A 62,580-nucleotide genomic window follows, 5' to 3' on the forward strand; every position below is an offset into this window, starting at 1 on the left:
AAATCCAGTAGGCAGTCATTATCCTCTTGGCTTGTCATCTGTAATGTCCACTTTAACTGTCATCTCTGTTTCATAATCCACATTTTTTAAAATTTTCCAGTATTTCAACAATTTCTTTATATTCTAATATTTCTGCATTGGATGAGGTTTGTTTCAGCTCTTTATCATGTAGATCTTCCAAGGTATTCTTTCACATCTGTCATTTCTTCTTTAACATCTTTTTGGACATAATCTATCCACAGAAGCAGACACCATTGCTGACATTATAGCTGCTAGTTTCTGTCCCCATTCATCAAATATCTCCTGGAGTATTTCTAATGTCATGCCATTTTCTGTCATTTTGTCCCAAAGACAAAAGGCAAGCCTGCCTCTCTTCTTTTTCCTTTTATGCCTGGAATCTTTAGTCCCCTCTAGTGTCCAATTTTTAAAATCATAGTCTCAAATTTTTGTAATGACTTAAGATAGACTAAACATACAGTAGTTCCCACAAATGTGCTGTTTATTTACTGTATATGATTATTTCCAAAATCTTACAGCAAAAGTCCTAATATTCCAAATTCGTTTGGCCCCTTAATTTGTAATTTTCTTATTTAGCCTTTTGCAGTTTATTTCAGTTTATTTAAATTCTTAAGCTTATAGTTAATTTTTCTTTTATTCTGGAATGAGGGTAAACTCACCAGGTGGCTTTGCAAACTTGTTGTTTTGAAGATCTCTAATAGCCTTAAGATAGTTTAATAGGTAATTTCCAAAAGTGATTAGAAAGTGAGATTAGCAAACCCAGTGTCCTTTAAAAGGCTCCACTGTGGGTAAGATCATGAGGGCTTCCCTTTGTCTCCCAGTGCTTAAACCCATGGGAAACCATTGTCCTGTGGTCTCCTCATGAGGAGCAGCCATCTGGAGCACAAGTGGGTAACCTCCATCCTCTCCTTAGCCAGAGAGTTTCTGTGGGACTGGTCTACTCACCGGTTCTTTGGTTGTGGCCACAATATCATCTCCGCTCATTCAGAGATATGCTAGCTCACCATTCCTCACCAGAAGTCGTAAACCAAGTATTCTCAGCATGGCCAACTAGGCCAAGGAAACTCAAATGGGTTGGATCCATCTGGAAGAGGTAGCCCTGCAAGTACTTGGGAGCCAGGCCATGCTATTACTTAAATGTCCACTGCTATGGGTGAAATGCGGGCTTCTGGAGGACACCTGTTCACCCTGGTGCTCTGATTTTAGAAGCAACTGGCCAATGACTTTTCAAACAGATGTGGAAGCTGACTAGTCTTGAGTCTCATTCAGCACTGGTCTTCTTTTGCTTATTATTCTGCTGTTTTTATCTGTGCTTTTTACATAGGACTTCAGAGTATGTGTTGACTTAAGTTGATGTTGGCGCTGCCCAGCTCCAAAGCAACTTTATATATAGTGGAACATGGTTCTTGCTCTCACCCAAAGTTTAGCTTTATAACCCCTGAGATTACAAGTAGCTGAACATGGTTCTGGGTCAATTTGTGGAGAACTTCCTCAGATGAAACCGTAAAGCATGAAGGAGGGCAGGTCCTGCTGAAGCAGCAACAGCAGCATGGTTTCTGCCAACAAACAGTCGATCATAGTAACTTTCATCATCCTTCGAGTGCCACTAAGCGTGTGGGCTGGGGAGGTTTGGTAGATAATGCTGTAGCCGGACTTCGAAAAGGCTTTTGGAAATTCCCTTCTCCAAAGTTTCATGAGAATAATTAGCATAGACTGCGTTCACAACATGCAGAAAAATGCACGTTTGTGGCTCAGCGCGTTGTTCTTACACACTATTCGTATCTCCTCCTCTTCCTGTCTTCTATACCACTCAAAGCAGTTTACGAGAGAGTAACAAGAACAGTCTTAAATAAAGCCAGCCCGATGACTCTAGCAATGCTTGAAAACAATAGAGCATGAAAATGTTAATTTGTGTTGTGTCGGTACAGCTAACCTAGCTAGCTTATGATTCAGTGTGTCATGCAAATCCAGGCAGGTGCTTTACTTCAGTAAGTAGCTTTACAGTAAGTAGCTGCAGCGAATGGACACGCGAGCCCCACGCTCACATTTGCTCTTGTGGTTTGGCTGCCAGCCAGGATCTCATGCCAGCTGGCAGAACTCAGGATTGTCTCAATATATATCCTCTCAGACTTCCTCAGTACTGTACGTATCTGGACATGAGACAGCCGCACACCCTGGGCCATGTACAGAGAGAGAATACCCAACCGCCTCCCTTTCCGCTAGAGAGAAAAAGAGCTTGTCGTTTTGAAACCCTTGGAGACACGGGGGGCTGAGGCTGAAACGGGAAACGGGCGCCTTCCATCTCCCCAGCAGAATCCTCAGAGATCTTGTGGGGAGTCCAGAAAGAACTGAGACAGAGGGAAATCTGTTTCAGGAGAAATGACTATCTTTGAAAGCATAAGTTGAAAAAACCCTTTAAGCAGAACAATTGCATAAGGGTCCTTATCTTCTCTGCATTCAATCTATTGCCATCGGTGATTATTCTTTCTGGCACTGGTTTTCTGTTCATGCTTGGTGAATTCTGTGTTTTTATGCCACTTGGAATTTCTTTTCAGCAGAGCTCCCCTAAGTTTGGGGAAAGCAGTCATCTGTCATGTTCACTGATTCAATGTAGTTTATACATCGTAACGTTTCCCATGCCATGGCGCTGACACGCGTTTCTGTTTGGGAGGGAGCTGCTGTGAGACCTTGTGCCAAGCTCTGTATGTGAAATCAGGAGAATGGGATGTGTTTGGGTTCTGTGCTCTGTTCAAGGCCTTTTCCCGCAGACCATCAGAAGCCATTAGGAGCACCTGGGATTGTGAACGTGGGAAGATTCTACGGGGGGAGGGATTTCATTTGCACCGAGGGTTTTTAGTTTGCATTTGGCGCACTTTCATCATTCTCAGCTTTCTCTGTGATCCTGCTTACTGTTCTTTAATAAATCAGATATCTTTGTGATCCTGCTCATGAGTCTGATGGTGTTTTAGAATAGGCAACCATTACATCATCGCGGATCCACCCAGAGCCTTGTATTGTACTTTATAGATTTTTAACTCATGATCTGTGATTTTGAACAGTTCTTTTTTTCTCCTTTGCTCTTGAATGTTTTATATGGGTCTACTTAGAGCTGGCAGGACATGTTTACATTTCCCCTTTCTCTCTTTTTTAAAAAGCTTGATTCTATTGATGCTTCACAAAATTAAGGACAAAGGAGGAGGGGCTGATTTATTTATTTATTTATTTAGAGAGCCAGTTTGGTGTAGTGGTTAAAGGCACCAGGCTAGAAACCAGGAGACTGTGAATTCTAGTCCTGCCTGAGGCACAAAGCCAGCTGGGTGACCCTGGGCCAGTCACTCTTTCTCGGCCCTAGGAAGGAGGCAACGGCAAACCACTTCTGAAATACCTTGCCGAGAGAACTGTAAGGACTTGTCCAGGATGACTGACTTGAAGGCATAAATATATAAAGGCCCATAAGGTCACCGCTTTCAGCACATGAAACACAGCTAGCAGCAATGTAACACAAGAGCAGTAACACAAATAAAATAATAACTAACGCAATACCAAGCTGCTGAGATCTGACTCAGAATCCCTAAAACATGCAAACATTCTTGCAAACCAGTCGTATACCCAACACCGTGATGCCAGGAGGTAGTACTATAGAATTTGTTTTTTTATTATCTTTTTTCTGTTTCTTGTCAGTAAGATGCCTAGCCTCGGGGGGCGGCGGGGGTCCTGCCTCTTTCACATGCCAGGATCAGTGGGTGGGATGCCGGGCAAAGGCATCCCTGGGTGTTAGGCGTTGTTTTTAATTCTGGTTGTTTTTACGGGTTTTACTCTATTTTACTTGTTAGCCTCCCAGAGTCATATACATGAGATGGGCAGCGGATAAATTTATTAAACACACATACATACATACATACATACATAAAGACTCTCAAGCCAGTACACCAAGGTAGAAAGCAGAACTAAGGGATATAGACCCAGAGGATTTGGGGGAGAAGAGGCTGTGCTCGCCGACATTTAACCCTTTGCTCTCAGCCCTGCCGCTTTTGTCCAGCACACAGATGGGAGGCCATGATGGCTTGACAAAACGCAGCGTTCTTCCTTTGTTAATCTTCCATGGCGATGTGGTGTGCACGTTTTGAGTGCAAAATGGGTCACAAGCCAACCATGCCTTAGTGCAATGTGAAAAGCCCAACCGTCAAAGGCAGTCAAATGTTGATTATGATGGAAATATTTAAATAAACAAACACCATGCTGGGTTTCAGTTGCTAACCCACGAGAGGCTGAAACACAGTTTCCCGAACAACCAACATGAGCTGGGTTTCTACAGTATAAACTACGAGTTACAAACCCCAACCACAACGGGAGGGTGTCACACAACTTAAGCCAAAACCAAACAAACCATATGATAACTGTGCAATGAGTGATCCCTGCTGATAAACGTTCTTAAAGTACATTAAATGCTAGAGCTGCCTTTGGGGAGTACCAGAGAAAATGAAACCCTTTTTTCATCTGCTCTTTCCCCACTCATGACATGTGAGCTTGGAAAACTTGCACTCTTAGATGATCTCTGGCGGGAGCGGGATGGGGCAGTGCGACCATCCTTGCTCTTCTTGACCTCTCAGTGGCCTTCGATACCATCGATCATGGTATCCTTCTGGACCGGCTTTGGGAGTTGGGGGTGGGTGGCACAGTATTGTGCTGGTTCTCCTCGGTTCTAGTCGGTGTTGATAGGGAGGGAAAGGTCCAGCCCACACCCCCTACTTTGTGGGGTGCCTCAGGGCTCGGTTTTCTCCCCTCTCCTATTTAACATCTACAGGAGGCCGTTGGGGGAGGTGATCTGACGGTTTGAGGTAAGATACCATCAATTTGCTGATGATACTCAGCTTTATATCTCCACCCCTGGCCGCCTAAGTGATGCCGTGGATGTCCTGACCCAGTGCCTGTAAGGGCCTGGATGGGGTGCAATGGGCTTCGACTCAACCCAAGCAAGACTGAGTGGCTTTGGGTTTGTGGGCCTCCCGGTGCTAAGGTTTTCCCTTCTTTGGTCTTGGATGGGGTTGCACTGCCCCAGACAGATCCGGTGCGCAATCTGGGGGTTCTCGTAGACTCACGGCTCCTGCTTGAAGAGCAGGTGGCAGCCGTGGCTAGGAGGGCCTTTGCACACCTTCGGGTTGTGCGCCAGTTGCGCCAATTCCTGGACCAGGAGGCTCTGCTCACTGTCACTCATGCCCTCCTGTCTGTCCGGGTGCAATTCAAGGTGCTGGTTGTCACCTTTAAAGCCCTTCATGGCTTGGGACCGGGTTACCTAAGGGACTGCCTTCTCCCAGTTGTCTCTACCCATCCAATTCGATCTGGTAGATTGGGCATGCTACGGATCCCGCCAGCCAAAGAATGTCGGTTGGCGGGGACTAGAAGGTGGGCCTTCTCTTCCATAGCAACCGCCCTCTGGAATATTCTCCCCTCAGAGATCAGGATGTCCCCATCCCTGTTGGCCTTCTGTAAGGCCGTGAAGACCTGGTTATGTGTCCAGGCCTGGGGCCCCGAGCACGGTAATGGTCCCGTTTCTTGGTTGTATTGACATCTTACATTTTTTACTTGGCAGCCATGTATATTTATTTCTTATTGTAATTGTTTTAATTGTAATTGTTTTATGGTTTTTATTGTTGTGAGCTGCCCAGAGTCACTTGTTGAGATGGGCAGCTATAGAAATTGAATGAATGAATGAATGAATGAATGAAAGAACAAATAAACAAACAAATAAATAAATGGGGAAGTTTTTTTTAAAAACAAACTTAAGGCAAACCTGTTTTCTACTTATTTACACAAGCAGGTGCCTCCTGTAATTTTCTACCGATGTCAGACAGGAAATGATCTGTCCCAGATAATGAAATCAAGTTTTACAACACCACAAAGAGAAAGGTGTTCTTCGTCATACGGTCACGCTAACAGAACATAATCTCCCGCTTCCTTTCCTGGCATGGCTGTCCCTGCCAGATCTGAGCTGGTTTAGTTTAGAATGTAGAGGGAGCTTCCTTCTGACGTGATCTCCAAGTAGGACCACACCTTTGGGGGAAATACAGTTCAAAAGCCACAACTGATCTCGGCCCTGCTAGGTCGACCTGGCCAGGAAATCAACTCCCCAGAAGACTAGAACTCTACTTGTTGAGACTGGCCACAGTCACGGAATCTTGCAAGTCTGAGTGGGCTTCTCCCTCCCTCCCTCTTATGCCCAGTGAGTGGGTGTTTGCCTGAGCTGCGTCTGAATATTACCTTCTTTCCCAGGACCAAAACGTTTCAGGCCTCTTTGCCTGGGTAATGGTTTTTGGTTATTTCTATCAGGTTACCCCCCCCCCCATTATTCTCTACACCAGATCAAACCTCTAAAGCTTTTGATATAATAACAGTATACTCTCATATGACAAAATATTTAAAAGTCTTTCAAATGCTTCATCATCCTCATCGCTATTATTACCTCTCCCTGTTATAGGGCTCATTAACACCTGCTCTTGGTACAACCTGTAAAACTTGATAAGATGCAAAAGGCTCTCCCTTGCCGAGGTATGCTGCGTAAAAATAATCTTCTTTCCCTTGGAGCACCATAAATCGACCACTCTTTAAAATATAAAAAACAGCTTGTGTCAGAGAGCCCCAGTTTTCTTGGTTTCAGATACTAATAGCTTGAAGTGCTCCAGATGAACTTCTTGGGGGACGTGATCTATCAAAGTTAATGAGACAAAATACATGCAGGATTGCTAATACAGTCAGGAATTGGATAGATGTTCGTAGCAGCCGTCCACACGGCAGAAAACACCTGGCACGTGGTTGAAATTAAAAACAAAAAGCTGTCTCGCCCTGCGGTGTATCTGTTTGAAACATTGCCTATATGACTGAAATCCAAACGGCTTCCTAAAGCAAGGCTGACCAGGCCATTAGGACAGGGCCAGACTAACCCCATGGGCTGGAAGGTCGTTCTTGGCACATCCAGGGATGTGCTGCAAAAGTGGGTGGGGCCAAGCGCTCTGTCAGTGGCTCCTCCCACTCTTTGGAACACTTTGCATCACCCCTCCTGCCCGGGCAAGGAGTGCCCTCAAACCTCTTTCCCTTTTAGAAGGGCCGAAGACGTTCGTGTTCCCCTGAGCGTTTGCAACCTGGGCGAATAACGTCTTGGGCTGCCCAGCTTCTCTTTCAGTACCCAAGGGCACTCTCTTGGCAGCTCAATTGTTCTCTAGCACAAAGGGAGCCGTCTGGTGTAGTGGTTAAGGCCTCAAGCTGGAAACTGGGAGACCCTGAGCTCTGGTCCTTGCCCGGGAAGGAGGCTCCCCTCTGCAAATGGATGGATTGATGGAGGAGGTCTTTTTAGAGGAGACTGGATGCCACGAGCCTCAGTTGCAGACTCGCATGGCCGAGACGTTCGCCCTCGTCTCCTTCCGGGGTGCTTTCTCGACTTTTCAGCCGCGGGATTTCCCGCTGGCCGCCCTCCAAACGCGCCCACGTGCCTCCGCCCGGGCAGAAAGCGGCCGGGGTGGGCGGAGCCCGCGTGAAACGTGGCCGGAGGCGGTGCCAGGCCGGGCGGGCGGGGCTCTCCATTGGCCGGGGCGCGGGAGGCGGGGCGCGGCGCGCGCGCCTGCGCGAGGGCGGCGGGCGGGGCCGTTTTCCCGGCGGGCCTTGTGGTTGGTGGGCGGCCTCCTGCCTGTCTGGGCCGGTTGAGGGGAGTCGCGCTGCGCGGCCGCCGCTGCTGCTGCCGCTCCTTCCCGCCGGCCAGCTCCGGTTTCGAGGCTGGGCGGTGACGTCGCGTCGCGGGCAGGCGGCCCGGCCCAGCTCTTCCTCCTCGGCCGCGGCTCTGGCCCGGGTCCGCGTCCTGACGCAGGCAGAGGGGCCTCCCCGCCCAGGACGTGTGGGAGGCGCCCGGCCCGCTCAGCGCCTGCCCCGTCAATGCTGCCGGTGGGTAAGCGCGGCGGGCGCGGGAGGCCTCGGCGCGGGCCGGCCGGGCGGGCGGCCCCTGCGAGCTGTGGTGGGCCGGCGCGGGGTGGCACTGAGGCGCGCGCGGGCCGGGGGCAGTTAGGGGTGGGCGGCGGGCTGCGCGCCCGGGACGGCGGGGGCATTCGGGGCGTCCCTCGCGCGCGGAGCTGCCCTGCCTCGGCGGGCCGGGGCGGCCGGTTGTCTGGGGTCCGGGCCTTTGCCCGCGGCGGGGAAGGGGCCGCGGCGCTGCTTGGGGAGCGACGAGATGGGGGTCCAGGCGGCGCTGCTGAAGTCGTGGCGGGCGAGCGCCTCGCGGGAGGGGAAAGCGGGTGAGGGGCCGCGGCGGGGACCGGCGGGCAGCCGCCGTTTCGGACGGCGGAGGAGCCGGGGCGTGCTTCGCGAGTGACCTTCCCCGCTTCCGGAGCGCTTCCCCTGCCCTTGTGTGGAAAGATGGCAGCCCGAGTCAGCCGGGGAGCCCAGCCGCGTGTGACCGGCAGACCGGGGAGGCGAGGGTGGCCCGGGCCGAGGGGCGCTTCCCCGGCCCCTCCGGCGGGAGGGAGGGGAGGGGTGGCCGGGGGCCGCCGAGGTCTTGATCAGACACCTGTAGCGCGGCCTCCGAGTTTGGGAAGGCAAACAAAATGGAGGTCTGGGCAGGAGGCAGCGGGCTGGGGAAGAGCCGTGCAGGGTGACTGGAAGCCCAGCTGTCACGGCTCCGGAGCGATGGAGTAAGAGGCGGCGGTTATGTAACCGAGCTCGGGTCTGGAGCTGAAGACACGGAGGAAGTGAGAGCTGGCCCCATTTGCCTGCGCTGCCAGCTAATTAAGGGGCCAAGGAGGAGAGTGCGGAAACAGGCCTCGAGGCTTGGGGGGCGGTAGTTGCACTGGATGCTCAGAAGCGGGGTTGCCAGGATGGGTGAGGGAGCTCAGCAGAGCCAGTCAGCTAATGGGGAATCAAGAAGGCAGTCTGTCTGTCTGTCTGTCTGTCTGTCTGTCTGTCTAGGAGGGCTACAGTGTTCCCGAGCATAGGGGTCTTTTCACAGCCTGGAAATAAATTGGCTGCCCAAGCCCTTCAATATTTAAAGTATTAAGCTGCTGTCCCCCATGCCTGTGTGTTTCAGGCACCTTTTTCTCTTGTGAGATGCCTGTCTGAGGTTGACTTTAGTCTCCCGAACAAGTTGCTACTTTCGGTTCACTCTGGTGCAAATTGAAAATGAAGAGAACACTTGCCCACTTCCCGTTGAATGAGCAGAAGCGGTTGTGACTCAGAACTGCAGTAGTAAGGAAAACCAGGCACCTCCTCCCGTGACTCAAAGTGCAGAAGTGGGCTTTGGTCAGCCCTTGAGCAGAAATGCTTGTTTCTGTGAGGTTGGAGCAGCAGATAGGATCTCTTTGGGGCACTGGGGCCTGTTGATTCATTTTGGAGGTCTGCTGAAAGTTTTTGAAGAATATTTGAACTTAACTCTGCTTACTCTTTTCTCATAATAGAGACTGAGTCCATTTTGACCAGATAAAGTGCTGGCCCAAAATTCCTTTGCTTATAATTTTAAAAATAGTGAAGTCTGCTTTTTTCCCCTCTTAACATTTACCCATTGAAAGGGTTATTTTCAATTGCTTGCTTAAAAGTTACGATTTTTTTAAAAATATGGTACTAATTTTGATACTCATGTTGCAGAGAAAATATTTCTTTAAAAGTAATCTTCATCCTATAATCACAGGAAATATGTGGATATGAGTTACCTGTATATTTTAATTTGTGAAACAGTTTGGTCTAGTGGTTAAGGTGCTGGGCTAGAATCCAGAGACTGTGAGTTCTAGTCCTGCCTTAGGCATGAAAGCTGGCTGGGTGACCAGTACCTCTCTCTCAGCCCAAGAGCCAATCAGGCGTGGTAGGAGAGTTCTAGTTCCACCTTGGGCATGAGAGCCAGCTGGGTGACCTTGGCCAGTCCCTCTCTCTCAGCCCAAGAGCCAATCAGGCGTGGTAGGAGAGTTCTAGTTCCACCTTGGGCATGAGAACCAGCTGGGTGACCTTGGCCAGTCCCTCTCTCTCAGCCCAAGAGCCAATCAGGCGTGGTAGGAGAGTTCTAGTTCCACCTTGGGCATGAGAACCAGCTGGGTGACCTTGGCCAGTCCCTCTCTCTCAGCCCAAGAGCCAATCAGGCATGGTAGGAGAGTTCTAGTTCCATCTTGGGCATGAGAGCCAGCTGGGTGACCTTGGCCAGTACCTCTCTCTCAGCCCAAGAGCCAATCAGGCGTGGCAGGAGAGTTCTAGTCCCACCTTGGGCATGAAAGCCGGCTGGATGACCTTGGGCCAGTCCCCCTCTCTCAGCCCAAGAGCCAATCAGGCGTGGCAGGAGAGTTCTAGTCCCGCCTTAGGCATGAAAGCCAGCTGGGTGACCTTGGGCCAGTCCCCCACTCTCAGCCCAAGAGCCAATCAGGCATGGTAGGAGAGTTCTAGTTCCACCTTGGGCATGAGAGCCAGCTGGGTGACCTTGGCCAGTCCCTCTCTCTCAGCCCAAGAGCCAATCAGGCATGGTAGGAGAGTTCTAGTCCCGCTTTAGGCATGAAAGCCAGCTGGGTGACCCTGGGCCAGCCCCCCTCAGCCCAGCCCACCTCACAGGGTTGTTGTTATGGGGAAAAGAGGAGGAAGGAGTATTAGGTATGTTCACCACCTTGAATTATTTATAAAAATAATAAGGGCGGGATAAAAATTAAATATAAGTAGTTTGTTAAAACTCTTTGAGTCTCATTGGGTTACTTAACCTTTTTGCTCACAAATCAAAGTGTATACCTAAATTAATAAATGGAGTGTAATTTATTAAGCGGGCTGCCAAAACTGAGAATTGATGATTTAAGCTGTAAGAATTGGGTATGACTCAACAGGAACACTTGTCACAAAAGAGTTGTTCCTATAAAACTAAAGTGCATGTAATCTACCTTCTCTCCCTGCCTCTGTACTTCGGCCTACTACGGGATGTTGTGCTGGTTAACTGTTGAGAGGCCAGGAAAGATTGAGAATATGGTTATAAAATGACTTTTAATTTGAGTAAAGAGGTTAATGTTAATTTTGTGGTTCTGTCTGAAGCAAGGTGCTAAAACTTTTTAAGGTGCTATGATACAGTTTTACTAACAAGTAATTTATTTCATCTGTAGGTACTGTACTAAAAACTATTTTTTAAAAAAAATCAATATCAGTTTTCAAACTTTGGGAGAGGGGGTTGGAATTGAAATTTCAGCTTTATTTTCTATTTTGAAAGTGGAATGTTACTGTGATCATTTCTTAAAATTGAGAAATTTTGTGCCATTTAGAAAATCCTGCTTTCCTTTCTAAAGAAAGAACGGTGGGGGAAATACCTTTCAGCACACAGCACAGAAGTTCTATCTTTGTTTTGTTACCGGGGTGGACTGCAATTTCCCCTGTGTTTTCTTGGAAATATATAAAAAAACCTTATTGAAATTGGAAGGTAATGTGATGCGTGACATCTGTTTAAAAAATTGCTGTCACTACCACACACAGGATACTAGAAGGGAAGTTTGTTCCGTTACTGTATCATGCTGACTTCTGATAATCAAAATGTTGAGCTAAGTGGACTTTAACCTGTGTGGTGAATTGTACCTTGTCTAATACGGAACTGATGTTAAATGGCCTGCTTGTTCAATAAAAATATATAACCTTTATAATCATGCTGCTTTTTGACCTTTATCTCACAAAGTTCTCAAAGCAGTAAACTTGATTTCTGAAAATAGATTATACTAACTTGTCTGTGTGATCTGAAGGGATGTCAAATAATTAGTCATTTGGGTAAACAGAATTGTTGACATAGGTCATAGAAGATTGTAGATGGTGGGTCATCAGGTTCTAGAGGCTGACATGTGAAATATGCCTGAGGCGTTACATGCGCTCTCTTCTCCCCGGCCCCCACTCCGATCTTCATCTCATCACCTCAACTCACTGAATGCACAAAGATCATGAAACAAAGACTTAACACAATATCATTATACAACCATGTTGCCTTTCCTTCAGGGGTAGAGTTGTTTTTGTAAATAAATCCTATTTCCATTCCGCAATATACCTCTCCCTTCTGCAAACTGGAACTGCATATACTGGGAACACATTCCCTCATGACTCAGGGTATTTAATTGGAAATCTTACAGTAACGTCTCTGTGAATCTAAATTAATTTGCTTTTCAAATTCTAAATTTATTTCCATTGTCTTTAGTTCAGAAATGACTTACATATTTGCAGTTTCTACAGCTTCTCCGCATCACATAGGATTTATGAATTCTGCTGATATAGATGATACGTTGAAAATAAATTGCCATTAGTCAGAGATTACTGTGTTACGGAACATTCTCCAGTGTTTTATTTATTTTTCCATGGAAAATTTTCTGTTCTACATCACTGATGTGGCTAATTTGTATAGGGTAGTTTGCATCATAAAAATTTCCAGTGCACTCTGAAAATTGCCTTATGCAAATTATCCTGAACAATTTGCATGGTGTACTTTTCCAGAATATTTTCCAGTTCAACATTTTGTAGAAAATATGCATCACTGCTGTAGTACATTGGGGACAATTCTGTGTATTTCTTTTACAGGTGATGTTCTACCTTTGGTGTAGGATCAACAATCTACCACCTAGCCCATCTGGGCTCCTAGAAATTTGGCATTGGAGCCTAGAAGCTTGAGATGTTAATAAGTCCCTGAATATGTATACCTCCCCTCTGTTGTTTTCAGTAACATTAGGCTTTCTATTTCAGTATTTTGTTTTTTCCTAGTTGTTTTCAGGCTGCTAATATTTCAGTCTAATAGATAGATTAATGGTTAAATTTAGATTAATTTTTCAGTTTTTACAGCCCAATGAAAAATGATTCTAAGTGAAATTCTCACTAATAGTGAAATAGCTTTGTTTAATATAGGACAATCTTCATCACCTCAGGCCAAACAATCAAGCCCCCACTGAATGGTGCTTCCAGTCAGGTAGCATCCTCTGTACTGAAGGGTTACATTAGGCAGTTTTGAATGTTTAATTTGTATTTTATTTTGTTGATTGTGAATCACCTAGAATCTAGAATGAATTAGCTGGCTGGGAAATTCTGGCAGTTGAAGTCCACACATCTGAAAGTGGCCAAGGTTGAGAAACACTGGTCTATGCTAACTGGCAGTGTGAAACTGACGGAAAGCTGGCTGTTACTCAAAATCCTGGCAAGCATAGGCTCACACTTATCCTGGACTTGCTGAGATGTGATACTGCTTGATCATGATTCAAATATCTAATGGCATTCCAAAGGCTGCTGCTGTCATTTCTAAAACATTAGTCAAAGACTTTTTTTCCAAGAAACAAGACATTACTCAAAATATATCCCTGAAAATTTCTATTGCCCTGACAAGAAGAAGAGCCCCACAATTATTTTTATGTCACTATTTATGGCAGTTTGCACATGGAAATTAATGAAGTGTGGAATTCAGCAAGGAGAAAATGAGTTCCGATCAGCTAAAGGTGTTGCTTGCATGCACTGAAAAGTAATATCTGATGACTGGTGGACAGATTAGTGGGTTTTACTTTGTGCCTTGATGCTCTGTACTTGTAATATTGAAAGGTGATCCAAATGATTTTTTCTCCCAAAGTTTGTGTGTCTTGCAAACTTTCGGAAACTGCAGCTGCTGCAGCAGCCTGTTTTACAGCCTTATTGCTGCTGGGGCAAGAAACTGAAATACAAGTTCCCAAGGAGGAGGAATACATTTTGATGTAACTGGTGTTTTTGATGGGAGACTGAATTAGTTGAGCACAAAAAGTTGAGCACAAAAAAAGTAGGTGACTAGTACTTAGATGCATTAAGATGTCCATCTGGATTAGATGGACATCATTGTCAGGATACTGGTTTAACTTTCTGTCTTGTCAGCAGTGAAACTCGGTATCTGTCCCAGGACTTTGCTAGATGGTGTTTTAGTCAACTGAGGCTTTTTCTGTCTAGGATGTGTTGGGGCTACAGTTCCCAAAAGTTCCAGCTAGCATTGCCATTGGTCATGCTGGTTGGAAATCCTGAGTTGTAGTTTCAATGCAGCTGGAGGCCATCCAGTTTTGGGGAAGGCTGTGTAATGAGGTAAGACTAATGGGTTAGCAGGTAATGTTTAAACCATGTTCCTGTCCCCATGTCTCGCTATCCCCATGCTCTGGGTTTCCTAATCTCCTGCTCCCAAAACTGCTGCATCTCCATTCCTACTCCATTGAAAACAGAACTGTATTTTTTTTTTTGAAGCTCTGAGGAGTCCTTCTTTGAGACCCATGTTTTCTATTAGGCCTATGCATTTAAAATGTGACTTTTAAATCCAGATTCTCAAGAAATATCAGATGACCTGTAGACAGCTTCATTTATACTCTGGTTCAGCAGAAATAAAGCCTGGACTGCAAGTCTAAGTCTGGGGCATCACCTGTGGAGGAAAGTGATTCGGAGCACATAGGAAGTGTGTGCATGTTTGAAAGTTGTATGGTGTACCTGCTGTGTGAGTCTAAGGCTTCATGGACTTTCCAGGAGAAACCAAATTGCTCCCAAATCATGGCAGGCGGTCAAGACCCTTAAATGTGGCAATTACTTAATTTGCTAGGGAACAAATTTGCTCTTATTTCCAAAAGGCGTGTCCGGAGTGTAGAAATTAGGAAGCAGGTCTAGTAACTTTCCCTTTATGCAAGCAGACTTTAGATTTCTGTTCAGTGACTTAGATTTTTAAGAAAACACAACTACTTCTGTCCATATGGCCTGCTGGACCTTGCACATCTATAATTTCGTATTTTGGGAAAAGGGACAGCAGCAAAGACATGTCTTTCTTTCTTCAAATATTTCACAAACTATAGAGAGTCCACCTCATTACTGTATTTATTTATTTAATTTATTTATTGCTCAAATTTAGCCACCGCCCATCTCCCCCAAAAGAGGGACTCTGGGCGGTTTACAGTATCCCCTTCTGTGAAGGGAAGTGGCTTCTAACAACTCTTGGATTTTTGCTCAGGGGATAGAAACAGTTGGCATTGCTTTGATATCACTTGAACATAAACCTTTTTTTTCTAAAATGAATACTTTTTTTCCATCAGGGAATATATTTGCATTTAAAACTGTTTTAGTTTTGGTCTGCCATTATTGCTATAGACATTACAGGATAAATATCTTGCTGCGAAGTGGCTGAAACAAAGCCATCTCCAAATTCTCTTATGAAAAAGTACTATGTTTATAGGTATTCTGAATATGGTGGCTAACAGTTCACAGTTGAGTCAAACTAATGTTCCAGAGTTCCTTCAATAACTTAACTTGATTAAGCGGTATACTAAGCTCTGATTGGATGATTGGATGTTTTGCCTCTGCAGCTTAATTAAAATGCCATCTATAATTTCACTGGTGAAATTAAAGGCTGTTGGCCAGGATAGTACCCTTCTATTTAATGGGATTATTTTAAAGGTATGCTTTTTTTTTTTACTGCCAGGCCCATAAACAATTTATAAAAAATATTTTTGAAGATTTTCTTTTTCACTTGAAACTTTAGTTCCCATATAGTTGGAGTTAGTAAAAATACTGGTGTCTAGAATGGTTAAAGACACTGGACTAGGAACAGGGACTAAGGCAGGACTAGAACTCACAGTCTCCCAGTTTCTAGCCTGGTGCCTTTAGCCGCAGCACCAAACTGGTGTTCTCTTGAGTTTCTTTGTTGTTTATTCGTTTAGTCGCTTCCGACTCTTCGTGACTTCATGGACCAGCCCACGCCAGAGCTTCCTGTCGGTCGTCAACACCCCCAGCTCCCTCAGGGACGATTCCGTCACCTCTAGAATATCATCCATCCACCTTGCCCTTGGTCGGCCCCTCTTCCTTTTGCCTTCCACTCTCCCTAGCATCAGCATCTTCTCCAGGGTGTCCTGTCTTCTCATTATGTGGCCAAAGTATTTCAGTTTGGCCTTTAATATCATTCCCTCAAGTGAGCAGTCTGGCTTTATTTCCTGGAGGATGGACTGGTTTGATCTTCTTGCAGTCCAAGGCACTCTCAGAATTTTCCTCCAACACCACAGTTCAAAAGCATCTATCTTCCTTCGCTCAGCCTTCCTTATGGTCCAGCTCTCGCAGCCATATGTTACTACAGGGAACACCATTGCTTTAACTATGCGGACCTTTGTTGTCAGTGTGATGTCTCTGCTCTTAACTATTTTATCGAGATTTTTCATTGCTCTTCTTCCAAGGATTAAGCGTCTTCTGATTTCCTGACTGCAGTCAGCATCTGCAGTAATCTTCGCACCTAGGAATACAAAGTCTTTCACTGCTTCTACATTTTCTCCCTCTATTTGCCAGTTATCAATCAAGCTGGTTGCCATAATCTTGGTTTTTTTGAGGTTTAGCTGCAAACCAGCTTTTGCACTTTCTTCTTTCACCTTCATCATAAGGCTCCTCAGTTCCTCTTCGCTTTCAGCCATCAAAGTGGTATCATCTGCATATCTGAGATTGTTAATGTTTCTTCCAGAGATTTTAACTCCAGCCTTGGATTCCTCAAGGCCAGCTTGTCGCATGATGTGTTCTGCGTACAAGTTGAATAGGTAGGGTGAGAGGATACAGCCCTGCCGTACTCCTTTCCCAATCTTAAACCAGTCTGTTGTTCCGTGGTCTGTTCTTACTGTTGCTACTTGGTCGTTATACAGATTCTTCAGGAGGCAGACAAGATGACTTGGTATCCCCATACCACTAAGAACTTGCCACAATTTGTTATGGTCCACACAGTCAAAGGCTTTAGAATAGTCAATAAAACAGAAATAGATGTTTTTCTGAAACTCCCTGGCTTTTTCCATTATCCAGCGGATATTGGCAATTTGGTCTCTAGTTCCTCTGCCTTTTCTAAACCCAGCTTGTACATCTGGCAATTCTCGCTCCATGAACTGCTGAAGTCTACCTTGCAGGATCTTGAGCATTACCTTACTGGCATGTGAAATGAGTGCCACTGTTCGATAGTTTGAACATTCTTTAGTGTTTCCCTTTTTTGGTATGGGGATATAAGTTGATTTTTTCCAGTCTGATGGCCATTCTTGTGTTTTCCAAATTTGCTGGCATATAGCATGCATTACCTTGACAGCATCATCTTGCAAGATTTTGAACAGTTCAGCTGGGATGCCGTCGTCTCCTGTTGCCTTGTTATTAGCAATGCTTCTTAAGGCCCATTCAACCTCACTCTTCAGGATGTCTGGCTCTAGCTCACTGACCACACCGTCAAAGCTATCCCCGATATTGTTATCCTTCCTATACAGGTCTTCTGTATATTCTTGCCACCTTTTCTTGATCTCTTCTTCTTCTGTTAGGTCCTTGCCATCTTTGTTTTTGATCATACCCATTTTTGCCTGGAATTTACCTCCGATGTTTCTAATTTTCTGGAAGAGGTCTCTTGTCCTTCCTATTCCATTGTCTTCTTCCACTTCCGCGCATTGCTTGTTTAAAAATAATTCCTTATCTCTTCTGGCTAACCTCTGGAATTTTGCATTTAATTGGGCATATCTCCCCCTATCACTGTTGCCTTTTGCTTTCCTTCTTTCTTGGGCTACTTCTAGTGTCTCAGCAGACAGCCATTGTGCCTTCTTGGTTTTCTCTTTCTTTGGGATGTATTTTGTTGCTGCCTCCTGAACAATGCTGCCAACTTCTGTCCAGAGTTCTTCCGGGACCCTATCTACTAAGTCCAGTCCCTTAAATCTATTCTTCACCTCCACTGCATATTCCTTAGGGATATTAGTGAGCTCATATCTAGCTGATCTGTGGGTCTTCCCTAATCTCTTTAGTCTGATCCTAAATTGTGCAAGAAGAAGTTCGTGATCTGAACTACAGTCAGCTCCAGGCCTTGTTTTTACCGACTGTACAGATGTCCGCCACCTTTGGCTGCAAAGGATGTAATCAATCTGATTTCGGTGTTGTCCATCTGGGGAAGTCCATGTATAAAGCCGTCTCTTAGGTTGTTGGAAGAGAGTGTTTGTTATGCAGAGTGAATTGTCTTGGCAAAATTCTATCAGCCTATGTCCTGCTTCATTTTGTTCTCCCAGGCCATACTTACCTGTAATTCGAGGTGTCATTTGACTGCCCACCTTAGCATTCCAGTCTCCTGTGATGAAAATAACATCTCTTTTAGGCGTGTTGTCCAGTAGGTGCTGCAGATCCTCATAGAACTGCTCTACTTCAGCTTCTTCAGCATTTGTGGTTGGGGCGTATATTTGGATCACTGTGATGTTAGATGGCTTGCCCTGAATTCGAATTGAGATCATTCTGTCATTTTTTGGGTTGTATCCAAGCACTGCTTTAGCCACTTTACTATTAATTATGAAGGCTACTCCATTTCTTCTGTGGTCCTCTTGTCCACAGTAGTAGATCTGGTGGTCATTTGATGTGAAGTGGCCCATTCCAGTCCATTTCAGTTCACTGATGCCCAGAATGTCTATCTTTAATCTTGACATCTCACCAATAACCACATCCAATTTGCCCTGGCTCATAGATCTTACATTCCAGGTTCCAATGGTGTGTTGATCCTTAGAACATCGGATTCGCCGTTCACCACCAGCACCGTCGGCCGCTAGCCGTCCTTTCGGCTTTGAGCTAGCTGCGTCATCACGTCTGGGGCTAGTTGAGCTCATCCTCTGTTCCTCCCCAGTAGCATTTTGACCATCTTCCGACCTGGGGGTCTCACCTTCCGATGGTATACCGACATATCTCTGGTTGTACTGATCCATTTAGTTTTCACGGCAAGAATACTGGGGTGGGTTGCCATTACCTTCCCCAGGGATCGCATTTAGTCTGACCTCTCTGTCATGACCTTCCCGTCTTGGGTGGCCCTTCACGGTTTAGCTCATGGCATCATTGAGGTGCTCAAGCTCCAGCACCACGACAAGGTAACGATCCTTTGCTGAAGCTTGAGTTTCTAGAGTTAGCTTTTTTGCCTGCTTGCTTCCCCTAAACAGGCAAAAATGAAGAGAAGTTACATTCCTTAGGGTTCAGCAGCTTGTAGCTCCATGCTCAATGAAGTATATTAAATCCATATATTTATAATGTTCTGAGTAAACTCTCCTGGTCAGTTTTATAAACAAACATACTTTTATAAGCAAATAATAAAATACATTATGAACTATACATAATTTAGAAGTAATGGAATAAATTTCCATCTATGAAGGAATTAAGTATTACAGCATTAAATAAATATATATTTTAGATTTCTCCAAATTCTTGGGTTTTTTGTCTGACAAAAAGAAAAGTCAAGAGATGAATTCGGTTAATAGATTTCAGAAGAAGTGTAGCATGCTACAATCTTTGGGAATATAGATATTCCCAAATAATATAGATAATATTATAATATAGATACTATATACTACATAGTATATAGATACTATTATTATTATAGATAATAATAAACTTCCAAAGAAAACAAATATATTTCTCCATATCCCCCCTTCAGCAAGTGGCAACCTCATGCACATTCTCTTAAAGGAAGTGAGGCCACTTCTGGTCAGCACAGCCAAGAGAAGAATAGGAGGAAGGCAACCAATTCAGTAATGCCCCTCCTCAAATTTAATTTGTTTACTGCTATAATTTATGTCCTAGTAACTGTTTCTGATAACAGTGTTAAGTTTGCTGCTGTTAATACACAAGCAAGAAAAGAGGAAATACCTCTTTCTGCTCTCCTGCCATCCTTTTGAATATGGCCAGCCTGGAGTTCAATCAGAGTGTGAACGATCACAGTTTGGGAGGTGGGTGGGCAGAGACACAAGTTTCAACTTCTCGTCAAGCTTGATAATCCAGAGTCTGCTGGTTTTACCAGGTATAAAAATAAATGACTCTATGACTCTTCTTTTTAAAAGAATAAAATACAAATGTTTTAAATTAATAGGTAAAGAAGGAAGAAAATTAAAAGAAATCAAGGTATTCGAAAAGGATTCAAAAAAGAAAGACCTTTTATGCACATGGTTTTCTTTTATATATTCTATTGTACATTTACTAGACAGTAAATCCCCATAAATTAAAAGGAGTAATATAGAACCTTGGGTTTCCAACCAGTATTTTCTAAAATTTGTGATCATTGTGTCAAATATGGTCTTGAAAATCATATAATAGTCACCTTAATTTTTTTCCAGGGGGTGCTAATCTTCTTGAGGTTACATCATACATAGTTTTTCCAGTTTATCTTTTCTTCTTAGTGCAGTTTCAGGTTCACAAAACTAATAAAACCGTCTCAGTTCCTGAAGTGTTTCTAATGTTGCGGTTTTCCTTTGCTAGCCTGTGATAGTTTTCTGTAGTGTTTACAGTGTCACATATAAAACATACATTTCTATAGTTTGTGAATATGTTATCTTCAGCCACTATTGGCCTCCTCTGTTACTATGGTTTGAGTCATGCTCTTATTTTGATCATTAATTAAACATCCCTTTAATATTGGATAGATGCAGGGTGTGCTGCTGTTTGTGAGACATCGGCAGTTGGAAAGCTGAAAAGTAGAAGGGGTTAATATTCTGCACTATTGTGTAACTACCCATTAGAAGTCCAGTCCCTTAGGATCCGTTAAGGAGAGCTACAGCAAGACTATTCCTTGATGCAAGCAGTAGCTGTATAAATCTCTTCTCACTTGTAACTATATTGTTAATTGATTCCCTAGTGTCAGTCAACAGTTTCTCTGCATTCAGTGTTGTTTCAAGCTGTTTGCCTAGAAAATGGCTTCGCCTCCCTTCCTATGGTTTCCGTGGCTACTGGGCAGTTTTACATTCCTTGGGGAGCTGAATGCTTTACACGGAGTGATAGGGAGAACATTAAACCACAACACTGCAAAGAAATCTTTATGCCTTGAAGTCTTCCCTCACCCTCATCCTCCCAACACTTTCTACCGGCAACCCTTTATTAAACTATGTCCCTTTACTATGTCCCTTCGCCAGTCTGGGTTTTTCTGTATATTGACCTTCATCAGCTATAATCTGCAATCAGCACAAGTGAAGATCATGTTACCTGGGAATTGTGGGAGCTGTGGTCTCATGCATCTAATGATTTGGAGCTTTAAATCTTGGTCGTAATGAAGCTGGAAATTGCGAGAGAATGTTTCTGTGGCACATGGATTTGACATGTGGGTCTTTCTTTCCCTCAAAGTAGGCTTTGGTTCTGAAAGGCCCTGTACCCTTAGTGGCACAGCACATATCTGTACCACCTTCTCCATAATGTGTGGTGGGGGATAGGAGAGCAAAACCCATTTGGTTCTATTTCCCCAGTAGATGAGCATGATAGACTGCTGCAGACATTTCTGTACTTGGAAGACTACTTGTAAAGGCTAAATCATTTTCATGCATAATCCATAAATATTAGGTGTTTCCAGCATTTCCAGGTCACTGCTAGCTTTTCGTCTGTGATTAAAAATCCTCTCTGTAAGCCATTCAGATTGGGCTGAGGACATGATTCAGGTGCTTACCTGGGAATGTGTAAACAGGTTACTGAAGTGCAGTCCCTTTCTTAGTATATTGTCTTGGGTAACGTACGTCATAACCTTAGTAAAGATCAACACTGAAGTGAGGCAGGTTAGAATTTCCTGGTATTTGTTTTATGTTGTGCGTCATGGAACACTCTTGTGAAAATGTGAGCTGAACTGTTCTTGGCTTTCAGCTTCCTCCTGGCATGACTGGTGTACATGTGCTTGAGGCAAACTGAGCACTTAATGAAGCCCTCAACTCTCATATCTTGACACTAAATCTTCCATAAGCAGCCTGTGAAAGGTAACAGTTTTTTAACCAGTGCATTAAGTGATCTATCTGCCAACACCAAAGCTTCATTCACGGAGTTTTATTAAGCTTTGGTGGAAGGCAGAATTAGTTCTGAATCCGCATGCAGGGAGAATAGTACGGTGTGTCATCTGGGGCTATAGACAAGGCTATAAGAGCCCGGTAATATGAAAGTTGCCTCTTTCATACATGCATTCTTTAGAAATCTCTGACTAGCTCTCTCTAAGCCTAGATACGTTCTTCCTTGTCTCTTAGGTTTTCCATTTGAATCCACGCCACACATTTATGGCGATTCTGAGCGTCAGGGCAGATTTCTGCCGGGCCCAGCACAGCACCCTGGCTGAGAAGTGAGCTGGAGGCCGGGGTCTCACGTGCGCCTCAAATATATGGGGTTATCTTCTGCACATTGGAAACCTCTTCCTCTTAGTGACACTAGAGAAGCAAAGCCTGGCTGAACCCCATTGGAGAGAAGACTTGTCCTTACATTTTCTTTGTGCCTCACCAGTGCCTAAATGTAGTCAAGGCTGCCTATTTTTTGCATGTAGTAGAAACCTGCAAAATCTGAAGGAGTGCCACCTGCAGTGATTGAGGCTGAAGTTGAATTCCAGCAGATGCTCAAGTAAACCAGTATTTCTTAGAGTGAAAAATTATTTTGAAGAACAAACCAAGGAAATAAGGAAAGATCTCATCAATCCCACTTTAGTGGTCTTTAATGTTTTCTGCTGTGAAACATTGCAAGATTTGATTTTTGATTTTTGATTTTTGTTAGCCCTCATACACTTTTCCCCCTTCGCCATTATGAACCGTCCTGCTCCAGTGGAGATTACTTATGAGACTATGCGCTTCCTCATTACCCACAACCCAACCAATGCAACCCTCAGCAAGTTCACAGAGGTAAGAGGGGTGTCCACCTATGATGTATAAAGTTTGAAGCACTAGAAAAGTATTGAGGGATGGGGAAAGGGGAAAGGGGAAAAGAAGGAGATACCAAAAGAATAAAGAATAACTTTATGTAGCACATGCATGGAGGCCCCCATGCTACAGTATTGGTTCATAGACTGCATCTTTGAAAATAATTCATTATTTAAAAAGTACAGCCTTGTTTCCCATCCCCCATGGGTTCCTACAAAAAAAAGGCATTCCTGCATAGAAGCTATATTGAGTGGATAATAGGAATGCTGAAGCCAATAAACACGGTGGTAACAAGATTGGGAAGATATGACAGAATACAGAAAAAAGAACTTGGTCCAGAAAGATCCCGTAAGTGATCTGTAAATTGTGTTGCTTGAATAATCATCTTTGGTAAAGAGTTTTTTTCCCCTTCCAATTTAACTTTCAATTGGCTGGCACAAAAAATTATTTTTCCATTAATCTAAAGATTTTAACAAATATTATTACAATGTGAGTTCTTGCTTCTTGGGAAGACTGTTCTTTTGGCTCACCTGTTCCAGCTTTCCTAAGGCAGGGTGTTTCTGGAACATTGCTGCAAGAAAGATGGGAAATGCGATTTCTAAGGTTTTGTCAGTTTCATGCTGTTAAAAAAATTAGTCCTTAATGTCCATTCTTTCAGCGACTGTTTGAAGTTATGATGGCAGTGAATGAAGGGACTTAAGGCCGGTCCTCGAAGTTCTGGCCTTAACAGTACCCCTGCGGTCACGTGAACAAAATTCAGGCCCACCCACATTTAGAACAACCCTTGCTGCCGCTGCCCTTCATCATCTTCACCTGCCTCCCCTCAGCTGGGCTCACCATCCCAGCCACGCGCCAGTGTGTGAGAGCTGTGAGTGGATGTGTGCTGCACTGCATGTCACTACTGGCCAGGTCCTCCTTTTGCAACAGAAGGCTGGCATGAAAGAAGGCCCTGGCCAATAGTGGCGGTGGCAGGTAGGCAGGCGGCCAAAAGGGCAGAGATGGGGGGAGATAGGAGATGGGGGGAGTTGAAGTAGAGGCAGTCCCTTACCTTCTTCCAAGAATGGCTTGGATCTGGGTGGGTCCTTGCCTAACAACCATGTGGGATTCACTCAGCAACTGGGATAGCTAGAACTGCCATAGCTAAGCTTAATGACTGCATCACTTAGCAACGGAATTGCCAGTCCCAATTAGGGTTGTTAAGGGAGGACTACCTGTACAATCTTTGGAATAAGAAGTCGCACTTCACCATATCCAGGTTAGTCACTTAACTGTTCAGTGATAAAAAAAATGTCAGTCTCTTTCAGCTTTTAAATTAAAGGAACTGTTACCATTTTTTGATTTGCTGAGAAGAGACCATTATTGATCCTGCATAATTGTCAGTGGTCGATAGCTTACATAATAGAGGAGTATGACTGAAAATACAAAAGTTGATTTTTGGAGGGACTTTGGTGTGTTTAATACCTAAACACAACCCTACTTTGCAAAACTGACTAATGTGTTTCCCTGTTTCCTCCCATAGCCTCTGTGTCAGATACTGCAGCTCAGTGTCCCCCAAATCTTCTGGGTCAGTAGAAAGATTTGAAGGTTAAGAGTGTGTGGTTGCAAAATGTTTGCAAAATACCCATATGTGAAAAGGCACGCAGCACTGAGCAACATTGACCCACTGCCATTGTATTGGTCAAAAAATGCCCTGAGCCAGTTTGGTGTTAAAGTTAAACTCCATGAGTTCTAGTCCTGACTTAGGCACAAAAGCCAGCTGGATGACTTTGGGCCTGTCACTTTCTTTCTCAGTCTTAAGAAGACACTTCTAAAAATGCTGCCAAGAAAACTCCATAGATTTGTTCATGTAATCACCAGGAGTCAGGGTTGACCCCCCGCCCCCAAGAATCCCTTTTTGCTAATGGGATCCAGAGGCATTGTTGGAAATGTAGAACAAGCTTGAGATGTATGGCTTGCTTTGCAGAATGCTAGCTTCCCTTTCTTTTTTTTTAATGACAATATTTGCAAGTAAAATGAAATGTTTGCTTGCTCTAATAATGATCGTCATAGATTACCATTGCTACATTACCAGAAAGTCAGAAAACAAGGCAGTCTTTCAGAGAAGAAAAGTTTGTTGGCTGTCTAAACAAGACAACCACACACCTCCATGTGAAGGAGGTTAGGAGATGGTAGTGTTAATTTTGTTCTTCCTCACTGTGTGGTTCTTGTTTATGTTAGGGACACTTAACATTTGTTATCTTTCTTCCTTCTGATTAAAAAAAACTCATTCTTAAATATTCTTTCCTTTAGGCTGCTGATAAAGCCTGCTTGTCTGTTTCCTTCTCCATAAATTTCACAATATAATGTGAAAACAAAACAGTTGCCTTGATAAAGTCACTGTAACCTGTGGGCTTTTTTTTTTTTTTTTTTAGAGAATTTGCTTTTTGGCTGGTACTTATTTAAACAGTTGTTGCAGTCTGTTAAGAGTTTCACTACAGTTAAAAGAGCAACCACATTTCAGCACGTTCCATGTGAAAATATAACCAACCCCATGGGAGGTAAAGACTCAGGGGAAAAAAAACCTGGAGCAATCTAGAGAACATTCCCACTCCTGATTTTCTGCTTCTTTCTTCCCAAAGACTTTTTAAAAATGAAAAAGAACTAAAATGCTTAAGATACAAAAGAAATTAGTCTGTGTCTGGGAATGTTCACAACAATCAGGAAATAGAGAACCACTTAAGAAGGTAGAGAATTTTTCTCTGATATGGGGAAAAATTATATGAAGCAAAAATGTGTATTCCACATTGCTTTCTCTCTACCCCTTTTCCTTGGCTTTGTTATAAATTTTAGTTTTTTTTTTATTGATGGAGGATGAAGTCCAGAATATATGAATTTAAAAATTGTTTTACTACCAGATCGATGGTTTCTTCTATTTTCAGAGTTAACTTTTTACTTGACTGTTTCTCCTAAACAAGCAAAAATGAAGGGATACTACATTCCTAAGGTTCAACAGCCTGTTGCACCATTTGTAGGAAAAACTGAAAACATATACAGTGGTGCTTAAAAGCTTGTGAACTCTTTTGAATTTTCAATATTTCTGCATAAATAGGACATAAAACGTGACCTGTTCTCCACACAATGTCAAAACATTATACCTGATTACATTTCCATTGATTGAAACACCTGACTCTTAATTTCCCCTTCAAATGAACTGATAATCCTAGGGGTTCATATACTTTTGACACACACAAATACGTAGCTTTGGATCATTTTCCTTAACAAATCAGTGACCAATGTTTGTAACTCATTTGTTTAATTGGCTACTCTTTATCTAGTCTTAGGACTTTTATGGAGAACAGATCACAATGTAGGTCGTATTTATGCAGAAATACTGAAAATTAAAAAGGGTTCACAATTTTTAAGTACTACTGCATAACCTTACTCTTTTTTGTGCATTGTTGACCCACATGCACCAGGGCAGCAATCTGAGGCTGCAGCCAAAGTACCATCTTTTGGTAGGTTGCTGTTAATTAACAATTAATAAAGCTGTATATCTCCAGAAGTGAAGCTTTCCCCCCCTTGCTCTGGGAAATAAATTGGACATGTTTCCTGTTTGTTCACAAAAGGAGCTGAAGAAATATGGCGTGACAACCTTGGTGCGAGTCTGTGATGCCACCTATGATAAAGCACCCGTTGAAAAAGAAGGGATCCAAGTCCTGGTGAGTATTTTTCAATCTTTGGAAAATACAGTCATGAACAGAATGGGACTGACTGCTGAACAATATGGCAGCCTTTCAGTGTCATTATTAAGTATCTTAATGCTGTGGGGTTAGCGCTGCTCCTGTGTAAAATTGGATTGGGATCTGGGCTGTAAAGCAGCTTGCATTTTTCTCCATTTAGGTCTATAACCAGTCAAGCTAGAAGTAGTATCATGTGCACATCGAAACAGATAGGTAAACATCGCAAATTGGTTGGTTCATCAGGCGTACTTTCTGTTCGCTTTTTTTTTAAAATTTGGTGGTAAATCTTTAAAGGGAAGGAGGATATTCACATGTCACAAGCACCATTATGTGCTGGTAGCAAACAGGCAGGGTGTTGGTGTACAAAGCTCAAATTGCACCCATTGTCGTCTTCCATGTTTGTTTAGTGTAGAGGTGGGGATGTTGAGTTGCGGTTCAGAGCTACTCCAGGCGGTATAGCCATCTGCGGGGAATGTTAGAGATTGCGGACATTTGCTGGGCCACAGATTCCTTGGCCATGGTTGAGCACACCGCGTGAACCAGTGTCTCTAGCTTGGCTCTTCTTGGATAAAGTAAAGTCACAGAGGAGATAGTCACAGATGGTTAATTGCCTGCTTGTTGAGGGATCCATGGGTATGATCTGAGTGGCGCGTACCAGCATTTTGCTTGTTAGCTGCTGAGCATATTTTGATGTACTGTGAGATGCAAATCAGCCCACAGGTATGAATGAGAGAGTGGCTGAACTCATATACTATGTTAAACCAGAATGTGATTTCTTTAACTTGCTGCTGACTGGTGGTTAAAGCAAACTGTGGCTTAGTGAATGAATATAAAGGAGGACCATGACAGAGAGAGGGAAGATCTATTACTGAGGCGATAAGCAGGTAAACATTGCAGAAGCCCAGCCAAGGGGGGAGGGATCTAAAAGCATCTCAGACAGACACCCCCTGAATTCACGTGAAGATGAGAGAGTAGGAAAGCTCATTCAGACCTGCAAGGTTCTGTTACTGTAGCCAATCTTAATAAAAGTAGTTTCAGGCACACAGTTTCTTGGTCTGGTTTGCCTTGTAGGGCTGACGCCCCAGCCACAGCTGCCATGGCAGGATATCATAATCTGATTATAGATCATCCTGGTTATCTATAAGAAAAGGAGTCTTCGTTGTGGCATATAAGAAGAGGAAGGGTGGGTTCTTATTCTGATAGTTGCTCATAGTCAGTAAATGCTTGCCTGGGCGAGTGATAAATGTCAGAGCTGATTTATATCTGATGCTAGAAAAGCAGCAGGGAGTCCCAGCAAGATGCAGAGGAGGATGACTAAGCCCTCCCCCATGCATGTGTGGGGAGTATTGTTTGAATTTTCTGTTCCAAGCACCAGAGTTGTGGATCATTCTTCATCAGTGATGTAGTAACATCTCAGAATATCACATAATATTTTCTTCCAGCCTCTGCAGTGGATTTTTACTGTTTGTTTTTATCTCTCACGCACACAAATGGAACCTGGTAGCACAGAAACTATAAAACAGAACAATAAATAAGCAAAATAGTATTTTATCAACAATAAATTGAAGCAAAAATATCTCATTTCATCAGATCAAAGTATATCTCTGTTTTCAGCACAATGTATACTCATATAAAAATCTCAGTTCTTCTAATACGGAAAAGGATTCCCAGAGTCTCCTTTCTCTCCTTTGTCAGAGCGAGTTTCTTTGCACAGCAGGAATTCTGATTGTTGTCTTGATGGGGTTAAGAATATTGATGCAGGCTGTCCTGAGGGCACTTGCTTGGTTTCCTCTGTCTGCGTATACAGGTAGTCCTTGGATAATGGCGGTAATTGGGACTGGAATTTCCATCGCTAAGTGATGCGATTGTAAAGTGCAACGTCGTGTGACCACATCGCTTAGCAACGGCAATCCTGGCAGTTCCCACTGCGGTCATTAATCGAATCCTACCAGTCGTTAGGCAAGGATCCACCCCAATCCAAGCCATTCCTGGCTTGGCCCCTCCCAGCGCCAAGCCTTGGTAAGGCAAGGGATAGCCTCCTCTTGAACTCCCCTCACCTGCCTGTCTCCCCCCCATCTCTGCCCTTTTGGATGCCTGCCTACCTGTTGTCTTCGCCCAGCCCTGCCTGCCTCCAGGCTTGCCACACTGCAGGCCACTACTGCACCAGCGGGGGCCTTATTCCACGTGCCGGGCTTCTCTTGCAGAAGAAGGCCCTGGGCGAGGCACGAGAGAAGCCCTGGCTGCACCGGCACAAAAAGGCGGAACGAAGGAAGGCCCTGGCTGGTACGGCAGTGGCATGCGGTGCAGTGGGCAGGGCTGGGTGGTCGGGGCAGCTGGCGGTAGCAGGTAGGCAGATGGCCAAAAGGCGGTCGCAAATGCGGATGGGCCTGAATTTTGTTCACGTGACCATGGGAGTGCTGCAGTGGCCAGAACTTTGAGGACCAGTCGTTAAGTCCCTTTGTTCAGCACTGTTGTAACTTCCAACAGTTGCTGAACAAATGGATGTTAAGCAAGGACTACCTGTAATTAAATAGAACCAAGGAAGTTAAATACGTTTTTAAAAAACTTTATCTCCATGCCAAGGCCCCTGGACTCTTGCCCTCTTAGAAATGACAATCTTAAAATTAAACTCTGATTTCTGAGGGTTGCTTTTTAAAAAAAGAACAGCAAATCATGGGACCCCAGTTGGAAAAAACACTAAACAAACCCTGATGGGGAAATTCACTGGTTTGGTTAACTGGCAGGAAGAGCCAAGTGGGAAAGATTGAGCTGCAGGACCTCTATTCTTTCACTTTTTATTTGCCCTTAAGGGTGGCAGTCTGTGAAGTCTGTATGTTACTGGACTAAGTGTAAACATGGGTTGAGTAGAGAGAACATTTTTATTTATTTATATTCCGAATGTAGTCACCCCCAGTCTCACTCAGAGAGCAACTCTGGGCGGTTTACAATAAAACTGGAATAAAATATTAGTTAAGATACAATAAAACAATACAATAAAGAACAATCCCCTTAAATAAATAATATATTCCAAGAGGTGGATGGTAAAAGTTCTTAATTTCCAGGGAGTGTGTTCAGGAGGAAACCATCTCCAGGGGTGGGTTGCTCAGGTTATATCTGTGACCCTTTCCGGTTTGATGGAAAAATATGCTCTGGACTTTCATGTAGCATCTTTGGCAATGCCTTAAGCAACTGCAAGTTTTCTGAGATTGTGCAGCTATAGCTGCTGTGCCATCCCAGGAAGGATATGCTTTGTTAAAGGAGTTACTGACAAGTGCTATGTGCACACCCTATCTATCTGTCTATCAATCATAAGATGCAAAGGCTTAAGCTTAGATTAGATTTCTTACAGTGTTGATTTAGACATTATAGAACGTTATGGAAAGATTTCGAAAAGCATGTTACGAATTAAAAAAAACTATAATAAATGCAACTTTCCAAGATGAAATATGTATAGCCACAATATAGGCTTAAATGCAGTAAAAATTCAGGGAGTTAAATTCTCAGATTGTATTTAAAACATGAGAAAATGTTTTATTGAGAATATCCTGGCATACCTAGGGATGTGGCAAAAACATTAATTGTGATTGCATACTTACAATGATATTCTTCCTGATTTCTGTTCATATTAGTTGGTTAATTGTCATGGACTGAAAAGTTAGTAAAAGATTTTGTATAACTTTGGCAAGTCTATTCTGAGATCAAAGCATCTATCAGGAGTGGACAAGTGCAGATAATATACAGTATTGGGATTGGATCCTGCCTTGGTTTCAGTATTTTCAAATTAGAAGCTCTTACTACCATTATTAACATCAAGACTTGGGCATTGGGAGAATTTATATATAATTAAAGGATCAAAAGGTTTGTTGGCTAGGAATTATGAAAAGAAGAAAAAGACAAAAAAAATTATTATGGAAAAGATCTTGGAATTCCTGTGCTTGTTCAGAAATAGAGTATATTTATTTAAGAAACCTTTAAGCTTATCTGTAAGAAAAGCCAAATATAATCTTTGGATAGTACTTATGAGCTGGAAGATTAAGAGAGGTATTTTTTGAAAACGGAATAGTGATTATTCTGAATGACAGTCCTCTGGTTGGTCTTTCTTTCTTTCTTTCTTTCTTTCTTTCTTTCTTTCTTTCTTCATCCATCCATCCATCCATCCATCCATCCATCCATCCAATTTGTCCCCGCCCATCTCCTCCCATCGGGGGACTCTGGGTGGTTTACAACAATAAATTAAAACAACAATCATAAAATATAAAGTATAAAATTACAATAATAAATAATATAAATAAGAGTAAAGATAAATATAGCAATCTTAATTAATAGGCATCTTAATTTATTCCAGGCCAAAGTATAATCTTAGTAAAGGTGGAAGTAAAGACTTCCAAAAAAAACCCCCTCTATAGTATTTTGGAATTATTTAATCATTGTGCGACAAATTACTGTTTGCAATTTAATTCACTACCTAATCTTAAAGCTGCTTTGGTTGCTCCTCTGTTAGTGGATTTTTTTTTAAAGTGGACACACTTTTTCTGTATCTGAAAGGAAAGGTATCACAAATCTTTCTAAAGAAAGAAAGAAGTTCATGGAGCAATAATTTTTTAGTTTTCTCAGTCATAATATACACAAAGCAGAACATATTTTCAGATTATTTATAGCATTTTCTACAAGAGGCTGAAAGTATGGACGAAACATTTATATTAGGTTATAAGAAACTTTTACAGTTTGTTTTCACAGTTATATGTCCAAATATATGACAAGAGAATTGTGGTTTTTGATATATGTGAAGTACCGTATGTTGTCTTCTGGGATTTCATTTTCTGTTCTGGAACTGAACCATAGTTAGACCGTGGCTCAAGCGTAGTTGAATTTTGTTTTGTGAATTAAGTAAAAACAGAGTATTGTCAGCATAGAGACTAAATATAAACCTGAGATATCACTGAGACCACACGGGAATACTGAAGGCTCTGTGGCTTCCGGTGTGAACCATGGCTGGCTGAAGACGTCTCTGCGAACGAATGGAGACGACAACTGCTGTGAAGAATGAGAAACTGGTGAGCAGGCCGGCCCTTTGAATCTCTCCGGAGAAGGAAAGATCAGAAGATCACCCACGAGTGTTCTGAATGGCAGCTCCTCCCAAGGAGACCGTAAAACAGCAGTCTCCCACGGGTTTGAGCACCAGGAGCCCAGGGAGACTACATCTTTGCTCTTGGCAGCAGCGGAGCCTTTCAGAAGGACATCAAGCCAGCCAAGCCCACGTTTTAATCACGTTTGGAAATGTGCAATGTAACCACTTGATGGCTATTAGAGACCTTCAAAACGGTGAGCTTAATTTGACACCTGGTGAGTTTTACCTTCTTCGGACTTAAGAAATTTTAAATAGACTTAAGAATTTAAAATAATACACAATTGGAAGAAGAAAAAAAGAGAAGGATTTCAATTTAAGAAAGTTTTAAATGATTTGGAGACCAGAGAGATTTGGAATATTGGTTATTTTTGGTGTAAGATTTGAAAAACAAGTATATAATTAAATATACTCATGGGAAATGAATGAAATGGAACTAGACCCATATTAGGAACTGAAGCTTGATGAAGTTTGCAAATGGACACTAGAGGGAACTAAAGGACCAGGCAGAAATGAGTTTAAAAGGCTAAGCCAGCTATAACTTTTTCTTATCTTAAAGACTTTTTTGAAACATGGACTGAAATATTAATAACTAATATCTCAGAAAGGATACAGATTTCAGTGGATAAACTTTTAGAAGATGATGAGAAAAACTTCAAAAAACTTTTACCTCACATAGACATTATAGAGTTTGAAGGATGGAAGGCAACAAAATTGCGATTACCAAAATGGGAATACAAAAGACAAATCAAGAAAAGGATTTGGATGTGAAACAGCTGCAACAAGAAATTCTGGAGATGCCTCTTTATGGGATTTACAAAGTAGGCTGGTGAAAGCTTTGAAGACTCCTTTTGAATGCCAAAGAGTGATAAAAGATCAAATGCCATAGGAATGATTTAAAGTTCAATATTGTGCGGAGCAAAAAGAAGGAATATAAAGTTGGACTATTTGACCAGGGATAAACTATTTGTTTGATATTTCTGGTAACTCCTGATGGACTTTTTGCTGAACTAGGATTGAAAAGATGGTGGTTTCAGGATTGCATATAGATAAAAGTCAGGCTATGGGGAGAAGAGGTTTTTTTTATTTGCAACTTTAAAAGAGGGTGAAAAGTTAGTATATTAGCTTATGCTCGGTGTGATGAAGGTTGGAAGCCACTTTATTATTGTCTTTGTTCTCTTTTCTTTTTTCTTTTTTTGCACCTTCTGAATTTTTCTTTTTTTGTCTTCTAGTTTAATTTGTATTAGTTTTTACTATGTTTATTAAAAGCTTCAGTAAAAATTTTAACAAAAAAAGAATGCTAAAGGCTCTGTTTAAATAATCATGAGAAAAATAAGCTCTGTTGCATCTTAAAAAAAGTTTAATTTTGATTAAGTATTGATATAACTTTACAAATAAGTTAAAATAATGTTTTTAAAATGTACAGGAAGTCCTCATTTAGCAACTGCCTCGTACAGTGACTGTTTGCAGTGATGGCAGTGATGAAAAAGTATCTTTGCGACCAATCCTTGCATTTACAACTTTCCTAGGTCTGTAAAGCAAAGGAAAGCTGAAATAAGATTGTAAGCACAGTCACTTAGCAGTTGCTTTGCTTAATGACAAAGTTGCCAGTCCCAGTTGTGGTAGCTAAATGGGGACTACCTGTACTGTGCAAAAAGTACATTCAATACTATCAGAACCCTCTGATTTATAAAAAAAAATTCCTTACATCTCAATTAGTATACATTAAGGTAATTACATTTAAGTGCTGTTAAGTATATAGCCATTAATACATCCTGTCTAGTCTAATAAATGTATTTGATAATTTTATTTGATGATTTTTCATATAAAGAGGCTGAGATTTTATAATATTGACCTTCCATGGGAATGCTTATGCAGACAGTGAAAATACATGAATGTATTCCCATTTTAGATGAGATTGATCCAGTTGGTGCCCTTTTATGTATACTTGATTCTCCCGTAAAGCAAGCACTTGTTTTTGTTCTGTGGAGCAGCCTCTTTCCTTTGTCATTAGATTCTGTGGATCTCTCTCCCTAAGCAAATTTTTAGTCAACGTTTAGGTTAGTTGTAAAATTACCTGACCAGGCTCATCTCACCATTTCATACGTGAGAGCTGTTCAGCTTGAGTAGCAAACCATCATAGATGGTATGGCAGTGAGGCTGATCTGGTTGATGGCATTCTTCTTGAGGGCAATGATAGCACCTTATGACTGCCTTCCACCACGGGGAATACCTGGCTCCCCAAAAATGGTTCCCACCAAGTAAGAAACACTCCCCTATCTGGAGAAAGGTTGGAGAATCAGAGGTAAATAGTTATCCCTGGAAAGGTGGAGCTAAATGCAAATTAGGATCAGCTTTTAACTTTATATTATGGATTGATCTGTGCTGTTTTTTGTTTTTTTTTATTTCCTTAGTCCTACTTTGTTCTACCTGTGTATGTCTGTTTCTACATGCCTGGGCAGATCAGCTGTGAATTAAAACCTACAGAATCCATGACATTTTCCTTTTTTCTTTCTCCTATTGTCTTCAGTTCTCAGTTTGCTCTTGTAGCTTTTCTGAAATCAGCAGTCTTGTTCTGACCAGGATTCTAACCTACCCAGCATCCAGGAAGGTGAGACAGCTGAGAGCAGAGAGGGGTAAAAGTGCAGAGAAGAATTTTCTCTGTAAAGCGTGGTGGCAATGACCAAACAGAGTCCCCATTAAGACAGTCAGTGGGTACAGCCACAGGCGTTGTGGGGAATGGAGACCCCAGCTTAAGAGAACTAGAGGGACCAGTCCACCACATTTTGGTCATTTTCTCTTCTACAGTCCTGTACTCACAGGCTTTCAACCACTCCCTTCTGATAGTCTCTAAAGAACCACCCACAGTATAAGGATTGGTTCCCTGGTACCCCCAGATGTCCTAAATTTGTTTGGATCCTACAGAAATATGTTGAGCGAATCCATTAGAAGAAAAGAGGCAAGATTGACATTTCCCATTTTTCCTCAGTCTCTTGTACTATTCTGACTTCTAAGAGAGTTTGGTTTAAGAATAGTTTTCTTTCACCTCCACATTCATATTTATTCTCATTCTCTCTCCCCCGCCCCCACCTCTGAGTTGGGTCATTCCTTTGGTTCCAAAAGAGGCTTCACATATTTTACCCCCTTTCAGAAATGGAGCTGAATAGTTACCAGGTTCACCCAATTACACTGCCACTATCTAAAGTTAATTGTTACAAAACATAGTAAAGGAGATATGTTTGTGTATAATGTAGCTTTGACAGAACTTAATGTACATTAAGGTGGAGAAAATCCAATGAATTTTACCGAGTGCATGTAGGCCAGGGCGACCCAAACTTAAATCCTTCCAAATCACCAGATGACCTTGGCCTGGCTGCTACTCCCCACTTTCTTCATTGCAAGGTAATTTAAAACAATTTACAATTTACAGTTAAAAACTACCCTTGTAGTCTTGAGGATAGGTTTGGGAAGTGGGATGAACCCAAGGCGCCTACAGAACAATCCACAGATCTTGCATGGCAGATTATAAAAGAGGGAACTGGAATTAAATGTAATATTGGTAAACAAGCCATCATAACGAAGACATTCAATAAAGGAAAAAAACAAGGGGGTGGTCATGGGGTTTTATTGAGATTAATTCATGGCAGTTGATGAAACATCACAAGTTCGTATGTTGGCTTCCAAAAATAGCTTGTGCTTGAAAAGCAGGCATGGTTAAAGATAACAAAATTCTTTTCTAAGAATGGGTTCATTAGAAAGTGTTGGCAGAGAAGTCACTGGGTCTGGAGCAAAACATATCTTGCCTCTGATGGCTGTGAGTTAGTTGAAAATGCTCGTAAATTATATTTAGCAGGCTCCGAGAGCAAGCTTTGAGCAGCATATGAGCCTAATTATTTGGCTGAAAGATTAGATACCAATTTGCAGGTTTTTACTCATAAATTCATTGTGGCCTTCAACAGCTAGTTTGGTATAGTGGTAAAGGTGCTGGTCTAGGTTTCTGTCTCCCCTGGAAGTTCCTTTGATATCTTTGGAGCAATGGGAAATGGGAAGAAGGAATACTACATCTGTGTGCCTCCTTGAGTTCCTGAAGGAAAGACAGAATATAAATCTAACAAATAAATATGTTTAAAAAACCTTCTTCCTGGCTCATCCTCTGTTCTCTAACATGTAAAATGGGGAATAATAGCAGCCAGTTCATGGGCTACTCAGGAAGAAAAATAAACATGAAACAAATTTAGCAAGCTATAAATGTATTCCTAATAGCAATGAATGCCACTCCTGTCCTTTCGGGCTCCTTCAGAATTTGCTAATCTGAAGGGTGCATTTCATGAGCCTTGCAACTTACTCAGCTTCAGTTGCCACTTAAAAGAAGTCTCAGTTCCTGCCTCATGACAAGTGGAACTGAACTTATCAGTGGCAGCTTCATTTCAGCAGCTCTGCCCTGAACCGCAGTTCTTGTATTTCTCTCTGCGGGTTGGAAGTCCCTCTGGTGCTGGCAGCTGTTACAATAAGCCGCTGCAACAACGGCCTTGTCTAGCTGTGAAAAAAACCTGGGCTTTCAGCTCCAAACAGATGTTGATTCATTGCGGTGTTTGAATTAACTTACAGCAGTGGTGTGTGGTAGCTTCTTGCCGATAACATGTTGTTCTCATGAAACAAGCTCTACAGGATGTATTTCAGCAGGGGATGCCTGCATCAAGGCTGCTTTTTCCTTTGGCCTCTCCACGGCCTTTTGTCCATGGTGCTTCACAAAAGACACCTGGGTCTGTCTGTCTGCCCTATATGCTGTCAAACCTTTATCTATCATCTTGGCTCGTCCGGTTTGGTTGCCTTTGGCCTACTCAGACACATCTCTTGCTCTCCATGGATAAAAATGAAGAAATGTGACACTGAATGCCTCTCTTAGAAGCATTTGGAGTTTAAAAATTAGCAGCTGTTTCATTGGCAGCACAGTGTACAAAGGGCAACCACCTTTGTTACAGCTTTAGTCACTCAGTTAACTTTTGGGATCTAGTGACCTAAACATGGGTGGATTAAATACAGATTATGCCTTTTTCGGAAGGAAGGGACAAAAAATACTAAACAATTTGCAATGCCTGACTAAGGTCTTGTCTGACAAGAAATGCTTGAAACTGCTTTCCTGAAAATAAAGCAGATCTGCTTTCTGGCCATCTCCGCTTGCTGCTGTCTTTACTAGGTGGATAGGGATCATTGGAATCAACTGCCTTGTGAGGAAGAGCAACAGGAACATCTGCTCCGGGTTTGATGGGTGTCATCTGGACTCGGTGAGCTATTTGTTCAATTACGGGAGTGTCCAGATGCCTGTAGATTCCAGGAAGGCCTCCAAATGCCACGGCCTTACATTCGAGAGCCAACGGTTTCTGATTTCACTGCATGTGTTTTTAGCAAGGTGGGATTTGTGGCCATTTTTTAGGGGCCTGTTTTTGTACTGTCAGTAGCACAATATCTGGTTTGGAGATTTGGTAAAACTCTTGGGCTTGAGGACTAGTGCCCACATTTGCTTTCTCTCTTTCCATATCAATCCCCTTTTCTTCTGTGCCATATCTTAGTTTTAGCCTGAACGCAGGCATTAATTTATGGATTTTGGCAACTCTGACGCAACCTCCCCTTCCCTGTCTTCTCCTTATTCTCTTAGAATAGTGTGTTGCATCTGCATGAGTAACCTGTAGTTCGTGTTTCATGTGTGGATCGGTAAATAACAAATTTTTGTTTAACAGTGTGAGGGATGGAGGCAGTACCTGAAACAGAAACTTGTTCCTGGCCAGTTTTTGTGGCATTGCATTTTAAGTGCATCACTCCTTGCACGTATCCTTGCCTTTACTTAAGCGGCTCAAGACATCACATGGGCTATACCTGTGCTACATCTCGAGTGAGGCTGAGAGAAAGTGACTGGCTAAGGATGCCTAATGGCTGAGTGGGATTCTGATCTCCCTGCTTTTAAACTGTTAAACTGACTACTACACCATACTGGGCTCCTGTCTTGATTGAGGTTACAAATAGACCCAGGGCTCCTCTGACAGCATGGTTATCCCTTGATTTGGATGAGAACACTCTTGGGTTATGTTTTGGATTGATTGCTGTTTCAACCTCAGTTGCTTAATGATGCTATCTGCTAAATAAGGAATGTAATTTGGTTAAAATGGCTATACAGATTATACTTATTTCTTTTTCTTTTGGCTGACCAGGCTTCTGACTTAGAGTATTCAATTCCTTGTTAGGAATGGAATTAATTTGAATTAATTGAATTAATTAAATACAAGGCTATTTTAAAGATACTGTCTCTATTCCATTTTTCTTCTTGTTGGTCATGCAGTAATTAATTCAAAGATGCCGTTCCCACTAAATGAGGCTGGAGGCTTCAACATTCCGTCTTCTCCATTGACTAAATTGGCTTCAGAGACTTCTGCTGTCTGGGAGGATTAGTCCCCACCCTCCTTGTACTGTTTCTCCATTTGCAGAACTGGAACAAAAATAGTCCTTCCTCTCTTCTCCAGTGATAGAAACTCTGCCGAATGCCCCTTTTATCTCTAGCCTAGCCTTCCCTTTAGCCTTCTGGTGCTGTATATTCGTTTCCTTTTCTGTCTAATATTCCATTACCAAAAGCCATTTAATTTCAGTTGTCTTTCCTTTAAATGTCTAAATTGGCTTGCTGTTCACTCCAGGTTATGCCCTTGTCCTTCTCTTCAAAGACCTTCACTATCCTTCCTTTTTCATATCCTGATACTTCCCTGTCTTCAACCTTCACTCCTTCGACTCCACCAGTAGAAGCTCATCTTTCCTGGGACTTCATCCTTTCTCCGTTGCTTCCTTGTATGTTGGAGTACCTGGGGCCATCTTGCTCCCTCCAGCTCTCTCCTCAAAACTTGTGGTTTCCTGGAATCCCACTCTTGGTGTAACTCAGCCGGAGCACATCCCAATTTACTTTTGCATCCATTTCCTCTCATGTGTCATATCTTATGTTGTAAGGCCAGGACAGGTCTCTGTCTTCTTGCACTCTTTAAAGCACATCACCTGCTCCAGTGCCATATCAATACAGGGAACTTATAATTATAGTAAAGGTCAGAACCAGAATGAAGTATAGGCCATAAAATACAGATTTGAGATCTCCTCAGGTTCAGACAGGTGCTGATCAAGCTTTTTTGTGCTGCTCCTGGTCTAAGAACTGAAGTTGTCAGAGAGGCTCCTGCCCAGAGATACCTTGGACATGAGGAGAAGATGGTTCCACTTTAATTTTAACTTTTCAGTGACCTATAAATTTCACACTATATTTAGAACTGTGTGTATGGGCGTGTACATGTGCATATATATAAATGTAAAAGTAAATACAAGCTTTACCAAACTATAAATTTGGGGTATGATTCAGATTTTGAATTGTTATTCTAGTGGACTTTTGAGATGTCAAGTTTCATGCCAAATCTCCTGAGAAAATGTCTATTTATTCATTCCTTCACTTCCAGACCTGCTACTGCCTGTTTCCAGGGGGAAAAAAATCAGGTGCTTGAGTGTTCCAGTTTTGCAAATTACTTGTTTTGCTCCTAGCCTCAATTTACATAGCCATAATATTTGACGGTTACGTAGATTGTCAGAAACCTCTCCTAAGACCTCTACTTCAAAGTGTTTTTGTACTGAATAGGAAGGATTTAAGAATAACAGCCTTAATTTTTGTCCAGAATGATGCACTGACCAAGCAGACACTTCTCCCCAGCACTTTTTTTTTTCTACATTATTAAAATGACACTAATATATGTCTTAGAACACAAAACTATATCTAAGGTTTTTTTCTGGGCCTCACTCCAAGTCAAGGCAGAAACTAAAAATTTCATTTACATTCAATAAAAATTAAATTTAGCCAATATATAAACTCACTACACACACACACACACACACACACACACCATTCATTCATATAATTAAACTCCATTCATATAGTTAATACTTTTTTGTTTCTGGTATATAAAAATAATTCAGTAGCAATATTCACGGTCACTGGGATTGCACCCAAATTTCCTGGGGCCTCATGTTACACAGTTCTGAAATAGGAGCCTGATGGTTTCCCCTTCACAGTGTGTGCCTCATGTAATGGTTGCCTATTCTAAAACACTATCAGACTCATGAGCAGGAATTCAGAGATATCTGATTTATTAAAGAATAGTATGCAGGATCACAGAGAAAGCTGAGAATGATAAAAGTGCGCCAAATTCAAACTAAAAACCCTCAGTGCAAGTGAGATCCCTCCCCTCGTAGAATCTTCCCACGTTCACAATCCCAGGTGCTCCTAATGGCTTCTGATGGTCTGCGGGAAAAGGCCTTGAACAGAGCACAGAACCCAAACACATCCCATTCTCCTGATTTCACATACAGAGCTTGGCACAAGGTCTCACAGCAGCTCCCTCCCAAACAGAAACGCGCGTCAGCACCATGGCATGTGAAACGTTACGATGTATAAACTACATTGAAACAAGCGAACATGACACCTCGTGTTTTAAGTTGTACCCATCAATTTGCAAATGGAATTTGGTGGAAGCATTGAACAAGGGGGGGCATTGACTCTGTTCTGCCTGCTTGGAAGGAATTGAGTGGCATCTCCCTTCTCATTAGCCTTGACGGAGCTCACATTCCTCCTCTTCTCTTCCCAAGGACTGGCCGTTTGATGATGGAGCCCCACCCCCTGGTGAAATTGTGGAGGACTGGCTCAACCTGTTGAAAACCAAATTCCGTGAGGAGCCAGGCTGCTGTGTCGCTGTGCACTGTGTGGCAGGATTGGGAAGGTAAACACTGTATTACGTTAGAGCAGGAGAACTAACTGTAATGCTGTTTTTTTTGCAGGGGGAGGTGGGCAAGAAAGAGCAATGAGGCAAATGGAGTGAGGCTGTGTTTTGGGCTTAGGAGCAGAGTTGAGATTTATTTGTGGTTTTCTGAGAGAGGGTTTTTTTTGCTTTGTAACTTGGTTCAGCCATTTGGGGCTTATTGTGGTTTTGATAAGAAATGTTCCTGCCCACTTTTGTCAGTTAAGCTGTCAAAATTTGCTCAATCCTTGCATTGGAAACAATTGGATGACTGTGACCCAGTCTCTCTTGAGCGAAGGAAGCTGTCTGGCAGCAGGTGTTTGCCTATCTGCAGGAAGGTGACCGGTCCGCTCCATACATTTCTGCCCTCCCTCTGAGCAATTGCTCATAAAACTAATGGCAAACTATGCTACTTGTACAGCAATATTCCCCTGGCAAAGAGGTTTCCCTTTGAAGTGCTGTGGGACCTAGTTTGCAGTGAAGCATGCCTACATCATGTTTTCTTCTTCATAAAGCTAATGGTCAGCCACATAAAGTCTTTCAATCCGCAGCTAATTCTCTGTCAGAACATCCATCCTTTATTGCATTCTAAAGCATGAGAATCAGTCTGCCAGTGCTGAAGTACAGGCCCCTGATACTCCTCAGAGGGACACAGACCATTATCAGAGCACACCTTGAAAATAATTTACTTTAGTTTAGGTACCCTTTTAGGTAATCTGTCCGCTTCCAGTAGGTGCCCCTGTGTGTGCATGGGCTTTAGAGCTGTGACAATATTTCAGACATGAAACTGCTTGGAACCAGGCTGGTCTGAGGTTACTGCAGAGCTTGAAACACACTAAAATGGTGGGAACATTTTCAGTAAAGTCAGGCCAACCTGTTTCAAACCTGAAACATCTATTTTGAGCTTGGGATGTTTCAAATGTGAAACGTTTTACACACTGTTAATGTATGTGAATTGGGAGTTTTAGTCTGTGTTAGTGTGTTGAGCCTTGGAGGGTTGCCGGATTTGGAGTTAGAGTGCTTTGCCTCTTCCTAGGAGCCTTTTTATGCTGATAGCATATGATACCACAGTCTTAAGATATCGGTATCTTGACTGATTAGTAGTACAAAGCACGGATCAGCTAAGCCCAGGGTGCCAGCAACTGTTAGCATGAATTCCTTTGTGATGATTGCCGTGGGGGTTGCAGGGTTAAGCTGTTAAATCAGTTCATTAAAAATTGTTCTTAATTAATTGCAAAGCAAAGGTATCATTATATTCTTCCTCATATCTCATTTATTTGTAAAGCACTATTTCAGCAAAATGTACAAATTACGGTGTATCAGTTCTGTTTGGCACTCACAGAGCTGTTGATTGGGACTTGAATCCAGGGCAGACACCATTAGACAGGCAGTGTTCTGTAGCTGCAAGACAGAAGCTGTCTTGGGCCAATGGCTACACTAATTGGATTTATTTCTGAGGGTTTACTGGACCAAATTTAAATCTGTCTTGGTATTTCTTGCCCTTCCAGAGCCCCAGTTCTGGTTGCCCTCGCACTCATTGAATGTGGAATGAAGTATGAGGACGCTGTGCAGTTCATAAGACAGTAAGTGAGTGGGGTTGATCTTCTGGGGTATGGTGGTCTATGATCGTAATATTGATTTAATTTGATCTGATCTTCAGGGGTGTTCTGTCTCCTCCTGCTTGCTTTCTGTTGCAGTTTTTGTCTTGGGGAAGTCTCTGTTTGTCACAGGGGTTGGTTAAAAGCTACTGCTTCTGATCTTGTGACAGAATCAGCTGTGGAAAACCTTGGTTCAGACCCTCCTCCCAGCCGGTGATTGGAAAAATGTGATTGGGCTTGGGACTTCACCTGGTAGAGGATGATGCCCCCTAAAGAACAGACAGGCTTTGGCAAAAGAGAACCTAAACACTGACTTGTTCTCTTGCTTCCTCGGGGCCTTGACCAACTCCTTTGGAATGCTTGGCTAATATAGCCAGTCTGGCTGGGAGAGTTTCCCTGCTTAAGATTCCTGGTCCAGGTGATAGGAGACCCCATTTCCAGGGAAACCCAGGTTGTCTGAGCAGGCAGGTGCCCTTTAAGGAGATAATTCCTGCTACATTTAACTGAGGAAAGAGGCTGTTGCTAGCAGAGGTAGCATGCTTTTCTCTTAATATTCCACATGCTGGATAATCTGTGGATTCATCTTAGAGCAGTTAAGCTTGCCTATAAAATAATTCTTATTTTTCATTCCATCGTTCCTCTAAGGAGTTTGGCAGATGAGGTCCCCCCACAACATGCCCATTTTATCCTAACAGTTCTGATTTAGGCTTGCCTTGTATAGACTCTTCCCCTCTTCCCTTCTGCTTCAAAGAGAAGAGATTGGCTCAAAGTGAGGTTTCCTTTTTTATTTAGCTATTGGAAATTGGTTTGTATGACGGTAACCAGTTAACAGAAGGGATACAAAAACATGGTTTTGATTTAACTGTGGGAGTTCCAATTTCCATCCCTTGTAGACCGATTATATAAAGAGGCCCCCCTGAACCAAAAACAAAACAAAACAAAATACATGGTACTTAATTAAAACAAGCAGTGTATTGAACATACGGAAATACAGAAAATTATGAGTAGAATGTTTCTAAAACTGGAGATTTCAGAAATGGCTGGCAATGTAATGGGATTAACAAGCTTCAGCTAGAAGCAGGACTGGAACCATTTAGATAAGCTTGCATCCAAGAACTGAGAATAAGTAATTATTGAAGGGATTAGGAAGCCACTACTGAAGAATTCCAGCAACTTCAGTTACTCAAGAACTAGCTCAGAATCTTCTAATGTTTCCTTTTCTGCCCTGTCATAGCTAGCAGACTGCTTGGTCCCTTCTTTTGTGCTGGTCGGCTTGTTCCGTCCGTCCTTTGTTTTAACAACGGTCAGATTTGCTCCCATCTTGCTTTTTACTGACTGTGTGAGAACTAGCACTAAAATAGCATACGAATCCATCAAGATTAGCCTTGAGATACATACGAATCCATCCAGATTAGCCTTCTTTGGAAAGAGTCACAGCTCTACAGTGTAACCTCTGAGTTGTTTGTTTGTTTAGGTGAGGCAGGCTTAGGCCCCAAACCGGGTGAAATAGTATATTGCGTAGTACATTTATATTTTTCCATTGCATTGGAAATAGAGCAGATGGGAAATAGGCAAAAAGCGCAAACATTTATTGAGTGTGGAGACTTGAACTGAATTAAAACTTACCTGTCAATATTTTAGTTGCCTAGGAATATAATGGAGGATGGGGAAAATGAAGATTCCCAGTCTTTTCTGAGCCATTAAATTCATGATGGATTATATTTGGCCAGTTCTGATACCTTTGCAATACACTCTCTCATAAAGTGTCTGTGGATGTAAATCGGGAATGCTAGGCTATGTTTGGTGTCCTGAGGACTCTGATAAAAATGTAATGAATAAAAACAGTTCTTGACTCTTGTTGGAAGCATATCTAGCTGTATCTATTTTTGCTCTGGCTTGTCAGCCTTCCAAACTTTCAAGGCTTTCTTTTCGTGGAAGTGGGAAAGGTAGGTGCTGATTTTGAGAAAGAGTGGTGTAATCCATTAATGAGGAAAATTGAACTTTTATAATAGCTGAGACAACCAAAGTTCTTACTACTCATCTATCCTTTTGCTGAATATACAAATGCTTAAATGTGTGTATTAAGAAGTGCATCTTGAGATTTCCTTGGCCAGCCTTACGCAGGCCACGTACTTGGTCACCTCCGCATCCTGGAACTGCAGCTGAGCCTCTTAATGTTGCATTTGCATATAATGCTCTGCCATCGTTAGCATTATGTGCAAAAGCAGGAAGTCCTTGTGGTTTTCTCCATCCGCACCAACAGGCGGGAGTCAGTTTCACTTTGGCAGATTCCTGGCTTATAACACGTGAACCTGGAATCATGGTTTAAAACAAATTCCAGTCAGTAGCTTAAGGTAATTTAAAAACTTAGGCAGTTTTGCTGGTTTAGTTAATAAGCTGAAGTGTCTTTTACACCAGATTTTCTGGTTCAGACATAATAGTCATTTGTTAAAGAAAAGCTGTTTTTTGCTTGATCCTTCTTCCCCGTGGTGGTAGAAGAGAGGGGGAGCATGCACACCTGATTGCAAGGCATAAAAACCTTGCCATCCATCCTGGGGCCCTGATAGATGGGTGAGCCCCTTTCTTGGCCATGGTTATATTGAAGATGTGATGTCATGAGTGTTCTTGGCTGCTATTTTATATTATTTATGTTGTTTCTAATTTTGGTTGTTTTTCTTTTTTACTCTGTTTTTATCCTCTTTTAACTGTTAGCTGACCAGAGTCATGTATATGAGATGGGCGACCATATAAATTTGTTAAATAAACGAATGCCAAATAGCAGCTGATGTTGGCAGATGGACAAAACCTGTCTAGCCACACACCCTCTTCTCCTTTCCAGTTCCAATTTTGTTAAGGGAGAGAGTGGAATTTATATTCTTGAACTTGCTGGATGAGTGAGGGGAAGACTTACTGATTACACAGTAGAGATGTATCCTGCTTTCCAAGCTCCACCACACAAAACTTGGGGACTCTCAAAAGAAAGGGGGCTCATGAAAAGGGGGCTGCATCTTCCTTTGCTAATGTTGACTTCAGTTTTCCCAAGGTTAGCATGAGTAAGTATTACAGAGGGATCATTCCTATGTCACTAAGGATGTTTTGTGCTACCTCACAGTGCAGAAGGAACAATGTTGCTGTGGTTCCCCTACTGTCTAGATAACGCAAGAAATAAGTAAATTGCAGGCTTAATATAATCCCTGGATCCAGTTGCCCTTGTGTGCCCACACGCCTCTAACTTGCTTTGTCTTGTGTCTTGCAGTCGTTGGTGTAAAGCAGGGTTCCTCAACCTTGGCAACTCTAAGCTGTGCGGACTTCAACTCCCAGAATTACCCAGCCAGCTTTGCTTGGCTTGGCTTGGCTTTGCTGGCTGGGGAATTCTGGGAGTTGAAGTCCACACAGCTTAGAGTTGCCAAGGTTGAGGAACCTTGGTGTAAAGGGCTGGATAGAAAGTAGGTTTCAGCTGTCCACACTTGGGGCTGTTCTGTTTCAGAAGCGTGCTCAGCATTTACATACTAATGCCGGGAATGCTCTTGTATTTCAGGAAGAGGAGAGGAGCATTCAATTCTAAACAGCTGCTCTATCTTGAGAAATACCGACCGAAGATGAGATTACGCTTTAGAGATGCCAACGGGCACTGTATCGTGCAGTAAGCCAAGCCCCTTTGTGATGTCTTGACGCTATCATGGCTGTCCTTCTGGACTCGTGGAACCTGGAAACGTAATTCTGGAATTGAGTGACATCCTGACTGTCGTGGAGTCAGTGCTCCTCTGCCTTTGTCCTAATGATAATGATTGTGATAAAAAATAAAATTAAAACAAAACATTTCAGTGAAGGATTGTCTCATGTTACAGTCTGATCATCTGCCAAATGATGGGAGGTTCCTTACTTTCTGTATTTTTAACTTTTTTGGAGGAAAAAAACCCTTAATAAATCGATTGTATGTTTTGAGGAACACTGGAGTATCAGGCTGTGCAGAAATTGTAATTGTGGAGTAGAACGGGGAGCCCTAATTAGGTCCTAGCCTGATTTTTTTCTTTTAAGTTTTAGAAGTGATTTCTCTTTCATTTTGTTGAAACCTGGAAGATAGAATCGGAGTTTCATTTGGTACATGTGAGTGAGCAGCAGCCTTAAACCCTGTGGGGTGCTCTTAGAAATAGTGTGATATCTGTATGTATCTAAGTTTGCTGGTAACAGGTTGTTTGTACAGTAAGGGAGAGGCAGCATTAGTAAACCGAATATTCTGGGTTAAAGCCCTTAACCTAGGTGGCATCTACAAGCATCATTCAGTTTACATGCAGACAGACATCTGGAAGAAGGCTGGAGCGTGGGCTCATTTCATAACGCTGGAGGCCGCGATGCATTTAACAGTGACGTTTCATGTTCTTATTATGCAGATGTCCAAATGACATGATGGTAGGTATTTCTGATGTTGTCTTCAGTGCTGAGATATATTGCTCAACATTTGTCTACAGTTACATGTATCTAAATGTTTTTATTTAGAAGTTAACTGCCTGCAATTTAAGCAGAAAAAAAAAATCTTCCAGCAAAGAAAGAGACTGGGAATGTTTTTGATGAAAAGAGTTAAAGCACTGACTATCATCCAAGTTGGATGAAAAGGTGGCACGTTTCTACTGGGAGAGTTCTCGCCACTCTGCAAGGAACACAGCTGAATGACGTCTCGTTCTCATGCAGCTTTCCCATCCGTTGGCATCGTGAGCTCCCTGTGCCTGTGGGTGTTTTTCCGGATTGGCCTCTTGCAGAGCTCACCTTAACCACTGATTGCCTTGTTTTTAACTTTTCACCAGGTTCTTAAGGGAGACTTGCTGATTACACACTGTCAATGCCTCATATGTTGTCTTCGTGTAAAGTATAGGGAATCGTGCTGTTTTGATTAGGAAAGGCAGGAGGTTTTGCTTAGGAGTTCGTTCATTTTAAGTGGCTTCTCTGCCAAATTGCTTCAATTAAGCTGAGTTGTTCGTCTTCCAACTCAGTTTCGCTTTTAAAAATGTGTTTGCTGAAGATTTTTAATTTATGTTCTTTAGTCTTTGTGCAGCATCAGACTCCAGTGCATTGTTTCTCAACCTTGGCCGCTTGAAGATGTGTGGACTCCAACTCCCAGAATTCCCCAGCCAGCCATGCTTCTTAGGGCTGGCTGGGGAATTCTGGGAGTTGGAGTCCACACATCCTCAAGCGGCCAAGGTTGAGAAACACTGCTCGAGCTAGTCCCTGCAGCTGCTTTGTCGGTGAACGCAGCCGAGGCCTTCCAGCTCTCCAAACAGGGTATCTCATGGCGTGTTGTGCTTGAATCACTTGACATAGTCCTGTTAAACCTTTTGAGTCTAGAAACCATTAAAGCGTCCCGACAAACTTGTGTGAAAGCTGTTTGTGATGATATGCCACTCAATCTAAACGTGGGTGACAAGCGCAATCCTGTGCGTGTTGATTCAGAAGTAAACTTCTTTAAATTCAGTGGGACTGACACCCATGAACGTTTGTAAGATTGCAGTCTTGACCAATGTCAGTTTGTAAATCTCTAAGTCCCAAATGTCAGATTCTTTGATATTTATTTTCCCTTTCGCATTGTTAAACATACAAGTGATCAGAGTGGCATGTCTTGCATTTAAGGAAGGCAATGTTTATCTGGAAGCATAATGCTAGGAAGAAAAAAATTAGACCTGCCTTCCCTGTTTCTTCATTTCCTGCCCTTGCTGTCCTGTGTGTGCATAAAAGTGCACATGCTTGTAATTAACCTCATTTCCTCAAAAATGTTATTTTGACAGAAAAATAGCTACAGCATAATGTGTCGAAGCCAGATAAAGTCCTAAAATACTGCCCTAAACCTGTAGAATAAATGCTTTTCTCTTCCCCGTGTACAGTTTTGTCTTCCCCTCCCCTTTCAGTTTCACTCTGTTGTATTATAGTACATTAGCTTGTATTGCAAACCTAACAGAACTGATTAAGGGGGGCGGTTCGGTATACAGGGCTACACATTTTGTCATAGAATAGAAGTGCTGGAGCTTCAACGTGAGCCGAGCTTAATAGGCACAATTTCTGGTTAGCACTCGAAACATAGTGCAATAAAGTTCTTACTGTAAAGTCTCCTCCCTGCTTCTTAGTGAATTTGTTACAAGGACCAGCTCTTGGGTTGGGCAGAAGTCCAGAGACTGAAAGAATTAAGGGTTTGCTGCCTCCTCCTGGAAAATATGTAAGACTTAAGGTTTTTCCCTGTGATGGACCCGATGGAGAAGGTATTTTGAACAATAGCTGAATGCCAGACATGCATTTTAATGAACATGAATCCACTCCAGATCTTTGGTCTCGCAGGCTGGCTTTTATGTAACCGCAAATCAATCCACCATCTTAATTCCCAGGCTTCCAACTCTGTGCAAAGCCAAGGGTTGCCTTTCTGTTAGGAACCAACGGGATAGATTTTTGGATTGCTATCCCCTGGTCTTCAGAGGGCTGAGGGGAGGCAGGCAGTTTGTGCGTATCTGGATGCTGCCTTCGTCTCTGCCTGAGGGGTAATACACACACAGGATGCCTCTCAGAACCTTTTTTCAGGATGTGTTGAGTTTTAACCATTACATAATAACAGTCACATAAATGGTGTGCCACACAGAGGAATTTATCAGCCTGACGTGTTACCCAGACAAGTCCCATCTTAAATTGCTGAACTTTTACTTCAAGATCTGGGCATTCACCGGTTACCCTTAGACTAACTTGATGCAAAAACATTTGCTGTGTTTGCAAGACATGAACCAACCTATGAGTTAACCACATGCAGTGCCAGATTTAGGCATAAGCTAAACAAGCCACAGCTGAGAGCCTCACAATCTGCAGGGCCTCACAGAATTCCAGATTTTTTTTTTCTTGGCTTTTAGAATTTTATGTGGCTTTTAGGTGTACGGTAGTTTTTAAAATCCCATGTAGCAAAAGTTTGTGTAGTTTGAAAATGGCTTTGTATGTAATTAAAAGGCATAAACATGTTTTGTTTTTTTGTGGTGACCCAAGGTCCTGTTTTGGTATACACCTTTGTGAGACCTTCTGGTGTAACTTTTTAACAAGGTACCTTCAAGCTTTATATAGCTTCTCAGGGCCTCACCAAGTCTAAATCTGGCACTGACCTCACGGGCTGAGTTTGTGTGACAAGCTAGGCTAAAATGTGGTCACCTATTTTATTTTTCAATGTGTCATCTAAACACAACTGTTGTATCCAGCTGTTTGAGCTGCAATGAGTCTTGGGCTCAGCTGCCCCAGGCCAAACACATTTGGAAACCTCTGCTTTCTTGCAACTTACACTCCTTCACAAGGGCCGACCTCAGAACGGGTTTAGGCTACAGGTCAGGATCTAATTAGTTTGTTTTGCTAATAAATTCTAATTAGCCAATGTCAAGGTCCTGTAGCTGTCTTGGGGAACCAAACTTGTAGATGGAAGTAGATACTTCCAATCTCTGGTGTGCAGAGTGAATGGGGAGCCCAGGTGCGAAGGTTACTGCTCTTGTTCCTTCAACGCAAAACAACAGGCTCAGCTGTAAATTGGTAGCTCAATTATCGATTGGTTCGTATTTTCATTCTGTAAGGGTACATGCTTCAGCAAAGGATCGTTACCTTGTGGTGCTGGAGCTTGAACACCTCAATGATGCCATGAGCTAAACCATGAAGGGCCACCCAAGACGGGAAGGTCATGACAGAGCAGTCAGACTAAATGCGATCCCTGGGGGAGGTAATGGCAACCCACCCCGTATTCTTGCCGTGAAAACTCAATGGATCAGTACAACCAGAGATATGTCGGTATACCATCGGAAGATGAGACCCCCAGGTTGGAAGATGGTCAAAATGCTACTGGGGAGGAACAGAGGATGAGTTCAACTAGCCCCAGACGTGATGACGCAGCTAGCTCAAAGCCGAAAGGACGGCTAGCGGCCGACGGTGCTGGTGGTGAACGGCGAATCTGATGTTCTAAGGATCAACACACCATTGGAACCTGGAATGTAAGATGTATGAGTCAGGGCAAATTGGATGTGGTTATTGGTGAGACGTCAAGATTAAAGATAGACATTTTGGGCGTCAGTGAACTGAAATGGACTGGAATGGGCCACTTCACATCAAATGACCACCAGATCTACTACTGTGGACAAGAGGACCACAGAAGAAATGGAGTAGCCTTCATAATTAATAGTAAAGTGGCTAAAGCAGTGCTTGGATACAATCCAAAAACCGATAGAATGATCTCAATTCGAATTCAGGGCAAGCCATCTAACATCACAGTGATCCAAATATACGCCCCAACCACAGATGCTGAAGAAGCTGAAGTAGAGCAGTTCTATGAGGATCTGCAGCACCTATTGGACAACACGCCTCAAAGAGTTGTTATTTTCATCACGGGAGACTGGAATGCTAAGGTGGGCAGTCAAATGACACCTCGAATTACAGGTAAGTATGGCCTGGGAGAACAAAATGAAGCAGGACATAGGCTGATAGAATTTTGCCAAGACAACTCACTCTGCATAACAAACACTCTCTTCCAACAACCTAAGAGACGGCTTTATACATGGACTTCACCAGATGGACAACACCGAAATCAGATTGACTACATCCTTTGCAGCCAAAGGTGGCGGACATCTATACAGTCGGTAAAAACAAGGCCTGGAGCTGACTGTAGTTCAGATCACGAACTTCTTATTGCACAATTTAGGATCAGACTAAAGAGATTAGGGAAGACCCACATATCAGCTAGATATGAGCTCACTAATATTCCTAAGGAATATGCAGTGGAGGTGAAGAATAGATTTAAGGGACTGGACTTAGTAGATAGGGTCCCGGAAGAACTCTGGACAGAAGTTCGCAACATTATTCAGGAGGCGGCAACAAAATACATCCCAAAGAAAGAGAAAACCAAGAAGGCACAATGGCTGTCTGCTGAGACACTAGAAGTAGCCCAAGAAAGAAGGAAAGCAAAAGGCAACAGTGATAGGGGGAGATATGCCCAATTAAATGCAAAATTCCAGAGGTTAGCCAGAAGAGATAAGGAATTATTTTTAAGCAAGCAATGCATGGAAGTGGAAGAAGACAATGGAATAGGAAGGACAAGAGACCTCTTCGAGAAAATTAGAAACATCAGAGGTAAATTCCAGGCCAAAATGAGTATGATCAAAAACAAAGATGGCAAGGACCTAACAGAAGAAGAAGAGATCAAGAAAAGGTGGCAAGAATATACGGAAGACCTGTATAGGAAGGATAACAATATCGGGGATAGCTTTGATGATGTGGTCAGTGAGCTAGAGCCAGACATCCTGAAGAGTGAGGTTGAGTGGGCCTTAAGAAGCATTGCTAACAACAAGGCAGCAGGAGACAGCATCCCAGCTGAACTGTTCAAAATCTTGCAAGATGATGCTGTCAAGATAATGCATGCTATATGCCAGCAAATTTGGAAAACACAAGAATGGCCATCAGACTGGAAAAAATCAACTTATATCCCCATACCAAAAAAGGGAAACACTAAAGAATGTTCAAACTATCGAACAGTGGCACTCATTTCACATGCCAGTAAGGTAATGCTCAAGATCCTGCAAGGTAGACTTCAGCAATTCATGGAGCGAGAATTGCCAGATGTACAAGCTGGGTTTAGAAAAGGCAGAGGAACTAGGGACCAAATTGCCAATATCCGCTGGATAATGGAAAAAGCCAGGGAGTTTCAGAAAAACATCTATTTCTGTTTTATTGACTATTCTAAAGCTTTTGACTGTGTGGACCATAACAAATTGTGGCAAGTTCTTAGCGGTATGGGGATACCAAGTCATCTTGTCTGCCTCCTGAAGAATCTGTATAATGACGAAGTAGCAACAGTAAGAACAGACCACGGAACAACGGACTGGTTTAAGATTGGGAAAGGAGTACGGCAGGGCTGTATACTCTCACCCTACCTATTCAACTTGTATGCAGAACACATCATGCGACAAGCTGGGCTTTGGAATCCAAGGCTGGAGTTAAAATTGCTGGAAGAAACATTAACCATCTCAGATATGCAGATGATACCACTTTGATGGCTGAAAGCGAAGAGGAACTGAGGAGCCTTATGATGAAGGTGAAAGAAGAAAGTGCAAAAGCTGGCTTGCAGCTAAACCTCAAAAAAACCAAGATTATGGCAACCAGCTTGATTGATAACTGGCAAATAGAGGAAGAAAATGTAGAAGCAGTGAAAGACTTTATTTCTAGGTGTGAAGATTACTGCAGATGCTGACTGCGGTCAGGAAATCAGAAGACGCTTAATCCTTGGGAGAAGAGCAATGACAAATCTCGATAAAATAGTTAAGAGCAGAGTCACCACACTGACAACAAAGGTCCGCATAGTTAAAGCAATGGTGTTCCCCGTAGTAACATATGGCTGCGAGAACTGGACCATGAGGAAGGCTGAGTGAAGGAAGATAAATGCTTTTGAACTGTGGTGTTGGAGGAAAATCCTGAGAGTGCCTTGGACTGCAAGAAGATCAAACCAGTCCATCCTCCAGGAAATAAAGCCAGACTGCTCACTTGACGGAATGATATTAAAGGCAAAAATGAAATACTTTGGCCACATAATGAGAAGACCGGACACCCTGGAGAAGATGGTGATGCTAGGGAGAGTGGAAGGCAAAAGGAAGAGGGGCCGACCAAGGGCAAGATGGATGGATGACATTCTAGAGGGGACGGACTCGTCCCTGGGGGAGCTGGGGGTGTTGACGACCGACAGGAAGCTTTGGCGTGGGCTGGTCCATGAAGTCACAAAGAGTCGGAAGCGACTAAACGAATAAACAACAAAGGGGTACATGAAGCTAAACATCTTTCACCCTGTTTTTTCGAGAGAGAAAAAGACATCAATAAGTGTTTAATCCTCTTCAGAAGCTGTCTATTTGTATATTTAAAATAAATGTTCTCACCATTCCTTGTGAACTTGGCCAAGGCAAATATTCTTAAGTCAGTTTTTTTTTAAAATGCTTTGTTGAACAATTGTAACTAACACAACCTGGGTTAAAGGAACCTGGCTGGGCTGAGAGGTCACTATTCTAGAACCAAACCCCGAGTTAGTGTCAAGAGGCTGCACCCTCCTTTATTATGCTGACTTCCTGTGTAACTGATGGCCACAAGAGGTTCAAGGTTGCTGACGAGTTGTAAACAGCCAACCATTGAGTCTAAGTTACTGTTAGATCAGTGTTTAACTTCCTGCCCCTGTATTCATGTCAGGATTCTCAGACCTGTTTGCCTGACTGAGATGCGGCATGAACTACTGTATTCTCAGATGATTCATTGTGCTCACCAGGCTGGGATGCCAAAGGCTGTTGAGCAATTAATTCAGGCCAGCTCTTGACCCAGAGAAGTAAGGCTGCCGTCCAAGGCGGAGGGAAAGGCTTTGACCGGTATCCAGGTGGCTTAAGCACCAGCCTGTTTCCCTTATCACCCTGTGCTTTGAGCCTCCCTTCCAGCCTGTCTCTCTGTCTCATCATGTCTCTCTCAGCCATCTGTTCAAGGAGCAAGTCATCTTCCTCTTACCTCCCTTGGGATCATTCAGACCCTGCCCAAAGATTCTCCAGAAGGTCAGCTTCCAGAGAAAGGTGGACTCCCAGATCTGGCCTGCAAAGGGGGAGAGGCTTCTGCTCCTGGCTGTCTGGACTTCTACAGCCACAACCTTTTTTAGTTTAGATATTGTTTTACTTATTTTCTTACCAGTTAGGCTACCCCGTCCCCAGTTGTGCAAAATTCAACCAATACATAAACCCAAATAAAACAAATACAATATAGAGCAGGGTTTCTTCACCTTGGCAAGGGTTTCTTCACCTTGAAGATGTGTGGATTTCAACTCCCAAAATTCCCCAACCAGCATGTTGAAGTCGGCCCATCTTCAAGTTGCCAAGGTTGAAAAACACTGCCTTAAATGCTGATTCCAGGAGATCAATGCTTGAAATGGGCTAACCCTCTTCTCCATGACTGCCAGCTTCTCAGAGGCTTCTCACTAGCCACTGTTTGCAGACTGCTGGACTGGATGGATTGACCCTTGGACTGATCCAGCAGGGCTCTTCTGACGTTCTCAGTCAGTTTTTCAAGGAATTAGCCATCACACGTGGGGTGGGGTGGGTTAGGGGCCCTTGCATTGCTCATTCTTCACCATGGCTCTAGCGTTTTGGCCACTTGAAAACCAGTTGAAAATAGCAGCAGCAGGACCTCCAATTCTGGAAGTTGAAGTCCACCCATCTTAAAGCAGCCAAGGCTGGGAAACCCTGAGAGAGAGAGAAAAGGGAGAGAACAATAGAATGGTCCCTCACGCAAGAGCCAAGCCTTGCCCATCCCTTCCCTCTTCCAGAGTCATTCCATACCTTCTGGATCCTGTCCACATTTCACTTGCTTAGGTTTGCAATGCTGCACCCTCAAACAACCGTCTGCACCAGTGTTTCCCAACCTTGGCCGCTTTAAGATGGGTGGATGTCAACTCCCAGAATTCCCCAGCCAGCTATGCTGCTTAGGGCTGGCTGGGGAATTCTGGGAGTTGACATCCACCCATCTCAAAGTTGCCAAGTTTGAGAAACACTGCCCTAAATGGTGGGAACAGCGGCTGCGATAAATGTGTGGATGTTGAGGGTGCTACCAACCTGACTGTTCCGGTTATCAGGCCTGTAAGTCTCTTAGCAGGGACCTCTGCAAGGGAGGTCAAAAACGTCAAGATGGTGGCCACGACCCTGTAATCAAAGCCCTGTTCCTTTTTTACCTCCTTTGATTCCACACTTGCAGCCACCACCTTGACCTGTTTGACCTCCCTTGCAGAGGCCCCTGCTCTTTAGGAATCTACAGGGCTGGAGGCCAGTGTCTCCTGAGAACAGAGACCAGGGCCTCTCTTTGACAAAGATGCACGATACATGCATGGCTGGCTGGGGAATTCTGGGAGTTGAAGTCCACCCAGCTCGCAGCCGCCAAGGTTGAGAACCCTGGTCTGCGCCCTCGCCCGAAGCCGCGTCGTCCAGCCTTCCCGATGCCCTCCAGCTGTGTTGGACTACAACGCCAGTCATCCCGCACCCAGAAAGGGGTGTCACCCAGTGGAGAAGGACCGCCGGCTCCCAACTCTAATAGAAACCCCACCCCGCCAGAGGACCCCCAATCCCAGCGGGAGGGCGCCCGGGGCACGTGCTCTGCAAGGCGGACCAGAAGCCCTCCGGCCCCCGCGCCTCCTCCGCCCCATTGGCTTATCGAGCAGGGCCCGCCCCCTTCCTGGCGGCAAAGCCCCGCCCTCCACCAGGTGGCCTGCCTTGGCGAGGGGAGGGAGAGCCACGCCCTGCCCACCTGTGGGTGAGCGAACCTGCGCGGCGGAGGAAGCGGGCGGGGCGCCCCCAGCGAGGCGCAGAGCGTGTTTGTCGGCAGTCGCGTCGGTTGTCACTGATGGACGGGGACGATTGCCGGGGAGGCGGCTTTAAGCCGCCCGCCCCGGTTGCGCCCCAGTTCCAGTTCGCGCGGACTGGGTTCCCCTTGCCCGGCTGGGGGTCTTCGGTGTGCGCCCCCCAGGCAGAAAAGCCCCTCTTTGCGAAGGAGTGGAGCAAGGAGGCCAGATCCACCGGGCCCCTGGGTGCGGTGGGGCCAGCCTCAGCCCGGGTGGTCGTTGTAGGGACAATGGGGGTGGTGGGCACTCTGGACGAAAAAGGGGGCATCAGTCTAACCCAGTGTGTCTCAACCCCAGCCACTTTAAGATGTGTGGACTTCAACTCTCAGAATTCTGACACATCTTAAAGTGGCTGGGGTTGAGAAACACTGGTCTACCACAATCGGTGCAAAAAAACCACACATTTGAGGTGGTCAGCCAAATGCCTGGTGAACTCCATGCCTCACCCTGTGCTTAGAACTGGTCACGATCTGTTTGTAAACTGTTCTTCCTTTCGGATGGTTAAACCTTTGTAGCTGTGCTGGAAACAACTTGCAGTGAAAATCATGCGGGTCCTCTTGCCCAATGCGTGGGCTGGGTTGTCCTTTTTATTCCTGCAGATGGGTTCTCCTGAGTGGATCAAGACACATTGGCAGCAGAAGCCCGTAGAGCATTTCCTGGAAATCAGGCAAATCCCAGGGTCTCTCAGGTGGGTTAGACTTCCACATTTGCACACTGCACAGACACACCATGAATCGCGCCTGGACCATAACAAAATGCAATTAACTTGACCTCCAACACAGTTTATCAATCTTTGCAGTGTGTGTGTATAAATAAAGAAAAGATGTTTTGTCGCTTTTCCGCTTTTTGACAGCTGCGTTTTCTTGGGAGTTGGCCATCTTAAGGATGTGCTGAAATTAGGAAAGATTTTGAATGGAGGAGAAAACAGAAAATAACACAGTGAATCAAGAAGATGGATTAGATGAGCTTTTCTCATCCTGGCACTCTCTGTGCTAGGTAAAACGCTCATCATGACCAGGCCCTTCTATGCTGGTGGGGAATTGTGAGAGCTGTAGTCCAACCTGTGAAGGAAGACACCTTCTCTTTTTAAAATAAAATAAATTTTATTAAAAGTTTTAAAGAATCATAAAAACTAACACAAATAAACGCTAAACAGAGAGAACAAAGAAAGAGAAGAAAAAGAAAAATACGAAAGTGCAGTGAGAAAGAATAAAAAAAAATAGAAGCAGCTTCCAATTTTCTCTGCAGCAAATATAAGTATCATTACCAAATTATCTCTTACTATATGATAACAAAAAAGCTCACTTTTTTCTATTATCCATTTTTTTTCCTAATCATCAAAACCACAAGTCATAAGTACATTTTTTTCCGTTTCATGCAAAAAGTCTATAAGGGGTTTCCAGTCAACCAAAAATGTAGATATTGTCTTTTCTCTGATCAAGAAGTTAATTTAGCCATCTCTGCAAAGCTCCATCAGCTTCACCAGCCATTCCTCCATTGTGGGAAATGTTGAACCTTTCCACTCTTGAGCATGTAATAGTCTCACTGCAGTTGTCATATATAAAAACAAAGTTTGATGACATTTTTCTAGGAAAGGAGAACATCTTCTCAATGGGGAAGACTGACATAAGGTTTAGGACTTTTTTTTTAAATATTGAGGGTGTGATAATGAACTCCCTAGAGATTCCACAAGACTTGGATAATCCAGCCAAACGTGGAAAGCCCTGATAAGGAAAAAGTATTTTGAACAGCAGAATGACATTCCAGAACAGAGTTTCTCAACCTCCCAACTTTAAGATGGGTGGATTTCAACTCCCAGAATTCCCATGGCTGGCTGGGGAATTCTGGGAGTTGAAGTCCACCCATCCTAAAATTGTGGAGGTTGCAAAACACTGTTCTAGAATCTCTGGAGGTTGAGATCCACAGGAAACCTGAGGACTTTACAGCAGAGAAATCAGCTCTAAAGGATCAGATGGTAGACAAAATAGTATTAAAATACATGGGATTGGAATTTTGCATACTGATTTTAGTAGGGAAAATGTCCCTGCAAAGCGATGTTACACAATCAAATCCTTCAGTTGTTTTTAATCAAAAGAAATCTGGAAAGGAATATTTAGGTTATAGTCAGTTATTTCCACACAATAAACTAGTTGACTACTATTAGATATTTTTTTCATTTGTCCTGTCTCTTGAATTTCCAGATCTTTCTGATTTCTGAATCGTCCTAGTTAGCAGGTCACAAGTGAATCTATTTTCATTTATCAGAATGATCCCATTCATGGACAAAATTTATTCCAGTAAACACCGAGTTCAAACCTTTATTCCTCCATTGTGTCAGATTGTCCCTGCCAAGAACAGCCTTTCCCATTCTACTGCCCTTCAGGCATTTTGGACCCACTCTAAGAATTCCCAGATCATCACAGCCTTTCTGGGAATTGAAGTACAACACATCAGGCTGCCTGATAATGGCAGGGAACCCCTGTAATTTCCCCAGTTGAGGAATTTTAGAATGTGATGAAGCAAAATGGATGATCTTGCCCAGTTTTTCCAAGTCAAAATTAGCCTTAAATTAGTCTGCATAGCCCAAATCCCCAGCATCTAACACTTTTCCATTATTTGTTTCCATGGAATTCTCTTCATCACAGCATTGTCCTACAAGCAGGCAGGGGATTTGTGGGGAGTTCAGATAGGTGTTTGGCTTGTTGATTTAAATTACTGTACTTCATTTTCTTCCTTGTCTGCAGCATCTTGTTCTGGCCTCCAAATCCCATCTGTTACAACTTCCATTGATAGATCGTTGGCTGTGGAGGATGGGAATTGATGGAACTCATGAGGATGGGTAGTCTTGGGAATCTAGAATACGATGGGAAATACTTCTAAATGCACTGAACATTCTTCAGGGGCACCTAACTTTTTGTTTTGTGTCGGTTTTAAAATGTCATGAATTTTCATTTGCTTATCTTAGCTTTTAGGATGTTTCCTTTCCCTTAAACACCAAATAGCTTATATTTTTGCTTGGGTTAGCCTGGTTTTTCTTTTGTGATATATGCTGTGCTTGTAAACTGTTGTTGGCCCCTTTTAGGAGGCAGGCAAAGTAATGAGCTGAGCTGAGTTATGGTAACAGTCTTTTAGTGCAGGTGGGAGGGAGCAAGTTGAGACAAATTATTTTTTTCATCTTAAGCAAGAAGACCAAAAGAATCTCAAAGTGTGAGATTCTGTGCTTTGGATATGCCCACATTTAAAGACATGGTTCTGATTCTGTCCTTGGAGCTGGTGGAGTTGAGGAGTGGGAACATATATTAAAGGAATGAAGGAGAAAGAATGTGCTATATATTACATCAGTATCAATATCTGATTTTTTTTTTCCTTTCATAGTACAGCATCCGTAGTCTCTCAAGGATTGTGTGGACTGCAGTCAGAGAAAGAACATGAAATAACAATTGCCTTGCAAGGAAAAGATACACTGAAGAACATTTTTTTTACTATGAAAGATAGCAGTAGAAGAAATTACAAATGGAATCTACAACATACCGTTCCAAACAAGCAGGAACAAAGAAAGAAAATAGTAGAAAGAAGATTGGTTTGACCTCGGAAATATTATCAACATCTTGCACAGGCAGAAAGAAATCTATAAAGAAAAATATAATAATAAAGCCACGTTCTGTACTGTTGAAAAACATCAGCCATGAAAAAAGAGAAAACCGTGATTATTGTTTAATGGCTCCAAATCGAAATAAATTGGCATCACAAACACAACACAAGAAGGCTGCAGGTTTTAAAAAACTGCAAGTTGCACTATATGACATATTGGATAAAAATTGTATTACCAAGTTAAAAAAGCCCTTCCAAATTCAAAATGTTGGGGCATTGCTAGGAAAGGAACAAGTAAACACACCACAAAGGAGCAAAGTGGTGGGCTGTTATGCAAAAGGAGGGGAATTTTCTGGAGAATTGGACACTGGGAAAACAATTTCAGATTGTGACATTAGAAAAACTGAAAATAGAGCCAAATCTTCAGAAACCTTTATCTTGCGTGATCAGAGCTTTTTTGCAACATTTTCTTTTATGGAATCAAACCATGGGAATGCAGTAGTGGATCCTTGTCATGCACAAACAGATGAAGAAGGAAAAGAAAGCTTTCAAAAGGCTTCTGTTCTGATTCCTAACACAGAGGAATTGAATCCTAACTGTCTTGAACCAATTGAAAAGTGTATGGAATACGGGAGCCGTGTGGTTAAAGAAACAGAGAGGGAAGATGTATGTTATAGAACAGAAGAAGATCAAGATGTGGAGACAATGATCTCTAGATGTTCAGGTGAAACAGCTATTAGTGATGTGACCCAACTCAATAGCACAAATTGCATATCTGTCTCTGATAAAGGCTTTTTGCAGAGTAAGGAAATTATCCCAGCCTTTAGCGAAGACACATTCTCCAACACGTCCATTAGCAGAATGACTGCTTCTACTCTGACGGATAAAGAAGGTAATGAGGGAGGCAGATACCATGCATCCGAACCTCTTCCATCATTTTCAGGGACCCATCTTAAGTTAGACCTAAACACTGTAATTTCTGACAAGACCGAAATTAAGATGCCAATAAAGGAAAGAATGGGTCTTAGTCTGAACACATTAACTGACAAAATCCATCAAATGGCCCTGGAAGAAGAGGAAAGTAATACTACGTCTAGCAATAAAAATATAGATAGTTCCTGGTTCCTGCTAAACAACAATGAAATTCTAGATGACGAAGTTTTGATGTGTGTAACAGATGAAGAGAAGTCCAGAGAGATGGCATACGGAGATAGCCTTTCGGAATGCGGTGTTGCATTTTTACTGTTGGAGGGCAATTCAGCATGCCAGGCATTCCCGGATGATGCTGCAGCCTTGGTGCACGGCGAGATCAGAAAAGCAACCATGTTGGTTGAACACAAAGACAGCTGTTCGGTCAACAATGAAAAAGAAAACACTGATCCTCAACCAGCGGAAGAAAATTCCACGGGAGTATGCTTGTAGTTATTCTCTTTAAGGATGGCAATAATTCAGCGTAGGAAAATGTACAAGGTGCACTGTAGGCTGGATCAAATATAACCAGATCCTTAACTATAGGAATAGTAATGAGGCAATCTAGAACATACAATCTCTTTCTCTGTTTCCCCCATTCCTTATTGCTCCCACCTCTGGTTAAGAGCAGTGTGTGTGTGTGTGTCAAAAAAGTCAAGATGGCAGCTTTGATCACAGGGTTGTGGCCTCCATCTTGACTTTGGCCTCCCCTGCAGGTGCTCCTGGTTAACAGTTAAGTATTACAGTGTCATTTATATTATCCATTATGATTGCCAGTAATTTCCTTAGCTAGGTCTTGTGAGGCAATTACATTTAAATGCTTAAGATCCCCAATGCCAAATACCGGCATAAATAATAAGAGCTGGCTCTTTTTCAGAAACAAACCAACAAACAAACTGTGCCCAACAAAATATGTTAATTTTACCCATCGGCATAAACGTTCTAGCATCCATTCCTCTTGTCAAGTTTAGCCTTTATTTGGTCAGTAAAAGTCTCCTGTCGAGAGTTCCATTGTGCCGTTTCTCAGACGCAAACGCCAGTCCATCGTCAGGAGAAGGAAATGTTATAACCAGCAGCAGTCTAGGAAGCATCTTTAGATGGACCGAGTGCCCAGTGGACTAGCCGGAAGCATGTTCGTGCTCGGTCTTGAAGATGGAGGAGAGGGAAAAAGATCAGGAGGTCCTTTTCTGTAGACAGGTCACTAAAAAAGAGACAAAGCTAATATGAAAAGATGACTTAAAACTGGTTTGTTCTTTCTAAGGAAGAAGAAAGCTTGCAGCTGCGTCAGTCTCAGGGCGTGAAAATGGTGTTTTATGTAAGTTCTTTTTCTTTTTGCAGCACTATAATGCAGCATTTCTCAAGCTTGGCCACTTTAAGACATGTGGACTTCAACTCCCAGAATTCCTCAGCCAGTCATGCTGGCTGGGGAATTCTGGGAGTTGAAGTCCACATGACTTAAAGTGGCCAAGCTTGAGAAACGCTGCTATAATGGATAGAAACTGCCTTTGATTAAACTTCTTTCTGGAGCAATTGCTACATGCACAGCATAGATCTCCCATACAGGCTACTGCAATGCGCTCCACATGGGGCTACCCTTGAAGAGTATCCGGAAGCTACAGCTGGTGCAAAATGCAGCCGCGCAGGCGATCTTGGGTTTCCCAAGATCAGCACACGTCACTCCTTTGCTCCGTGAGCTGCATTGGTTGCCAGTATGCTTCCGGGTCCAATTCAAGGTGTTGGTTATCACCTTTAAAGCCCAACATGGCATGGGTCCAGGTTACCTAAGGGACCGTCTCCTCCCCATCACATCAACCCGGTCGTGCAGAGAGGGCATGCTATGGACCCCGTCTGCAAGAGAATTCCATCTGGCGGGGTCCAGGAGGCGGGCCTTCTCTGCAATAGCACCTGCCCGTTGGAATACCCTTCCCCCGGAAGTGAGATTGGCTCCCTCCCTCCTGGACTTTAGGAAACAGCTAAAGACCTGATTCTATAATTATGCCTGGGGCGGGAGAGAGAGTAGCTGTAATGGTTGCCTATCCCAAACACTCAGACTCACAAGAGGTTACTTAAATGAAATCTGATTTATTAGGGAAATTATGACAGTTACAGAGAAAGCTGAGAATGACTAAAAGCGCGCCAAATACAAACTAAAAACCCTCGGCTCCAAGCGTAATCCCTCCCCCCTACCAGCCATAGCAACCACCCCCCTCCCAGGTGCTGGTAACCGCTTTCCACACATCCTGGGAAAGCAACCTTGAAGACATGAGATAACCCCAACACATTCCAACCCAGCAGCCAACAGATAAGAACTCCCCGAAGAGGAATCTTCCTCCCTTCTGAGATCAAACACGTATCAGGCTAATGATGTGCGAAACGTTACGATGTACCAAGCACATTGAAACGGTGAACATGACAGTAGCCATTCCCGGGGATGGTTAGTTTCTTAGCAGGACCCAGCTCTGCCTGCAAATCATAAAGAACTTTCAGCCATTGTGGTTTTTATTATATTTATTGTATTATGTATTATAGTGTTTTATAGTTTTATAGTTTTATTTATGTTTTATTGTAAACCGCCCAGAGTCCCTTTTGGGAGATGGGCGGTGATAAATTTGATTGATAGATAGATAGATAGATAGATAGATAGATAGATAGATAGATAGATAGATAGATGCCTTGTTCCAGGTTAAACAGCTATCCCTAGAGAGCAAATCCTGGAGTTACTAGTTCTTAGTTGTCTTGGTATTATAATG

General features: G+C 43.0%; 1 protein-coding gene across 2 annotated transcripts; it reads left to right on the forward strand.

Moving 5' to 3' along the window:
• Window positions 1–7,794: 7,794 nt before the first annotated feature.
• On the forward strand, window positions 7,795–45,693 carry PTP4A2 (protein tyrosine phosphatase 4A2). 2 transcript variants are annotated; one of them, XM_063311913.1, is made up of 6 exons: window positions 7,795–7,947; window positions 21,969–22,607; window positions 26,231–26,323; window positions 40,128–40,258; window positions 41,785–41,859; window positions 45,413–45,693. In XM_063311913.1, the coding sequence occupies exons 2-6, from the start codon at window positions 22,512–22,514 to the stop codon at window positions 45,519–45,521; spliced, it is 504 nt and encodes a 167-aa protein (XP_063167983.1). In that variant the 5' UTR covers window positions 7,795–7,947; window positions 21,969–22,511; the 3' UTR covers window positions 45,522–45,693. The 2 variants fall into 2 exon arrangements, with proteins under 2 accessions (XP_063167983.1, XP_063167984.1); XM_063311914.1 differs by lacking the exons at window positions 7,795–7,947; window positions 21,969–22,607; window positions 26,231–26,323 and adding an exon at window positions 33,661–33,774.
• Window positions 45,694–62,580: the final 16,887 nt, after the last annotated feature.

The sequence above is a fragment of the Candoia aspera genome, chromosome 10 (assembly GCF_035149785.1).
Source record: "Candoia aspera isolate rCanAsp1 chromosome 10, rCanAsp1.hap2, whole genome shotgun sequence".
NCBI lineage: Eukaryota > Metazoa > Chordata > Lepidosauria > Squamata > Boidae > Candoia > Candoia aspera.

Bases quoted from the DNA above. Each gene is read 5' to 3' on its own strand.
- PTP4A2 (XM_063311913.1), top strand. From the start codon at position 22,512: ATGAACCGTCCTGCTCCAGTGGAGATTACTTATGAGACTATGCGCTTC. The intron at 22,608-26,230 runs GTAAGAGGGGTG...TGTTCACAAAAG, and splicing joins CCCTCAGCAAGTTCACAGAG to GAGCTGAAGAAATATGGCGT. The intron at 40,259-41,784 runs GTAAACACTGTA...TTGCCCTTCCAG, and splicing joins TGTGTGGCAGGATTGGGAAG to AGCCCCAGTTCTGGTTGCCC.